At 33.9% G+C, this 72,089-nt stretch overlaps 4 protein-coding genes and 1 long non-coding RNA gene across 6 annotated transcripts; 1 reads left to right on the top strand and 4 right to left on the bottom strand.

Annotated features, from left to right (window-relative positions):
* Positions 1–27,041: 27,041 nt before the first annotated feature.
* LOC107765275 (protein LIGHT-DEPENDENT SHORT HYPOCOTYLS 4-like) lies at positions 27,042–28,054 on the top strand. The gene has a single exon (XM_075229361.1). It carries the CDS (start codon positions 27,128–27,130, stop codon positions 27,719–27,721), a length of 594 nt encoding a protein of 197 aa, XP_075085462.1. The 5' UTR covers positions 27,042–27,127; the 3' UTR covers positions 27,722–28,054.
* Positions 28,055–41,034: 12,980 nt separating this feature from the next.
* Positions 41,035–44,247, bottom strand: LOC107765273 (uncharacterized). The gene is made up of 5 exons (XM_016583898.2): positions 44,000–44,247; positions 42,233–42,297; positions 42,065–42,140; positions 41,780–41,980; positions 41,035–41,646 (listed from the first exon to the last, which is right to left on the bottom strand). Exons 1-5 carry the CDS (start codon positions 44,111–44,113, stop codon positions 41,278–41,280), a joined length of 825 nt encoding a protein of 274 aa, XP_016439384.1. The 5' UTR covers positions 44,114–44,247; the 3' UTR covers positions 41,035–41,277.
* An 844-nt stretch (positions 44,248–45,091) lies between these two features.
* On the bottom strand, positions 45,092–52,642 carry LOC107765272 (putative E3 ubiquitin-protein ligase XBAT35). Of its 2 annotated transcripts, XM_016583896.2 has the most exons (11): positions 52,364–52,641; positions 51,470–51,584; positions 49,957–50,037; positions 49,773–49,861; positions 49,567–49,658; positions 49,158–49,239; positions 48,572–48,674; positions 48,407–48,481; positions 47,177–47,262; positions 46,259–46,975; positions 45,092–45,342 (listed from the first exon to the last, which is right to left on the bottom strand). In XM_016583896.2, exons 1-10 carry the CDS (start codon positions 52,463–52,465, stop codon positions 46,292–46,294), a joined length of 1,509 nt encoding a protein of 502 aa, XP_016439382.2. In that variant the 5' UTR covers positions 52,466–52,641; the 3' UTR covers positions 45,092–45,342; positions 46,259–46,291. The 2 variants fall into 2 exon arrangements, with proteins under 2 accessions (XP_016439382.2, XP_016439383.2); XM_016583897.2 differs by lacking the exon at positions 48,407–48,481 and having other exon boundaries at positions 52,364–52,642.
* Positions 52,643–59,130: 6,488 nt separating this feature from the next.
* Positions 59,131–62,061, bottom strand: LOC142169128 (uncharacterized). Its single transcript, XR_012698872.1, has 3 exons — positions 61,876–62,061; positions 61,345–61,540; positions 59,131–61,200 (listed from the first exon to the last, which is right to left on the bottom strand). It is a non-coding gene; the product is annotated as an uncharacterized LOC142169128 (long non-coding RNA).
* A 2,010-nt stretch (positions 62,062–64,071) lies between these two features.
* Positions 64,072–68,001, bottom strand: LOC107765271 (11S globulin seed storage protein Ana o 2.0101-like). The gene is given in 5 exon segments (XM_075229360.1): positions 64,072–64,316; positions 64,318–64,653; positions 65,312–65,800; positions 66,624–66,880; positions 67,610–68,001. Coding segments are annotated over 5 exon segments (1,491 nt in total). The 5' UTR covers positions 67,959–68,001; the 3' UTR covers positions 64,072–64,256.
* Between the last annotated feature and the right edge of the window lie 4,088 nt (positions 68,002–72,089).

The raw sequence follows: 72,089 nt of genomic DNA, 5'->3' as shown, positions 1-72,089 counted from the left end.
AATAATAAATATTCTAATATTATCTTTATCCCTCTCTTTTTATACATTCTTTTCTACTGTAATATTTGATTTGTTTTCTCATTTTACATTCTACTAATAATTAAAATTATTTAATATCTTTTTTTTGGTTAAATTATAATTTTAAATTCGTCAAAAATATAAAAATATAAGCCTTTTAATTTTTTTTTAAAAAATATACTAGTATTTTTAATAATATTTATTTTGTGTTATTTATATAATATTCTTATCTTATGTATAAATATTATAATATTATTTTTCAAGTTATTTTTCACTATGGAATTATGAGTTATATTCTTCTATTTAATAACTAAAATTTCCTTTAGAAACAAATTAATTAATATATACATTTTACGTTATCGCTTGGAATTCTTTCCTTCTTTAATATTCTTCCTTTATGACTCTTTATTTATTATAATCTCTATTATGAGTATATGAACGAACTTTCTCATCATAATTCTACTTATAAGTCTTATATTTCTATATTTTTTCTAATATATATATTTTTTTGTTCTTTGCTTATTCTAATTGTATTATCCGTTACTTAGTATTATCAAATTATGACATGAAACTATTAGTAACTTACCATATTAATATAATAAAATGGATATAGTTTTGTATTGCTCATAAAATTTAACTTGACTTTATCTTGTATGACTATTTTTCAGAATTCTCTCATTGTTCAAATTTTTCAATAATATTTTTGAGTATTATTTATTTACTTATTTTTGTCAAATAAATTTAAAGTATGGATAAAATTTTATTATCTCTATTTTCTATTTATACATTAGTTTTTGTTATATAATATTTTAACTTTTTTTATTTAGCGTTTATCTATAATGTGAATATTGTCATATTTTATTTCTAAATGCGTGGTGTTGAATTAGTTCAAAGTTTAAATAGATAAGTTCGTTTGTTATATGTCATAAATCTACTAATAACTGTAATAATTATTATTTTAGTATCACTTTCCATAATGTCACTACCCAAAATCACTACAGGCGTCGTGATGGCACCTAGTCTCTAAGACTAGGTAAGCCGATTTCAATTATATTTTTGAAGCTATTTTTTTTAAACTAACAGCGGAAAAATTACAATATACAACCTCCCAAGACTGGTAGTACTGAGTCACGAACTCTAACTGAATACATGGGATGATCACGGGGATCGAATATACAATACTGTTTGATTACAAATTAATAGTACAATGAAATAAAAATACTCCAAGGGACTACGACGACTAAGCAGCTCTACCTTGAATCCTTACGATCCCGCTTTAAATCTGCTCAAGTCTGATGTCTCCAATACCTGGCTCTGCACAAAAATGTGCAGAAGTGTAGTTTGAGTACACCACGGTGGTACCCAGTAAGTATCAAGACTAACCTTAGTGGAGTAGAGACGAGGTACAGTCAAGACACTCACTAGTCTAATAACCTATGAAATATAATATACAAAATAATATGAAACAAATAACAATAAGGGCAAAATAAAATTACCAGTAATGTTCACAGTAAGACAATAAAATCACCATTAATATCGCTCAACAATTGATAAATACATTTACACCCAGTTAATTCAAGTTCTTCAATTGAATATCTTTCATACATAATTCTTACGAATAAACTCTTTTTCAAATATAATTTCCTCAAATAAACATCTTTCGAATATAAAATTCTTTCAATAAATATCTTCAAATATAATTTTCTTAAATAAATATCTTTCAAATACAATTCCTTTTGAAAAAAATCATTCCAAATAAATATTTTGAATATAATTTTTTCAATTAAAAGTCACCACGTGACACCTCATTTCAAAATCATAAAAATACGGGTCTCAGCCCATTTTCATATTTTTCGTAAATACGAGTCTCAGCCCATTTTTCATGTTTCCACGGCACCTCGTGCCCATAATCAAATCATCATACTTCCCCGGCACCTCGTGCCCTCATTTCATATCACAAATGCACGGACAATTCACGTGCCAATTATCATTATCATTTCATCACAGCACCTCGTGCCCACATTTCATATCACAACTGCACGGACAATTCACGTGCCAAATATCCTCATTATTTACTCACGGTATCTCGTGCCCACATTTTATTTTATAATCCGCCTGACAATAGCCACAGGCGCTCAATATCAACATAAATCAGATTGTTATCAATTTACCAACAACAAGACAATTGCACAAGGTATAAAAATAAACACAAGAAAATCACAACATCGCATGAAAATCATCAACACCACAACCCCACATCATCATATATAGTTGCCGACAATAGTCACCCTTATCGCTCTTATTGCCACCCTTATCGCTCCTATAGCCACCATTATCGCTCCTATTGCCACCCTTATCGCTCCGCCCAGACAATATTCCAACAACACAACAACAGTGAAATGCCACTCTTATACCCACATAATATCAACGGTGAAATGCCATCCTTCAACCATACCAATTTTATCGAATTCCAATAACAAATCGACCTCCAAATCTTTAATTTAAACCAAGAGGATTTTCTAAAATTTTCAACCCAATTCACTAATTTAGTGATAAAAATAATAATAGATTCATGTAATTTAACCAAAATCAAGTTAGGAATTCTTACCCCAATATTTTCCTTGAATAATTCTCAAAAACTCGCCTCACCCGAGCTTCCTTTGTCCAAAAATGGAAGAATGACACGAATTTGGACTTTATTCTGCTGCCTAGGGGTTTGTTCTTCGCGTTCGCGAGACTCCCCTCGCGTTCGCGATGAACAAATTCTTCAAAAGTCATTTTCAAACTCTTCTGAGATAGCCTCTAGTATAATGGTCATAACCTTTTGTACAAAACTCCAAATTATGAATGATTTGACTTTCTAAAACTAGACTCCAAGAGCTATAACATTCATTTATTGCTCATCTCCCAATTCCTTATAGATTACGAGATATAAGCTTCCAAAGTCAGCCCTGTGCAACAGAGATTTCCAAATTCTTCTCGGATAGCCTATAATTTATCCATCATAACTTTTTGTACACAATTCCAAATGACAAATGGTTTACCTTTCTGAAAAGTAGACACAAAGAGCTACAACTTTCAGTTTTGGATTATCTCTAAATTCCTTATAAATTGCGAGATATGAGCCTCTAAAGTCAGACAACGAACAACATAATTTCCTTCTTCGCGAACGCGAGAACCTCTTCGCGAACGCGAAGAACAAAGTCCCTACAGATAAATCCTTCTTTGAGAACGTGAGAGGCTCCTTGCGAACGCGAAGAACAACACCAGAACCAGCAACCAGTAGCATTAAACACCCAAACTTGGTCCGGAACCACCCCGAATCAAACCCGAGGCCCCCGGGACCCCGTCCAATCATACCAACCAGTCCCAATACATAACACGAACCTGCTCCAGGACTCAAATCATATCAAACAACGTCAAAGCCACGAATCATACCCCAATTCAAGCCTAATGAACTTTGAAATTTCAAATTCTATATCTTGTGCCGAAACACATCAAATCAATCTCGAATGACTTCAAATTTTGCACACAAATCATAATTGACATAACGAAGCTATTCCAATTTCTAGAATCAGATTCCAGCCCCGATATCAAAAAGTCCACCATCAGTCAAACTTCTCAAAAATTCATCTTTCGCCATTTCAAACCAAATTCCTCTACATACCTTTAAATAATTTTTCGGATATGCTCCGAAGTCCATAATTACCATACAGATCTATTGACATCATCAAAATTTCATTCCGGAGTCGTCTTCATACAGTTCCGACTACGGTAAAAATCCTAGGACTTAAACTTCCATTTTGGGGACCAAGTGTCCCAAATCACTCCAAATTATCCGGTAACTGAATTCAATCACGCACGCAAGTCAATACACATAATAAGAAGCTGCTCAGGGCCTTATGTCGGTAGACGTGACTTAAATTCTTAAAACGACAAGTCGAGTCATTACATTCTCCACCTCTTAAACAAACGTTCATCCTCGAACGTGCTAATAATTATTTTGAGGTTACCGAATTGATGATTTTTACTTTTACACGTATACTTACGGTTGGTCCCACGTTACTGCATTAGAGGTAAGTCCGGCAACATCATCTCATTTGAGATTCTTTCTTTTATCCATATTTGTGAACCTTAAGGCCAATTTCTTACACTCTAAACATTTTCAGAAAGTTTAATTTTTCATCAACGTACAGTATCAGTCTCAACTGGATGTAGCAACTCGTGTCTACGCACACATCAACTTTCTTGATAGTGTTGAAGTACTTCAAAATTTTTCTGGGATTGTTACATTCTTCCCTGCTTAGGATCATTCGTCCTCAAACAGATAACATAATTTATCTCTTCTTTTGCACGTCTCAATCCCCCAAATTTTACTAACTCCCAAATTTTTCAGAAATTTCGGCAGAGTCTCCCCTGTAATTGGGCGTATCCACCTGCCAGATTAACACCAACACAACTCCTAAAAACACATCCGCAATCCAACAAAATACCACACGGTATATATCAATAACACCAATCTCAGCATTACAAGCGTTGCATTATCATAATGATATCAGGACATGAAGCACATCATATGTATGCCCATCACCATATCTCTGGTTTTAAAAGCTGTTCATAATTAATTCCAGTATCATCAATTAATCTCATATTAACCAACACCTCATTTCAAATTTTCATAACACTGACAATAGAATGTGAGGCATGAAGATCTCATAACTATTTACCCGACTTAATGAGTCACATTTAACTCCACCTGGGCACTCACCTCATAGGCTAAAACTCAATGTTTACAGCACGAAAATGGCTAAATATGCACAGAAAAATATACAAGAATTATCAAATGAGCCTAATAGGCATGACTCCCTATTAATACTATAGTACAAATTAAATTTCACAAAATTTAAACTCATAATTTTTTATCACAAGGACCTCGTCCTCACATAACTTTCACTGTGGCTCGTAGCCCAGTTTAAATATTTCATCTTGTATAAAAATACGAGGATCTCATCCTCAACTCCGAATCACAAGTATTTTGCATATTGTGCCAACTGAAATTTCAATTTCCTTCCTTTCTTCTTTTCAATAAATTATATAAATAGTTTTCACAACACATAATGAACCCTCATACCGGTAGGGCATATAATTCATAAAAATTGGAATCAATTATTCCGAAATACATTAAACCCACAGTAATGAATAATAAAAATTACTTTTGGACTTATATCCCTCACTGGTGTACAAAAATAAAATGACAGACACGGGTTCACATCCTTAAATCTCCCAACATGGATAAACATATAAGTAGGTCACAAATTTACGAAGCTCACCCATAAGTAGAGCATAATAGGAGGACTCACCTCAATATTCAGAACCGAATCAAATTAAGGGAAATTATCCTTTATAATAAAAATCATGATCGTACCTGTAACGACACCATCTGATGTATTGGCCCCAGCCAAATCATAGTGATTATATCAACGGGTCAAGCCTCCACCTCTTAGGCTCCCACTATCTGCCTGTCCTCCACCTCTAGCTGACTGTGCACGTGGAGTATCAACTGGAATAAAGCTTGTAGCTGGAGTGTTCTGATGAAATCCACCCCTCCTAAGTCTGGGACAATCTATCATGATATGCCTACTATCACCACACTCATAACAACCCCTCTGAGGTCGCAGCTGCTCGTACTGAGTCTGTACCGGATAACTGGAATAACCACTGTAAGAATCTCGTGTCGATGGTGCACTGTAAATTGGAGCACTCCGAGTAATCTGATGTGCGGACTGGGCTGACCGAATGTTCGAGCCTCCGCTATAATGGGTTCTAGCTGAAGAGTAAAATCCACTGAACCCTCCAGATCTTCGAGACCTTTTGGCCTCCTTAGACTCCCTAGAGCCATATATATTTTAATTTCATAATCGAGCCCCTCAATGAATCTACAGACCCGCTATCTAATTGTAAGGACCAAGATAGATGCATGGTGGGCTAAGTCACTGAGCCTGATAGCATATTCTGATACTGTCATAGTGCCCTGACGCAACCATTCAAACTCTGTGAGCCACGCATCTCGGAGGGCCTGGGGAACGAACTCTTTCAAGAACATTTTCGAAAATTGAGCCTAAGTTGGTGGTGTTGCATTGGCTGGTCTACCTTATTCATAGATTTGCCACCACCGATACGCTGCGCCTGACAGTTGAAATGTAGTAAAGGCAACTCCGCTCACTTCCACAATACCCATGGTGCGGAGAATACAGTGACAAATTTCTAGAAATCCTTGGGCATCCTCTGTAGCTGTGCCACTGAAAGTAGGTGGACTATACGTCTTAAACCTTTCAAGTCTCTTTTGTTCTTCTTCTGATGCCTCTGGCCTGACCTCAGGCCAAATCGGAATAACAGGTTGTACCGGTACTATGCCTGGAACCTGACCAACGTGAACTTGCTGCTCTGGAGTTGTGGTAGGAGTCTGAGCTACTCCCCCAATCTGCGGAATGTTTGGTGTAACAGATATCAATTCCGCCTGAGTTAATATACCGAACATACTCAGGAACTATGCTAGAGTCTTCTGAAGTCCGGGGGTAACAACAGGTGCTTCTGGTACCTGTCCCCCAACTGGAGCTACTGGTGGCTCCTCAACTGTTGTTCTAACATATGCTCTAGTCGTAGCACGTGCCCTTCCTCGGCCCCGGCCTCTTGCAGCCCTAACAGTATGTGCGGATGCCTGCTCAGCTAACCCGGTAGCACGTGTCCTCACCATCTGTGAAAGAATAGAGATACAATGGCTCAAATTCTACAATCAACAAATCCGCATGACAAGAATGAAAGAAGTGGAAATTTTCTAACAGTTCTGTAGCCTCTCGAAGATAAGTGCAGACGTCTCCGTACCGATCCGCAAGACTCTACTAGACTCGTTTGTGACTCGTAGAACCTATGAACCTAGAGCTCTGATACCAACTTCTCATGACCCAAAATCCCACCACAGGCGTTGTTGCGACCAAACACACTCACGCAAGTATACGCGGTCGTCAAGTAATAAAGTGACTAAAAGTCGGGTGTCGAACCCACGGGGACTTATGATTAGCTATTAACTAAATTAGCCTATCTTAATTATCTAAACAAGAATTAAATCTAAAAATATTTTATTCTAACTAATTAAATAAGAAAATATAAATAATGAACTTTGGACAGAGAAAGAGCAGATTTTTATGATATCAATGTAAGAAAAACGATCTAGGGTTATGGTCTATCTAACAATCCTATTGTATTCTTCAATTGAATTGACCGACTAATTTATCTAGCTTATTGGTTGACAGGGTTAATATCGCTCATAAGAATCTGTCGAGTTCTTACTCGCCTATTCAAGCTAACCTAACGCCTATATGTCTATGGAGTTAGAATCAACAAGAACGCATTTATAATTCCTGTAAATCAACCAAGCAAGGCAATTAGGTATATGTCTATCCTAACCACGAATCCGTTCCCCGATGCCCGAGTTCAAGAACTTGCCCTACTCAATCCTATATGCAATATAGAATTCCCACTTTCGAGTTCAATTCTAGATTCGTAGATAATATTCAATTGGTGATCAATCAATTAAATAATTAAGTGCAAGATTGAATAAATAAACTAATATGATAAATCAAGAAGTCAAAATCAATATCCGAATAATAATAGTCATGAAAGAACCACAACCCTAGAACGTGAAGTTTAGCTCCACATAGACATGGTAGCCAAACAACAAATCATATAAAGAAACATAAAAATTACTAAGTTTGGTGGGAGAAAGATGAAACTTGATGAATTCCGGCCTTCACAGCTTTTTCCTGGCTTTTTCCCTCTTCCCAATATGTTAGATGACCTAAAAGAGGCGTTTTTGGCTTATATATTGCGTACCAAAGTCGTGGGCCAAAGTTCTCCTATTTCTAATCCAAATCAGCTTCAGGGATTGATGCTAAGGTGGATGCGACGCATCCACCTTGTCCTCCATTTCAATTTTTTGCCTGCGAAGGTGGATGCGACGCATCCACCTTATCCTCTATTTCTCAGCTTGCATGCGATGGCGGACGCGACGCATCCAGCTTCACTTCTACTTCCCAGTTTCGCACGCGATGGCAGACGCGATGGCCCAACTTCACTGCTAATGTTGCATGCATGATGATGTTTTCCTAGGTTGGATGCGACGCATCCAACCCTTCTTCCTCTAGCTAAACCACCTTTTCTTCATATTTTGCACTCCGAACACCTTAAATCGTCACACATAACTTAATTAGTCATCAAACCAATAATTACACCATGTTGGGTGTTTTAAAGATTAAATAACATCAAAAAGTGGTTAAAACATGGGCAAAGTAACATCAACACATATCGAAATATGCCAAACATCAGGCGTCGTGATGGCACCTAGTCTCTAAGACTAAGTAAGCCGATTTCAATTATATTTTTGACGCTTTTTTTTTTGAAACTAACAGCGGAAATAATTACAATATACAACCTCCCAAGACTGGTAGTACTGAGTCACGAACTCTAACTGAATATATGGAATGATCACGAGGACCGAATATACAATACTGTTTGATTATAAATTAACAGTATAATGAAATAAAAAGACTCCAAGGGACTGCGCGACTAAGCAGCTCTACCTTGAATCCTTACGATCCCGCTTTAACTCTGCTCAAGTCCGATGTCACCAATACCTGGCTTTGCACAAAAATATGCAGAAGTGTAGTATGAGTACACCACGATCAGTACCCAGTAAGTATCAAGACTAACCTCAGTGGAGTAGAGACGAGGTACAGTCAAAACACTCACTAGTCTAATAACCTGTGAAATATGATATACAAAATAATATAAAATAAATAACAATAAGGGCAACATAAAATAACCAGTGATGTGTACAGTAGGACAATAAAATTATCATTAATATTGCTCAACAATTGATAAATACATTTACGCCCAGTTAAATCAAGTTCTTCAATTAAATATCTTTCACACGTAATTCTTACGAATAAAACTCTTTTTCAAATATAATTTCCTCAAATAAATATCTTTCGAATATAAAATTCTTTCTATAAATATCTTCAAATATAATTTCCTTAAATAAATATCTTTCAAATACAATTCTTTCATATAATTCTTTTTGAATAAAAATCCTTCCAAATAAATATTTTGAATAAAAAAATTTCAATTAAAAGTCACCATGTGACACCTCATTTCAAAATCATAAAAATACGGGTCTCAGCCCATTTTCATATTTTTCGTAAACACGGGTCTCAGCCCATTTTTTATGTTTCCACGGTACCTCGTGCCCATAATTAAATCATCATATTTTTCCGGCACCTCGTGCCCTCATTTCATATCACAACTGCACGGACAACTCACGTGCCAAATATCATTATCATTTCATCATAGCACCTCGTGCCCACATTTTATTTTATAATCCGCCTGGCTATACCCACAAGCTCTCAATTTCAACATAAATCAGATTGTTATCAATTTACCAACAACAAGACAAATTGCACAAGGTATAAAAATAAACACAAGAAAATCACAATATCACATGAAAATCATCAACACCACCACCCCGTATCATCACATATTGTCCCTGACAATAGCCACCCTTATCGCTCCGCCCAGACAATATCAATAGCCATCCTTATCGCTCCTATTGCCACCCTTATCGCTCCTATTGCCACCATTATCGCTCCGCCCAGACAATATTCTAACAACACAATAACAGTGAAATACCACCCTTATACCCATATAATATCAACGGTGAAATGTCACCCTTATCTCCTCAAAATAATAATTCACATAACACAGCAATTTACACGGCAAGTTATCACGGTAACATAACAAAATCAATTCACCTTACAGTTTGCTCAATGGCCACAACAAATTCCAAGGATATAACAAAATAAATTAATTTCACAACAAATAGCCAAAAGCTCCACACAATGTGTACAACACCCAAAAATAACCAATAGAGATAGAAACTACTCCACATAAAGCAAAGTCTTTATTAAATTCAAATTTTTAATAATTATATAAACACCTCTTCTTAAGCTCATTTAATTAATTATTTACAGAGGAAAAATTCATAATAAAATTCAATTCCAATAATTATCAAACCAACAAATTCACGGAATTACATAAATAATCAAGTAACAATCACATCAAATTATCATATAACAACAGATTCAACAACAACTAGGATTTAGGCACGACAAATAAATGATTAAATATATACCAACAATTACCTAATTTACCACACAATATGCTCAAGACTTTAACTCAATAAAAATTTACACATATAAGCTGAGTACGTACTCGTCACCTCACGTACACGGCTTTTCACATTTCACAAATATCACATAAGACTCGATGCCTAAGGGGTAATTCCCCCACTCGAGGTTAAGCAAGACACTTACCTCTTTGAAGCTATGCCGATATTCCAAAATCGCCTTCTTGCTTGAATTGACCTCCGGACCGCTCAAATCTATCCAAATTAATTGTATAACTTCATTAAAATTCATCGGAAATAATTCCGGATAATAATACGTCGACTTAATATTTTATTCCAAAAGGTCAACAAAAGTCAACGCGGAACTCGCCTCTCGGAACCCGAAATAATTTTCATGAAATCCGAACATCCATTCCGATACGAGTTCAACCATACCAATTTTATCGAATTCCAATAACAAATCGACCTCCAAATCTTAAATTTAAACCAAGAGGATTTTCTAAAATTTTCAACCCAATTCACTAATTTAGTGATAAAAACAACAATAGATTCATGTAATTTAACCAAAATCAAGTTAGGAATTCTTACCCCAATATTTTCCTTGAAAAACTCTCGAAAAATCACCTCACCCGAGCTTTCTTGGTCCAAAAATGGAAGAATCACACGAATTAAGACTTTATTCTGCTGCCTAGGGGTTTGTTCTTCGCGTTCGCGATGAACAAATTCTTCAAAAGTCATTTTCAAATTCTTTTCAGACAACCTCTAGTATGATAGTCATAACCTTTTGTACAAAACTCAAAATTATGAATGGTTTAACTTTCTGAAAACTAGACTCCAAGGGCTATAACTTTTATTTGTTACTCACCTCCCAATTCCTTATAGATTACAAGATATAAGCTTCTAAAGTCAGCCCCATGCAATAGAGATTTCCAAATTCTTCCCTGATAATATATAGTTTTATCCACCATAACATTTTGTACACAACTCCAAATGATAAATGGTTTACCTTTCTGAAAAGTAGACACAAAGGGCTATAATTTTTATTTTTGGATCATCTCTAAATTCTTTATAGATTGCGAGATATGAGCCTCTAAAGTCAGACGACGAACAACAAAATTTCCTTCTTCGCAAATGCGAGAACCTCTTCGCGAACGCGAAGAACAAAGTCCCAACAGCAAAATCCTTCTTCGTGAACGTGTGAGGCTCCTCGCGAACGTGAAGAACAACACCAGAACCAGCAACCAACAGTATCAAAACACCCAAACTTGGTACAAAACCACCCCAAAACAAACCCGAGGCCCCCGGGACCCCGTCCAATCGTACCAACCAGTCCCAATACATAACACGAACCTGCTCTAGGCCTCAAATCACATCAAGCAACATCAAAGCCACGAATCATACCTCCAATTCAAGCCTAATGAATTTTGAAATTTTAAATTCTATATCTTGTGCCGAAACACATCAAATCAATCTAGAATGACTTCAAATTTTGCACACAAATCATAATTGACATAAGGAAGCTATTCCAATTTTCAGAATCGGATTTCGGCCCCGATATCAAAATGTCCACCCCCGGTCAAGCTTCCCAAAAATTCATCTTTCGCCATTTCAAACCAAATTCCTCTATAGACCTTCAAATAATTTTTCGGACACGCTCCTAAGTCCATAATCACCATACGGAGCTATTGACATCATCAAAATTCTATTCCGGAGTCGTCTTCACACAGTTCCGACTACGGTAAAAATTCTAAGACTTAATCTTCCGTTTTGGGGACCAAGTGTCCCAGATCACTCCAAATCATCTAGTAACTGAATTCAACCACGCACGCAAGTCAATACACATAATAAGAAGCTGCTCAGAGCCTTACGCCGCCAGACGAGGCTTTAATTCTTAAAACGACAAGTCGGGTCGTTTCACATAAGCAATTAAATTAAATTCTCTTTCTTTTTTGTATTTAGTATGAAAGTTGACTTTTAATTTTTTTATTAAAATTACTACATTAAAATTTTTATTTTTATTTGTTTCTTAGAATTATGTTAATTGTCTATATTCTTTGTTTTCTTTTTTATCTATTATAATATTTTCTGTTACGTGATCTTATCTATATAGCATGACCATATGAATTATTTTAAAAAACATTATCATCTCAAAGATCAAATAAGTTTTATCCTTTTATATATGTCAAGACGAAAATTTTGTATTTACATATTGTTTCTCCCTTTTTTTTTGGTTTCTTGTCCATGTTATTAAGTTACCCATAATTTAAAATTGTTGATATCTTCCGCTACTCTTATTATAACAATGACTTTGATTTTTATTTTTCTTGTAATAAATATTTCATCTACTTTTATTCTTGTGTTCTTTTATTATATAGCTCAGATTAATGTTTAAACTTATCAATAATATTTTTGAGTATTATTTATTTATTATTTTTATTTTATTTTTTACATTACTTTATAAATTTCTCACACTATCTCCACCTCCTCTTTCTATATTATTTCCCTTACTATAAAATTTGATATAATTATTTCATCTAGTATTTAATTTAATAAAAAATAGAAGTGCATATGCTCATACTTATATTTTACCAAAATCTCAAGGTATTTTTTCGTCTTTGGAGTTTTCTTTCAACTCAAAAGCTTGGATAAGTTATTGTTTGATTTTGTTTAACATAATAAATAGATAGAAGAATATAAACTATTATTATTAGTATTATTAATAATAATAATAATAATAATAATAATAATAACACAAAAATATATAAATCTTAAACATATAGCTTAACGCATATGGAGTTATTTCAAGCTTAAATTTATGTTTTCCTTTATTTTCAATATAGAATATTGAGTTTTAGTTTTATTTTAATTTTTGTTATTTACTGTACTCTCTCTTTTTTAACAGTTCATATAACTTTATTTATTTCGTCTTCCTTTTTGTTATAATTCCTATAGCTTTTATATCCATAAATATTTTGATGGATTTGTCTTCTCTCTTTTTTTGCCATAATTATAGTATTCTATATGACATCTACATCTATATAGGAAATTGATACAACTTTTAATTATCTTAATAAATTAATACTTCTTTTTTTTTTTTTTTTTTGCATATTTGTCGGGGCAAAAAAAATTACTTAGCTGGATATGAAATAATTAAAGATCCATAACAAAATTGAATTGAAGATTGCCATACAAGGTCAAAACTAAATTTAAAAAAAAAACTAAGATTTCCATTAATTTGGATTCCATATCAGTTATATTTTCTTATTTGAAAATCTCCCCCTAAACTCACTTTAAAATGCCAAGTGGCTTTTTAATAACTTACCACTTGGCGTAATCATACTGGTAATTATATATGATAACTTTATTCCTTTAATAAATATAAGATAAGATATGCTTCTCAAGCAATATTTTAAAAAGTGATTATGCATCACGATGATGCCATTACCTAAATTACTATATTCTCTATAAAATGAAAATGAATACCAATATATGGAAAACATTTCCTCCCATTAAAAGTAGAAATTTTACTCATAAAATAATCAAGGAAATAAGATTTTGAAATATTTCGAGTATGCTGGGTGTATGAACAAAGTTTCAAATTGATAGATAAAAAGTTAGGAATGCTACATAGAAGGTGTATGAATCTTTTAATGGTATGCTGCATTTTAAGGAAAATTGTATTGGCTTGACCCAAAACGAACAATATCACACCATATTAAAAATATATGTGAGTTGATTTAGCCCAACAACTAGTATTAGAACCCACGTTCTGCGATGCTTAAAAACGCACACACACAAAATAAGTTATGTGGGTGGCAAACAATAAATCTCGAAAATTGACCCGTGGTTCGTGATAATTGGCCACATGGAACTTAATTCGATAGAGAGACCCGTGGATCATGGTAATGAGCCACGTAGAACTTAGTTCGAGGTGGAGAATGTTGTAGGCTACATATATAATGTATATGAATCTCTTAATGTGAGACTTTTTAGGAAAAATCGTACGAGCTTAACCCAAAGCGAACGATATCATGCCATATTGGAAGTACATATAGGCTGATTTAACCCAACAGAGTAGTAAGCTACAAGGGACAATTTGGTATAATGGTGGAATAAACAAGGATATTCTGTGGGATGGGATATTCCATGTGATTAGCTATCCACCTTCTATATGAGATAGCTAACCCCACCATTTTTGTCACGACCCCAAATTCCTTTCGTAGGATGTCGTGATGACACCTAGTCTCTAAGACTAGGTAAGCCTATCAATGCGGAATAACTAAATATAAACTGAAATTTAATCCTTAACAATCGAATAAATAAGAACTGCAAATTTAACAATTACAACTCCCAAAATCCGTTAGAAATAAGTCATTGTAAGAATTTATTCTAGTGTCTCTATACATTACGGTCTAAAGAGAATAAGAAAAATAACATAATAAGGATAGAAGGGGACTCCGAGGTCTGCGGACGCTAGCAGATATACCTTGAAGTCTCCGCGTACGGCTAGTTCACAGATGACTGGTCTGATAGGAAGTATCTGGACCTGCACAAAAAGATGTGCAGAAGCGTAGTATGAGTATACCACATCAGTACCCAGTAAGTGCCAAGCCTAACCTCGGTAGAGTAGTGATGAGGTCAGGTCAGGCCCTACTGGAATAATAAAAGACACGGTGAAAAGTTTAACAATATAATAATAAAAATGACAATGACAATAAATCAAGTAAGTAGTATGTCACAATTTAACTACACAGAATAAGGACAAACAATACCTTGCGGGAGGAAAACAAAAATTTACAACTTTAAGAAAATCACCAAAACAACCAAAGGCAAATGCAGCCATAAAGAAATATCAACAAGGACACTCTCGAGGTACCACCTCGTAGTCCCAAATCATAAATAAATTCACAATATCTCATTTTCTTATATCATCGCGGGAGCCTTCACACTTAATTTTAAAGAAATTTTTTTTTCCGAAATAGCATCCCACATTTTAGCCACCCTTATCATACCATATGACTTCTAGTAGTTCCCATACTAGCCACGCGTGTCAAGCCACCCTTATCTCATCGTATGCGTTTCAACACCCAGACCTTATACCACCGCATGCGTATCAATATTACAATATATCACAATTTGCACCTCAAGTGCCCAAATATTGCAACTTGCCAAAATAAATCAACAACAACAATATGTTCCACAATAAGGAGCTCACGACTCAATCACAATGAGTACAAAAATCAAACAAAAATATTCGGGAATGAATAACTCAGCAAAATAATATTCACAATTTTTTTAACACGTTGCCTCCATACTAGATTTTTTTACAATGTCAAATACTTCATATTAATAATATTTAAATTTTAGAAATCCAACCTTCAAATAATGCTCAGAACAAAAGAGATAGAGTTTCAACTAAATTGGTAAAATAATTAGCAGGAAAAAGTCAGGCAATTTAAAATATAAAAATAGATCAATGATGATGAATATAACATGATAAAATAATTTAATTAATATGCAACAATGATCTACACAATCTAAAGACATAATCTTTCACATTTAGCCCGTGTACACATTCGTCACCTTGTGTACACGACTTTCAACACATCAAAATTTTCATATCAATACCAAACCTAAGAAAAATTTTCCCCACACAAGGTTAGACAAGTCACTTATCTTGACTTGTGTAATTCTTAACTCTGCTATGCCTTTGTCTCGTGAATTGGCCTCCGAAAGTCTCGTATCTAGTCACAATTAGTTCGATTCAATCAATACAAATTATAGGAATAAATTCCATATGAAAATACAAATTTTCTAACAAAATCCGAAATTTAACCTAAAAATCGCCCTTGGAGCCCATGTCTCGGAACCCGACAAAAGTTACAAAATATGAACGCTCATTCAACCACTAGTCCAACCATACCAAATTTACCAAATTCCGACATCAACTCGACCTCCAAATCGCAAAATCTTATTTTTGAAATCCCTAGGCCCAAATCCTCTAATTTCATCTCAAAACATGTAATCTAGTCGAAATACTCAATGATAATCCAATATTATTGATTAACAATGATCACATGTGACTTACCTTAAGTTTCCCCGCGAGTTCTCTCTGAAAAATCGTCCAAAACCTAGTTTAAAATGTCCAAAATGACAAAAATATTGGAACCCCTCTGTTTTGTAATCTGGTGAGTGCTTTCGCATCTGCGGAAACTTAGCCGCTTCTGCGGTCTCGTAGGTGAGAGAAAACAACCGCTTCTGCAGTCTGCCCAAGCCAGCAATGCCTCCGTTTCTTTGCCCTTCTCGTCCGCATCTGCGGTCACGGAGGTGCGGAATTTTCCTTCGCACCTACGACCATTGCCTCACCAGCCCCCTTTCTGCGAGTCCACACTCACTTGTGCGAGTCAGCACCTGCAGTCAGTCGCGATGACACCAGAAGCTGTAAATTTTTAGAATTTGCCTAAGTTCAAAAATTGATCCGATTTCGATCCGAATCACACTCGGGGTACTTGGGACCCCGTACGAATATACCAAAAAATCCTAAAACATCATACGAATTTAGTCGAAATCTCAAATCACATCAAACAACGCTAAAATCACGAATCATACCTCAATTCATGCTTAATGAAACTTGAGAATTTCCAACTCTAGATTCGATACCGAAAACCTATCAAATCAAGTCTGATTGACCTCAAATTTTGCACACAAGTCATAAATGACATAACGGAGCTATGAAATTTTTCAGAACTGGATTCCGACTCCGATATAAAAAAGTAAACTCCCTGGTCAAACTTTCAAATTTAAATTTCTATTTTAGCAATTTCAAGCCTAATTTAGCTACGGACTTCTAAATAATTTTTCGGACACGCTCCTAAGTCCAAAATTACCATACAGAGCTATTGGAATCATCAAAACTCTATTTCGGGGTTGTTTACACATAAGTCAACATCCGTTCGACCTTTTCAACTTAAGTTTTTATTTGGGAGACTAAGTGTCTCAATTCATTTCAAAACCTCACCAGACCTGAACCGACTATCCCGGCAAGTCACACAACAGTTATAAAACATAAATTGAGCAGTAAATAGGAGAACGGGGATATAACTCTCAAAACGACTGGCCGAATCCTTATAATTTTAGCATAAAACTTATCCATCAGCTAAGTGGGCGTTTGGACATAAGAATTGTAAAATTTCAAAAAAAAGTGATTTTGTTTTCATGTGAAAATGATATTTGAAAATTAGAGTTGTGTTTGTACATGAATAAATTTTTGGGTTGTTTTTGAGTTTTTTCGAGTGATCTGAATGAAAATTTTGAAAAACAGTTTTTTGGAATTTTTAAATTTTCAAAAAATTCCAAAATTTATTTTCAAGTAAAAATTGAAACTTTTATGGCCAAATACAAATTTCGGAAAAAAGCTCGAAAAAAAATAAAAAGATTCTTATCTCAGAACGAGCTCTAAACCTATAATCAAGTATAAGACAAATACAATCCCAAATTATATCCCGGAAAGTACCAAACGACCCCTCGTCGTTGAAAAACCATTTAGTAAATGTTGTTTAATTAACACCAGAATTTCCTCCCTGTATTGCATCTTTTTACTATGCTACATGTACTTATATATACACATATCAAGGACAATGGTAAATTAAAGAGTGATTAGACCACAAAACAAGGCTGCAAAATATGCTTTTTATTCTCGAGCCAATAACTTTGTACTACAGCTCTTTGAAAATTCCCCCTTTTAAAGTAAGCTTTACACTTCCTTCAAGGGTGATTAGTTACCACAATTGACAAAAGGTTAAAACTAGAAACAAGAAAATTTACTAACTGGAGTATTACTTAGCAAAAAGAAGGAACTATTTTCCTAACTTCACGCCAAATAGTTAAATCCATTGAATGAGGAAGTCGTATAGTACTACAAAAGATTGATACTAATAATTAGTGCTAAAACTGTACGAAGATGACATGCAATACAGTTGTTTTAGTAAAAATCAAATAGTTAGAAGTCTCTTTCATTCAGTGAAGACTATCTGCTTCATCCACTCAAGATCTTGAAAGCACCGTCACAACAAAGTAGCCCGGTATACAAAGTATATCTGGCGTTCACGATGGTCGCAACCTAGGGATATGACGTAGGCAGCCTAATCAAAACATCAGTAACTGATTTTACAATTCAAATCCATGACATAGGCAGTGACGGATGTAGCGTGCCAATAACGAATTCAATTGAACCCATAATTTTTGACGCGAATAAGTTGAATATTAAAATCTTAAAAGTTGAACCCATAAAAGTTAAATTCTAAATTCGGATATGTTATGAGTCACACGGAGATAACTTGAACTTTCAAAGCAAAGTGACAAGATTCTTCAAAAAGGATGTGAAATTTCAGTGGAAAAATGAAAATCATTCCACAAAACTTTTTATTTAGATTTAGAAAAAGAAAAAAGAAGCTTTAAGCCGACAAGACTGATCAATTAGGGTACTATTTCACCTTGAGATTGAATATTGGATAACACCAAAAATGTCACCATATGAAAAAGGATAATTGAATAAGACCTTGTCTTAGAAAGTCTCACTTGTTTAGGCCTAAATGGTTGTAACTTAATTCATAGCTCTTATCAATCGTTGCAACTGTTGGGAGAGATGAGCTTTGCTTTAATATCGTCTGTTTAAGATTAGGTGAATTTACTCACAATTTATTTCGAGTACATTACTTCATACCCCAGGGTACGTAGTTATATGGTCGGGTGAAAGTTAAATTGAATCCATTCGTTGAAAAATTTATGATTTGTATGTAGACTAAAAACACATTTTATATATATATATATAACCTAATTCAAATTCCAAGTTTTACATTCTTTTATCCTTTATTTTCCTTGTCAAAATGCAAGATTCTGCCAGAGTAATATTATATTTCAAAACGCAAATATAAAAATTGTAGCAATTCGATTATTTTTACTAGAGAAATGACTTGGAATTATTTATTTATTTTTTATTTAAATTGCAAATCGTGAGGGTAAAAATCGAATACCCTATTCGATTACTAGAGTCTAGAATAGGATCTTTGAACTCTGAAAATGAAAAAAAAATTCTAAAGAGCGCTTCTCCTTTAACGAGTCTACCTGATGGAAAACCAAAATAAGAAAAAGAATAGGCTGCTTTTTAGGATAATAATGTTGGATAATATGACTCCAATAATATGAAAAAAGAAATCCTAAGATTGTTCACAGAACTTGCAGACAAATTGTTATATGAACTCATGCTTGTAGCCTGTGGGTACTTGGGACATTGTCGGTTACACAACATTTTCCTGTTCCGGTGATGTGATGATTCAAAATGTCATCTTTAAATTTAATAATTAATTATGTATTTTAATACCTCGAAAAGTACTATTTATCATTTTTCGACTTGCGTGCGCAATCCGTAAAATTTCATAGAAAGTTTTTATGTGAAAAATGGATTAAAATGTGAATTAGAGCTTTAAAACTCAATTGAGTTGACTTTGGTCAACATTTTGAGCAAACAGACTCGGATCAGTGTTTTGACAGTTCCGGTAGGTCCGTATTGTGATTTGGGACTTGGGTGTATGCCCGAAATCAAATTCCGAGGTCCCTAACCCGAGATATGAAATTTCGAAGAAAAATTAAAATGTTTAAGTTCGAATAGTGACCGGATGTCTAATTATGTAAAAACGACTATGGAATATAATTTTGATGATTCCAACAGTTTTGTATGATGATTTTGGACTTATGAGCGTGTTCAGAATTTTATTTGGAAGTCCGTAGTTAAATTAGGCTTGAAATGGCTATAAAAAAAGAATTTAAGTTTGGAAGTTTGACCGAGGAGTTGACTTTTTGATACCGGAGTTGGAATCCAGTTCTGATAATTTTTATAGCTCCGTTATATCATTTATGACTTGTGTGTAAAAATTTGAGGTCAATCGGAGTTGATTTGGTAGGTTTTCGACATCAAGTGTAGAAGTTAGAAATTTTAAGTTTCATGAAGCTTGAATGGAAGCATAATTCGTGGTTTTAGCATCGCTTTATGTGATTTGAGGTTTCAAATAAGTTCGTATGATATTTTAGGACTTGTTGGTATATTTGGTTGAGGTCCCGAGGGCCTCGGGTGAGTTTCGGATGATTAACGGATCAAAAATTGGACTTAAAAGTTACTGCATTGTTTCCTCTTCTGTTGGATATTCTGTGTTGATATCGAGCTCAGGTATCGAGCCCAGGGTTGACGAGGCTCAGGCTCGAGCTTGAGATCGAAACCACGATCGAAGGTCCAGCTCGAGGACATGATCGAAGGTAAGGCTCGAGGGCTAGGATCGAGACCCATGCTCGATGCCCTGATCGAAGGCCCATGCTCGATGCCCTGATCGAAGGCACATGCTCGATGCCCTGATCGAAGGCACATGCTCGATGCCCAGATCGAAGGCCCAACCTTGATGTCCTGATCGAAGGCCCAATCTCGATGCCCTGATCGAGGCCATGACCGAGGTCCAGGTTCGAGCCTGTGATCGAAGCCGCGATCGAGGCCCAGTTCCGAAGGCTGCTGGGCAGTTTTATAAAAATAGGGCATTCGTCCCATTTGCCCTTTTTGACGAACTTGAGCTTGAGCAGAGGCGACTTTTGGCAGATTTTCAAGGAAAAAATATTGGGGTAAGTGATTCTAACTCGGATTTGGTCTACATATACAAGTATATCATTGTTTTCACCATAAATTAGTGTTTTGAGATTTAAATTTGGGAAATTTTTAGAAATATCATAGAAACGAATTTTTGAGATTTCGGTATCGATTCGGAGTCGGATCTGAGTGAAACTGGTATGGTTGGACTCATAATTGAATGCGTTGTCGGATTTCATAACTTTCGTCGGGTTCCGAGATATGGGCCCCGCGGGCGAATTTTTAATTAATTTTGGGATTTTTATTAAAAATATAGTATTTCCTTATAGAATTTATTTTCTATAATTTTTAGTGATTTTATCGAATTATTTTGGCTAGATTCGAGTTAGACAGAGTTGGATAATCGTGGAAAAGGCCTTATAGTGGATTGAATTGGAGCAAGATGAGGTAAGTCTCTTGTCTAATCTTGTGAGGGGAAAATTACCTCATAGGTGATTAAAATTAAATAATTGTTGCTAATTGTGGGGGGGCTACGTACGCACGAGGTGACGAGAGTCCATGCGTAGCTACTATTAATGCTAAAGTCCGGGTAGTTTAGGACTCAAAGCATGCCTTACTTGTGTAAATTGTATTCTTTGATTTATTTATATTAATTGATATCTACAGGAATATACTGTGAATTGTTAGATAAAGATATTAAAGTATGGAAATCTCATAGGCTTTATTTTCTGTTTAAATCAATTAATTGTTAAAAGAAATTGTTCTCCTCCCGAATTTACCTTATAATAAATATACTCTCCTTCCGGAGGCACATAAGAAAATGTCTTCCTTTCTTGTGTAGCGGGCCGAACGCCTCGGCAGGATAGATGCATCTATGGATCGCGCCGCACGTCCCTCGACAGTGTACACGACACTCTGGATCGGGCAATACGTCCTCGACAGAAATTGTGCTTAATAATAATAATTACACGATACTTTAATAATTTATTTCAGCTTGTGAAGCTAATTAATAAATTAAAAAATCTTTGGAATTTAATGAATTATTATTCTTGCTTGTTAAGGAATTAATTGTTACTCCTGTAAATGAGATTTAATTAATTAATTAGAAATTATTTGAATTGAAGAAATTTAATTAATATATTGAGAATTGTTACATTTGAAGGAATTTGATTATTTTCGCTGATTAAATAAATTATTGTAAATTCTGTAAATCATGCTGATTTAAATATCCTAATTTTTTTTCAATTATTATTGACCCATAGTGAGTGTCAAAGTCGGCCATCTCGTCTCTACCACTTCGAGATTAGGCTTGATACTTACTGGGTACACGTTGTTTACGTACTCATACTACACTTGCTGCACTTTTTGTGCAGGACCTGAGACAGGTACTAGTGGAGGACCTATCATCACATACCCACGTCATCCCGAGGCATAGTGGTGAGCTGCCTTTCTGAGCCGTTCTGCAGCTACCCGTGTCTCTTCTTATATTTACATTCTGTCTATTTCATTTCAGACAGTATTTGAAGTTTTGTATAATCTACTATATGCTTATTCACTTGTGACACCAGGTCTTGGCACACACATTAGTAGAGTTTGTGTTTATATTTTCTTGGTTTTAAATTTTATCAATGTATGCTTAATTTATTAGTTGGCTTGCCTAGCTGTAGTGTTGGACGCCATTACGACCTACAGTTGAAATTGGGTCGTGACAAAGTCAACATTTTGAGTTTTAAAGCTCTAATCCACATTTTAATCTATTTTTCACTTAAAAAATTTCCATAAAATTTTACGGATTACGCACGCAAGTCGAGGAATGATAAATAGTATTTTTCGAGGTCTTAGAATACATAATTAATTATTAAATTTAAAGATGATATTTTGGGTTATCACAATTCCCTCTTCTTTTTTCCTACAATAACATGTCGAAATAGATTCAACAGAGAAAATATATTTATAATTGTTAGAAAGAATAGCAGCATCCTGTGCGGTGAATATTTCCATGCTTTATTACCAATTTGATTTTCCTTTTTCTTGTTTAAGGGGTCATTTGGTACGATAGATAAACAAAAATAATCTTAGGATAAAAATTTAGTATCGCTTTATTCTTTGTTTGGTTACTAAGCTCGGAATAAGTTATCCCATGATTAAAAATAATATCATGATAACTTATACCTGCCATACGATGAAATAGTAATTCCAAGATAAAGCAGTACAATTGACAGTCCAAGGATTAATACAGTATCAAACAATCATTAAGAAATAATACCATAATAACTAGTCTCAACATAGCTAATTTCAGCATAACTTGTCTTCAAACAAAACGACCGGCCCTATATATTGTTGGGGTATAATTTTTTTTTATACCATCATGTTAAAGTGGCCTACAATGTACGACATATATCTGTCATTAGTAAACCTAATTTATTGGCCTAAAATACTAATAATCGGTTAAAATACAATGGCCATAGATTTATAATATAAATGTTCTTTACACAATTAGTTAGCGTAACTTAAATTAATTTATTGTTAACTTGTAAAAAAAAATTATTTTCCATTCAAGTTGGCCTCTTTTGTCTCACAGTCACAAACCTTGAGAAAATAAAAATAAGAAAGAGAGCAGAAAATGCATCTTAAAAAGTTGCATCAAACTACAAAAGTTACAAAATTACGAGCCCATTTGGACATAAGAAATTTTTTCTTTTTTCTAAAAAAAAGTTATTTTTTTTCGAAATCAACGTTTGTTCATAATTTTTTTAATTTTCACTTGAACATGTATTTTGAAAATTTTCAAAAATTTGAAAAACTCTAAAAAGTTATTTTTTAAAATTTTCACTCAAATCACCAACAAAATTTCAAAAACAACCCAAAATTATAATTCATGTCCAAACACAACTAAATTTCAAATATCATTTTCACTTGAAATCTTTTTTTCCCCTGTTTTGAAATTTTACAATTCTTATGTCCAAACGCCCACTACAAAAACTACAGTTTCAAATGTAAGTTCATGTTAAATTCTTTTTATATATATAGTTTTCGTTAAATACATATAATGATCAAAGCTTGTTAATTATTTGAGGGAGACTAAATGCTCTTATTTTGACAAATTTAAAGCACTGAAATTACTCATAAATATATTTAAAAGACCATTTTGAACCTACCCTAATCATAAGGGACCAATTTTATTATTTTCTCCACATACCTTCAAGTTTGCTATCCACAAGATGAATGTTGCAGAAATACGAATGCTGAGATGGATGTATGGTCACACAAGATTAGATAAGATTAAAAATGAATATATTCGCTAAAAGGTGCAAGTAGCGCACGTTGAGGATAAATGAGAGAAGGTCACTTGAAAAGGTTTGGTCATGTCCTGCGTCGACTAACAGATGCATCGGTCTGTGGGTGTGAAACTGTTTGCAGGAAAGTATTAAAAAGGGATAAGGTAGATCTAAAATCACATGAAAGGAAGTGGTCTCGAAAGACCTACAAATTTATGCAATCAATGCAGACTTAGCTAAAAATAAGGCACAATGGAAGAGAAAAATTCATATGAGTGATACCTACTAGTTGAAAATTTGTCTTAAATTTGGTAAAGAACTTCTATTATTATTATTATTATTATTATTATTATTATTATATATTTTTGTTTATGACTCAGTTATTTTTTATTTGGTTTGATAATGATATGAGTTAAGTTAAATAAAAGGAATGCGGATTTATTATTGTTGAAATCAATTTGTTTGGGAGTAAAACATAGTAATAATTGTTGTTACCTTCGAGTTCGTTATACCACCCCTACGCCCTCTATTATCCTCCTAATCATCAACTCCTTTTTGGCTAAGGTTGTTAGAGCTGCAAAAATAGGTAATTGCCTTAATTTGACCTTCTTCAGTCAAGCTTTATGATTCGCTCATAATTTTATTACTTCTTAGAATAAATACTTTTTATATCTAATCATGATAAGCAAAGCTTCATAATGTAGCTTTTTATTTTTCAAGTTTCATTCATTTTTTCATTAATTTGACGTTAAATTTAATTTTACAAATTGCTATTTTCCTATTCCTTAAGGCTGATTGCATCATACAAAATGAGATAGTGAGTCCAATATAATTTTTATAGTATAACTTGCATAAATGTAATACTACTTGATATCTCCATTTCTTGACATAACTACAACCAAGAGGGCAACGATCTATTATTGGACAATAGAAAAAAAGGCAACAAAGAGAAATCAATTTACTTGTCTTATGACTTAAAATGAAGATATAAGAAACCGTGACTCTAATATACAGATCTCTACTATCATAGCCAGTAGGATCTTAATTAAAGACCTCAAAGAACTTCATGTGAATTTTACTGTTAAACACTATTTTTACTTAATCTGAAAAAGCAATTGAAAAGCTATATTTGATCATTTTCTCTTTTACTTTGTGAAGCCAAGAAATCTCAATATTATAGCATTTTAGGCCAAATTGTAAAAATTAGTTTATTTTGAGAAGTGTTTTTTTTCTAAAGTGCTTTTCTGAAAAGTTCTTTTGGTGAGAAATAATTTGTGTTTGACTAATCAATTTGAAAAGCATTTCTGAGAAGCAATTAGTATTTGGTCAAACTTGTAAAAACTGCTTCTAAGTATATTTTTCTCAAAAGTATTTTTCAGAAAACTGCTTTCGGAGAGAAGCTATTTTTTCCGCTTTCTCCAAAAGTACTTCTGCTTCTATTCAAAAGCACTTTTTTTCTTCTTCTAAAAGCTTGGCTAAATACTATAACTTTGAGAAAAACAAAATACATTTTTTGAAAAAAAAATTAATTTTGGCTTTAAAGAAACTTGGCAATAAAGGCTTTTAGTGTGCCTGTGACATACATACGAGGAGTATAGTGTAACGAATGCATTTGTTCCACCTTTAACTAGATATCTCAAATTCAAAGTTTAAGAATAAATAAAAATAGTACGATGAACATGATCTTTCAATCTTTAATTTAACTACAATTTTTGAGTTGGAGCTCTGAAGTGAAGTGTTGAAGTGTATTTCGATTTTATCTAAAAGTTTAATTAGTACATATTAAAGAAAATAAGCATTTATATATTTAATTATATCTTTAATATAATCTTTTTGGTATGAAGTGATTTTCCTTTAGTATGTCTTATATAGTGCAAATTCAAATTAATTAAACAAATAAATTTAAGATAGAAATGATTAAACCGAAAATCGGTGTGACTTACACATTTGATAGAAGAAACCTACTTACCTTTTGCCAGATGGAAAGGCCGAGAGATCAAATAAATCTCGACGCTTGAATTGTGAAACTTTTAATGTAGAGTAGATATGAACCAATAATTTTAAAGACACAATAAATCTAAGATTAAATTTTTTTAAACATTTAACTCATAAAATTTAATTTTTAGCTTCCCTTTGGTATATGCTAGAATAAAAACAAGTGTAGGTCATTTTGGTCATTTAACAAAGGTATTGTCAATCACTGCCATAAAAGGTTAACTGGTGAAGAAACAAAATCATATTTATTCCCTTCAATTTTTTTTTAAAATCAAATAGTATACTAGCTTTTTCCTGTCTCCATCTATCATTTCCATCTTACTGTCAACCTCTTTTCATTTCCACAAAAGCCCTAACCAGGTCCCCTTTACACTTACCAATTACCATTACTACTCCACACCCCCCCCCCCAAAGGAGAGGACTACAGTTGCTGCCCCTTTTCTAGGAAAAATATCAGCCAATCTCTGCATACATTTTCAGAAATCAAAGCCCCATAAAAGCTAACTCCCCAAACATCAAAGGTTTTTTTTCTAGGATTGATCAAATTATTGCCTTAAAAACCAAGAAAAGCAAACAAAAGTTCAGCCCCCTCCCCCCTTTAAATTCTCTCTATTTTATTCCAACATGTAGCTAGCCCTCTCATAAGGCAGATGCAATGTATCGGTACCAGGTTAAACTGAACTTAATATTTTTGTCGTGAAATATAAATATATGTGTAAAAATTTATTAATATTATAATATATAATACTATGAACTCATAATTTTAAAAATATAATGAATTTAATACTAAAAACCTTAAAAATTAAACTCAGAAACTTAAATTCTTAGACCTCGTCACGTGGTCATAAGCAAACAACTTTAAAAACCCTAGATCAGTATAAATCTATTGGTTCTTACCCCCTTCTTACATCCTTCTTTTTCTTCACCCCTTTATAATTAAATCTGTCATAACAAATTAAAAGATCAAAGATAATGGAGTCAAACCAAGAAGTGGATTCTCCAAACCATGCCAATATCCACAACAACAACAACATGATATCCACTTCTTCTGCAGCTAATAATTACTTAGCTTCATCTTCTTCTTCTCCAACAACCCTAAGCCGATATGAGAACCAAAAGCGCAGAGATTGGAACACTTTCGGTCAGTACTTAAGAAACCATAGACCACCTCTTACTCTTACTCGTTGCAGTGGTGCACATGTTCTTGAATTTCTGCGATACCTCGATCAGTTCGGAAAAACTAAGGTTCATACTCAACTCTGTCCTTTTTACGGACACCCAAATCCACCAGCACCTTGTCCTTGTCCTTTACGTCAAGCTTGGGGTTCACTTGATGCACTAATTGGTAGACTTAGAGCTGCTTATGAAGAAAATGGTGGAAAACCCGAAACTAACCCTTTTGGTGCTCGTGCTGTTAGGCTTTATCTTCGTGAAGTTCGTGATTCTCAAGCTAAAGCTAGAGGTATAAGTTATGAGAAGAAGAAACGCAAGAAACCAACTTCCTCTCAACAACAACAACAACAATCTTCTGCTGCATTTCTACCTCCTACTGCGACGTCAAGCTAATAATATATCGTAAACAGTGTCTCTGTCTTTACCCTCACGAGGTAGGAATAAGGCTGCTGTTCAGATTCCACTTATCGGATTATATTGGGTGTGTTGTTATTGTTGTTGTACGGTACGGTATGTTATGTCTATTCTAGCTATTTTTAACAATTGGAACTTGGAACCCTTTTTCTTGTTACTATTTATGGATATTGAACACTGATTCTGATCAGTACTTTTTTTAGCTAATTATTATGCAAATGATCTAGAAGTGATAGGGGTAGTAATGGAAGTGGTAGTGGCACTGGCTCTTATATTAAAAGAGAAAAAAAGATGTAGGTGAATTTTGTGCTATAGATCTACCAACATTTGTTATGGATATTTCTCTTTCTTGGCTAAAACCCTATTTATGATTTGTTGTTTCATAGATTTGCTATATCATGTTTCATGTCTTTTTGCTCATATTTTACAAATATTTTAATGGATACAGTAGGGAAAGTGTTAGTGACTTTGGCTAGATCATATGTCAGCTTTGTCTAGGACTGGTCTGTCTTTCACACTGCAAATATAGACCGAGTTTCATCACCAATCTATCAGAAAAAAGAAAAGTTTCAACTTCAATCATTTTTCTTTCTTGGCTAGTATTTTTGTACATAATTGGCTTGCCTCAATATGTTCTTTTTTGGTATATACTTTTAATTTGAATTACTAGTATATATATTTTCCTCTCCGGACAGTATAAGCATTTTTTGCCGGTCAGCTTTAGTTATCTGACCAACTAGTAAAAATATATACTTGCAAATATACATTCTTTATAATCCAAGGTTTTTAAGGAAAGCTCTTCCAAATTCCTCTATAAGTTAATCATCAGTATAACAATTTATATTTGAAAATTTGTAATTTTTACTGCTAATTGGAACATGTTGATATTTGACTTCATTTTTTTAATTGAATCTACTGGAAGTAACATATATTCTGAAGAGTTTAAGTTAGTGTTAGGAAGATGTAAAAAGTATTACCAACACTATTAGGTCACTTAAAGCTAATTGCACTTAATTCTATTTGAATATTAGTTTTTATACTGACAATGTAAAATTTTTTTACATTATCAGTTCAATATTCTAACGGGTTACTACACTATTTTCTAGATTATCCCATATCAGACTTGATATAGAAGGTTATATGTTATTGTAGATCAATTTTATCTGATAGTGTAAATTTCTTTATATTGTTAGTGCACAAAGCTCATATGCTTAATAAGCATTCATGTTGATGGTTTTTAAAGTTGTAGACATTTTTTTAATTTGGTAACTTGCTTTAATTAATCACGAGTAAAGTTTACAAAGTTATAGACAGTTCAATGTACACACAACTTCAAATCCTATTCTGAATACTTCTCAGCTTCTTTTGTCCCCTTTTCACTTATTTCTTTCTGAATTCTGTGTATGGGATTGTATTCAGGGAGTTCCTCAGCAAGATCTTATGGCTTCTTTTATTAACCCAAATCCATCTCCCATTACTACATTGTGTCAATCTCAGTCTTAGATGTTTCCTAAAGTGGATAGAGCATTAAATTAGGGAGGTATTCACCATTTAAAAGTCACTCCAACAGTATAATCTAGCTAGATATTGTACATTTATGACCATTTAGTCTTGACCCAAAAAAGACAAACCTTACTTCAAAAATACTTACTGCATGTGAGTGCTAGTAGGCCGAGATAGAGGGGCAGGAGAGGTTCATCTGAATTTGTTTCGCCGAAAAATTCTGAAAATTCTGCTTCGGCACTAGTTTGCCTCAAATTATGGCCAAAGACTAGTCCATTTGTGGTGTAAATGACAATATTATGCTTATGATAATTATAAGAGATCCTCAATTTTTTGGCTCTGTGTGTGTATACATGTTAGTAAATGTATGTTTGTATGTGACTATTATATGCTGCATGTATTCATAAGTCATTGTGTGTTAACGTTTAGAGACATATAAATGGAGTAAAGGAGATGCTAAAATAAGAGTATTTGTCATTTTTGTGGGAACATACTAGATTATTCTCTTAGATCTTTATATGCTATAGTTGTTGAGATACAACAGCATATCTTTTACAATCGTTAGGCATGTATGTGTATGAAATTGATTTTTCTTGCACTTTAGGAGCAGTTTGTATTGTACCATTGCCTTAATCTTTCAACTTACTTTTATTTGCAGTCGTGATTATTAGCAATACAGTCCAATGTCTTATGGTTTTGAGAGACTTTATGTTACAACCAGTGATGCTTGTGTGACAATATTTTGATTCAAATGAATTATTGGCATAATTAGGCCCTCAGCTATTGTTTAGCTACTACTATTACAAGCTCCTAGTATTAATTTAGTTTGTTTGCAAGTGAAGATGGTAGCACCAGTTACATTTACTTGTGCAATTTCACAATCAACTAATCTTTCTTGATCAACTTATTTTCATATATTTAGCAGTCTCGTCATCCATAATAGCAATTATGAATTATATGTGAAATATTAGCATACGTTGCTTGTCCTTTCTCTTTCTTTTTCACTTAACCTAATTAGGTTCTAGAAAGGGGGAGACACATGTTGTTGGGAGGGAAAGGTAGAAATGTAATAGACAAGGAAAAGCCATTTAGTCATCTCGGACAAGCTAATTAATTAGTATGGATCATAATATAGTTGACATTATTTTTCATGTGCCCAAAGCAGAAAATTAACGTAATATATTGTCTTTGTCAAAATAGAAAACTAAATGTAAAGTTTTTCCTCAAAAAAGTTTTTTTTTCTTTCTCAAAGAAGCAATAGAATCATATTACAAAGCTAACCAAAAATTGGAAAGTAAAATCTCAATCCAACATGATTATGTGACATAAGTATTATGAGTTAGAAAACCACCTTTACCATATTAACAGTATTTAGCTCTAACATGTTTGAAATTTAATTTCATGGGAACTCTAGGATATAGTAATTATTATATTCCTAATATACATGTCTAACTTTTATAGTACTTATGTTATAACTTATAGAACCACTAAAGTTTATTTAATGAACTAAATATTAGCATCTGACGGGTCTACCTTGTTTCATCTACACCAAGCTAACATATAACTCCTTTTCACGTTTTATTAATATCAACCAATAATAAAACATTAGATAGAGCTATTAATAAACCAATATCACAGGTTCATTTGGTAAGAACACGTAAGCGTATATGTAGGTTGATTATTTTTCGAAAATCATCTTTAAAAAATAATAATAATAACAATTTTGGGGACCAATAGTATTTGATGTGCTTTAACATCTTGATTAAGATATTAGATTATACAGATACCCACTAATTGACTTTCTCTTCTAATAATATAGTTCATATGTTGCATCAAATTAAATATGTGATAAAGTGATGCAAATTCTTAAGTTTTATTTATCACTAGACGAGTGTATACTTATAACCATTAAAAGGGGTAATACTTAAAAGTTGTATGATGACGGAATACGGTGATAACATTGATTAAGGGTAAGATGATGGGTTTTAAGTCCCAGCGCACCATGAGAGTAAGATATCGGGTTCGAGTCCTAATGCTCCATGATGATAAGATTTGGGTTTGATTCCAAGTTCATTATAGTCTAACATGCCTTTATATTGGTAAGGTATTGAGTTTGTGTCTCGTGATCTTGATTTTGTGTTGATTCATTAGTTTCTTGAACTTTATCAAGTTCTATTTCTCACTATAATTTCGTTCCAAAAGAAATTCTCTTTCCAAAAAGGTTGCTTCTCTAGCCATAAATACTTTATGGTCATAAGGGTGATAGAAATAATATCCCATTGTGTCTTTGGGATACCCAATTTATCAGATCTTGAGTCAAGTTTATTAGACTGCAGTCTCTTAATATAAGCTGGACAATCCCAAACTTTAATATGTTTAAGGTTAGGCTTGCGTCCTTTCCATGTCTCAAAGGGTGTTGTAGAGACTCACTTAATGGGAACTTTATTAAGTAAGTATGTTTCTACTTCTAAAGCATATCCTCATAAATTTATTGAAAGATCAGTGAACCCCATCATAGATCTCACCATATCTAATAAGGTTCAATTTCTCCATTCAGACACACCATTATGTTGTGGTATTCCTGGAGTTGTCCACTGTGAAAGAATCACATTCTCTTTGAGATATGTAACGACCTAACTTGTTGTTTTGAACATTTACGCTCATTTCAACTATTTGAAGTTTCTAATACCTTCATATGATGTATTATGACGTGTGTGAATCGTCGGTTTTAATTTTTCAGGTGTTTCGGTATTAGTTCGGATAAATGAAATTCATGTTGGAAGCTTAAATGATAAGGTTTGACCGGAGTTTGACTTTTGTGCAAACGACTCCGAAATAGAGTTTTGATAGTTCCAATAGCTCCGCATGGTGATTTTAGACTTAGGAGTGTGTCCGGATAATTATTTGAAAGTCCGCAGTTGATCTTGACTTGAAATGGCGAAATTAAGAAATTGAGAGTTCGGAAATTCGACTTTACTGATATCAGGGTCGGAATCCGACGAAAATTAGAACAGCTCCATTATGTCATTTATGACTTGTGCGCGAAATTTTTGAAGTTATTTCAGATTGATTTGATATGTTTCGGTGCATATTATAAAAGTTGGAAGATTTGAAAATTTATAAGATCGATCTGAGGTGTAATTCATAATTTCAACGTTGTTTGACATGATTCGAAGCCTCGACTAAATTCGTATCGTATTTTAGGACGTGTTGGTATATTTAGTTGAGGTCCGGGGGGCCTCGGGTAGATTTCGGATGACTAACGGATCGAATTTTGGACTTAGGAAAATGCTGAAGAATACTGGTGCTGGTGCCATCGCTTCTGAGGAACCTTGGTCACAAAAGTGACTTTGCTGAAGCGAGCAACTCCTCGCAGAAGCGAAATGGGGAGGTAGGGTGCTCATCGCAGAAGCGGACACATTTTCGCACCTGCGACATCACATGTGCGGTCACTGAAAAATGCAGGAGCGAAGGACTTCACAGGTGCGGAGTACCTTGCGCAGAAGCGCAATAGCAGATGCGGTTCTGGGCATCCCAGGAGTGAACTGGGAAGCTCGGCAGGAGTCCGCAAATGTGGGCCTATTTTCGCAGAAGCTAGGGTCATAGATGCGACCACTTTTCTGCAAATGCGAACCCGTTGAGCAGAATGCCTTATATTCGAGGGGTTCAACATTTTTACCCATTTTCGAATTTTGGAGCTTGATTTGGGTGACCTTGGAGAGAAATTTTACAACACAACTTGGGGTAAGTGTTCTTGACTCCCTTGTGATTATATTTCATGAATTAATCTTCGTTTTCGGCGTTAGTTATTGATTTTTCAAGAGAAATCGGAGGTAATTCCATAAAATAAATTTTCGAACTTTGAACACCGATTCAGAGTCGGATTTGAATGAAATTAGTATGGCTGAACTCGTAATTGAATGGGTTATCGGATTTTGTGAGTTTTATTGGATTCCGAGACGTGGGCCCCACTGTCGACTTTTCGAGCAGAGTTGAGAATTTTTATTAATTGTTAATATGTAAGTATTGGAGTACATTGTGATTAATTTGCACGTTGTTTGAATAGATTCATATCGTTTGGCTTGAATTGGGGAGATAGGAAGGCATTTGGAGGTTGATAAGCGCGTAGTGGAATTTTTGGAGTATTGGTTAGCTTGCTTGGTATTGGATTCTGCTTGTTCGAGGTAAGTAACATTTCTAAACTTGGAGCTGAGGGTATAAACCTCGAATATACGTGTTATGTGATTTGTTTGGAGGTGATGCACATGCTAGGTGACGAGCGTGTGGGCGTGCACCGTATAAACTGTGACGTAATTTATTTCGTGGAATTTGTAGTTAAATAATTTTGGCATTATCCATGCATTTTCATGTGTTAAAGAAATTGAGCTGAGAATAATGTTAAAAATCATGCTGAGGCTATATGCCGATATTATTGAGACCCACATAGGTCGTATTGGTGTTAAATTATTTGTTTAAATCTTAATTTCATACTTAGTCATATTCATCTACTTGTAAGGATATTTATGGGATCGAGCTGCATGTCGCAGCATGCCATATTGGCTATATATATATATGGATCGGGGCTGCACGCCACAGTAGGCCTTATAGGCTTTATTATTATATGGATCGGGGCTGCACGCCGTACCATGTAAGATTGGCTTATTATAGCGCTTGGACTGAAGGAGACCCTCCGGAATCTGCACCCCCCAGAGTGACCACAGATGATTTTACATTTGGGATGGACTTCCCAGGGCATGGAGTTACCTTATTTATTTATATTTGGGATGGACTTCCTAGGGCATGGAGTTGTCTTATTTACTTATAATCTCCCTGGGCATGGATCTTGCCCGAATCATTTATTATATTTGGGATGGAGTTTCCTGGGCTGGATTGGCCCTGTACAATATTGAGTGACTGAATGTCAGTTATTATGTATATATATATGGGATGGATCTTCCCTAGGCTGGATTGACCATGTACAGTACTGAGTGATTGAGTACTCTCAGAGTGTGAGTACATGAGTTTATCACTGTGCTGCATTGCATTAGACACTCATACTTGATATGTAGGCATAGAGAAGTATGTTTTATCATGCCATGTGATAATGAAATTTCTTATCTATCGTTAAAGTTTTTGAGAAAAATCACAGATCTCAGACTTACTCATATTTCAATGACTTTCGGCAAAATATTTGAGATTTATTGTTATACTTGAAAAGAAAATATTTATTTTTTAGAACTGTATACGAGCTGAGCATGTTATTATTGAGTTATTACTTGTTTTGCTTTAAATTGTATTGTTATGAACTGTTGCTGGTTATTGGAGTTGGACTCTAACCCTTGCCCCGATTCGTCACTACTTTCAACCTAAGGTTAGGTTTGTTACTTATTGAGTATATGGGGTCGGTTGTACTCATGCTACACTTCTGCACCTTGCGTGCAGATGTTGGATGTTGATGTTGTTGCGTACGGCGGGAGCTGGATTTGAAGATGTACCTGCATTCCAGTTATGGCTATCACTTGTCCTTGGTAGCATTAGATTCGAATTATGTTCATTTATATTTCAAACAAATGTTGTAATTATTTTAATTCAGTTTTGTAAATATCTAAATCTTAGAAACTCATGATTTGTACTACTAGTACTTGGGAAATTCTTGTATAAAAACAGTTGTATTATTATTTCTTTCTCTTGATCAATCTCATTAATGTAGTGTTGCGAACTAGATATTAATTTAAACTAAATAAGCACCCTTAAATAGAGATAGTGATCTAATAAGCAAAAGAAAGCATCCACTAATCCACTAACAAGATGTTAGGATGAATTAAATTGCAACTGTGAAAATGCATCCAATAATCTACTTCCCCATTAATCTTAAGTCATTAAACTATTTTTCATTACTTCTTCAATATCGTATTTCATTTCCATTCTTTCTTTGAGCAGTGAATCTATCGGAATCAACTTCTTTACCTTCGTAAGGTAGGGATAAGGTGTGGGCACATTATCCTTTCCGGGCCTCACTTGTGTGACTACACTAAATTTGTTATTGTTGTACTCACTATTAACATTTTGGTCCAACGAACTCTGATTACTGTTCCAATTAATTGTCGTTGTTGATCTCGCATAGATTAAGGGAATAACGTGAAGGTTTTAGAACATATATATGATGCAGAAATACTGTTTGCTTATTAATTATATCTAAATTGGCGCTTTATTATCTGCTTAATGTTTTACTACTTTTGTGTCTTTAGACCTACCATGATGAAACATGATTTCTTGTCTGCCTAAAGCACACTAAGTTTCATAAAAACTTGCGTTAAAATATTTAAAGGGGTAAAAGCATTAGGAACAACTGTAAATTTGATTTGAAACATTCGCTAAATGTAAACTACTAATGAGAAAATTAGTAAAAGTTTAGCAGAAATAGCACTAATTAATCTCATCTCAATGATCATATAGTACAAAATTTGGAATGCAAAACTCAAATTATATCTTTTTGCACATCGATGATCAACGGAGAAGGTGTTTAATTAAAACACAAAAAATCAAATTAGAAGTTTGAGACCGAATATATTTGGAAATAAAATTTTTATTTTGATTGAAAAGAACGATTTTACTGAGCTTAAAGATTTGAAATTGTTTACCTTGCAATGTGGTCTTTGAGAGAAAGTTATAAAACGCATATGGTCCAAGAAGACAAATTTTTCAAACATGATATTATATTCCAATTAGAAATGAGCATAATAAATTTTAAAACGAAAAAGAAAATTATCAGCTCACGTTAAATCAGCACTGGTGATTCTTTTTTTATTTTCTATCACCTGTTTTCAGAAATTAGTATTATCGACTATCAAGCATCAATAATCATCTCTAATTGATTCGTTCAATGGTCAACTGGAGAACTTATAAAGATATTATCTTTGTCTCAATTTATGAGACAGTATTCAAATTTCGAAAGTCAAATCTTTTAATTTAATTTGATATATAAATTGAAAATAGAAGGCGTACCTTTTATTTATTTATAAAGAACGCAACGTCGTCATGATTGAATTAGGCCAAAGTCTTTGGAATTCAGGGATAATTCTTTAACTTTGTCCACTTAAAAAGTATTTAGTGCACCTATTTTACATGTAGAAAAACTTTAAATGAAATTAAGGAACAAAAGTCTACGGTTAATTAAGGGCTTTTAAGCACATTCATCTTTGCTGTTGTAGTTATTTGTTAGTGTATTAATTATGACTAAAATATAAACATCAATTAACCATGCCAACATTGTCTCTAGTGTGATATTTTATCACGTATTTTTTGGTTGTAAAATTAAGTTAGTAATAGGTTCATGGATGCACAATGGCACATCTACATAAATCGGATAAAAACTTACCCGCATCGAATATTTATATCAAGTCAGTAAATATAAGATATGTGTCTTGCATATATTTTATTTACACTTAATTATGATTAAATAATACGCATTTTTATTTTTATTTATTTATTTATAAAGTTAATTATTTAGTTAGGTATAAACACTGATACAGATAAATATTTACCGTCTCATAGTTGTAAAGAAAAGTAAGTGAAAACAAGTTAAAACTCAAGAAAGGCAACAGGACAACGGAAACAGCAAGAAATAGCAGAAGCCACAGGTGAATCTGTCATTTTCGTCGACTTTTCAGCACATACACAAAAAGAATCTCAAATCCATACATTTTCTTGTCTAAAAGGAAACAGGTACGAGAATCCTTCCTGGTATGAGCCTAGACCCAGTCAAAAAATATTTTCTTAAAAGATTTAAATTCAAACACAAAAGAAAAAGATTTTTTAAAAAAAAAAGAAGGGCAGTGCAACCTTTTTATTTAATTATTCAGTATTGGTAATTTACTCACTTAAATAATTTAATTCATAGTATCAAATACGCTTACTGAAAAGACAATACACTCGTTACTCAAAAAATTTCTTTCCAAAGTTAAACTTCAACACTCTAACAAAGAGTGGAACGACTTTAAATATCTTTTATTTGGTTTAAAATCAGGTTATCCATGAATTATACTGCTAACTAGGATTATAATACGGATATTATATAATTCTAGAATTATTGCAAGGATAATGATCGGGATTTTCTATGCTACCTTTTATATAGGATAGAAAATTTGATGATTGTAGTTTAAAATTTATCCTGACTTTTAAGTAGCACACTCAACTGAACATAAGACAGATTTAATTTAAAAATTTACACCGAGAATTCAATTTAGCCCCCCAAACCAAATGGCCCTTTATTATTTTCACCACACTCCTTCGTACAATAGCAATTACGCCTTAAATCCAAACAAGCTGAGGTTAGCGATATGAATTATCATGCCTTTTATCTCAAGTTGGCATTGGCTATATGAATATCTCAACTCATATCATCAACTAGGGGTGTTAATGAATCTTTAAAAACCAATTAAACCAATCGAATTGAACTGTACCGAATCGATTTTTAATTTTTTTTAAATAAAACCGTAGATTTTATATAAAATTATAACCGTACCGAATAATAAGGTAAGTTTTTAATTTTATAAAAATAAACCAAAAAAATATCAAATTGTACCGAATTAATTTATATATGAAAATATATTTTATATACTAAGTTTAAAACTAGCAAAGGGGTTATAAAAATGGCTACAGGTGACCAACTAATTAATATCCAAAGTCCCAACTTCCATACATTTTCTGTTATTCATGTCGAAACTAAATTAGTTCTAATATCTTAACTAGCAAGCCACTAAGTATTCCATCGATCTTCAACAGCAAACCACATAGTATTGGATATCTTTCCTCTCGTATGGTTTAGATTTCTATTGTTGGATACTAATCTTCTAATAAGCTCTATTCTTGAGTTCAAATTTGATTATTATCCACTCGTATAATTTATATTATCTTATTCCTGCTTAATTTGTTCTATGCTACCATATATAGAATAATGGGATGAATCTCTATTCTGGACATCTTTCATGTATTCCTTTGATCGGCCCTTTTAAAATAGTAAAAATGTCAAGAGAGTTTTTCTAAAGTCCTATGCAAGTCAAGGCCGGCTCTAACCTTACCACAAGTAAGGCTTGTGCCTCAGGCTCCCAAATTTAGGGGCTCACGATTTTTAAAAATTATAGATTTATAGATATTTTTAAAAATAATATTTAATAGTTTTAGTACAAAAGTATTTTTTTTTATAACAGTTGCCTCAAACAAAAGAAAATTTTCAAAATTATAATTGATAACATCTTACCTAAGATTAACAATGTCTCAAGAAAGATTAGATGTGTTGGTTATATTATCAAGTGAAAGAAAATATTAGAAGAAATCGATTATTAAAAAATCATTAACATTTGCATCTCAAAAGCCAGAAAAATAGACCTTAAATAAACTATATATCATAAATTTCTTTTAGAAATTTAGGCCTCATATTAAATTTTGGCTTTAGGCAACATATGTGCTTGAGCCGCCCCTAATGCAAGTACACGCTTATCGCATTCTAACTTTGACTAGTAATTCCTGCATGATGTTTTTAAAAAAATACCAAAAAATGGACCAAATCGTACCGATGCGAAGAGAAACCGAGATGATTGGGATAATTTTTAAAAGTCTAATTTTCGTTATATATATAAAATAGAATAACCGAAAAACTGGTATAGTATAAATTTTATAAAAAACCGACCGAACGGAATCATTAACACTCCTATCATCAACTACCAAAATAAAATAGGGCATAATAGAAGAGAAAAATTCATATAGGTGAACCTAGTAATTTTGTAGCATTATTTTTTTTGAGCAAGTTGAGTATTTGTTAGTCGGCCAAAAATAATTATACTCGTTAGTCAAATATACAAAAATATACACGTATTATATATAAAATATGTTTGTTAATCTTTAATATACAAAAATATACTTACTTTTTGCTAGGTATTACTTTTAGAGTGACTATATAAAGTAAATTTCCCTATTCTTTTTTCGTTGCCGGTAACTGGTAGTACTACCTGATGTCCTGATTGCACTATCACTTCCACTGGAGCTGACCCATTTGATTAGACATAAAGTCCAATGTTGGGCCCACAATACCTGTCCAGTGCACGTGGGCATCTGAGGCTCATGTCGGCCCAAATAGGTACAGTTTAAAATTTCTAATTGGTTGGTTTAATGTTGAATATGGACCCAAAACGGGTTTGGTCCGGTCGAAAGCGTGTAGTTCACGATCTTTGATGTTATGTGGATAAAATTCTGGGCCGTGATAAGGTTGTTGTATTGTCTGTGTCATTGTGGGCCCATTAGCCTAATGCCTTGTCTTGTCTGGGTCAGTCCCTTCTTTGGTTCTGTTTTCTTTTTTTTTCTCATCCCTTTTTTGACATTTTTAGCATGGAGAATTTGACATTGGAACATTTGAAATATTACTGAATTTATTAAATTCAAAATATAAGGTATTTGGACAATATTTAAGTAAAGTAAGAGTTGAAAAAGAATATATTGAAGTTCTAGCTCACTAGACATCTCAAATTTTAACAAACTTGAATCTGTATAACAATCGCGTTTGTTCTGATATTTTTTTAATAATATAGTAAAATATTATTATTGAGGACATATATTATAGTATAATATAAAAAATCAGTATTATGCAATCAAAATCAGTTAAAGAAACTTCATAAAATCGCCATTTAAACTCAAGTTTCAATATACAATCCGAGATTGGATGTGCAGTAAACTTCGCTTTTATATTTAGCAATCAAAGAACTTTACTGTTAAACTCTATTTTTACTTATTGTTTGGACGGTTATTATTTGTTTTATTGTATCTTATTGTTACTTTAAATATAATATTTATTTTGATTGTTTTATATTTTATTGTATTGTATCTTTAAATCCGTCGTTATATAACCACAAAAAGTGTCAGTTTATAGAACGATCGATTTTGTGTGGTAGCGTCAGTTACCTTTTTTTTTTCTCTCATTTTGCCCTTTCCTTATTATTAAATAATCATATTTTATCATTTACCCAATATTTTTATATAATAATTTTATCTTGTATCTTACTTTTTCTTTATAATATTGCAAGTTTATTCTTCATATTGTTAGTGTATGATATCATGAAACGACGATAAATAATACAATTTATTTAAACAATGTATATGTCAAAAAAATACAATAAAATACAATACATTACATTACATTATGAAACGCTACCTAATAACCATCCAAACAAGCTTAGTCAAAAAAAAGTTCCATCCACGCCTATCTAAGGATCGCTCCCAAAAAAGAATGGTTTCTGGCTTTTAGAGTAAAGATGGAGAAGTAGACGTGGTAACAACATATATTCTTATAGTAATATTTTCGATAGCATAAATCGTCTTTCAAATTTAAGTTCCGATACATTTAATCTTCTCTAAACAATTTTCTTTAACTAATCACAAAAAAATAAAAATTGTTACTAATCATAAGCTATTGATAATGTGTGGACGTATACAATTAACCAATCTCTTTCTCTTGTTTGAGACAAGATGTGAATCTAGAATATTATATTCTTTTACGGTGAAAGAAGTTGGGACGAAATTGTCAATAATAGATTACCTTAATTGGAGTATTAAACTTGATCGACATTGCCAACTTTTGCAACATGGTAAAAAAAACACACACAAGATATCTGAGAAAGGCATCCAGAACTTGGACACTGACTTTATCCACATTGCCAACTTCTGCAACATGGTAAAAAAAAAAATAAGGAAGCTGAGAACCAGAAATTGGACACTGACATTTGTATGGAAGGGGAGCCTTGGCATAACTGGTAAAGTTGTTGTCATGTGACCAGAAGATCACGGGTTTGAGCCGTGAAAACAGTCTCTTGCAGAAATGTAGGGTAAGGCTGCGTACAATAGACCCTTATGGTCCGGCCCTTCCCTGGACCCCGCGCATAGCGGGAGCTTAGTGCACCGGGCTACCTTTTTTACAATATACAGAACACAGTAAAGTAGATAAATGGTAAAAACATTTACATCAAGGTATCCTTCTTTAGTTGTTAAACAGCATATAAACGTAAAACCAGCTGGATCTTAGTGAGACAGACAGGGCAACCCCAGGTTTTAGCTTTAATCTCGTTTAAACAAGACATGCACCCAGCCATATGGCCACATGGTACACAAGCCCCTTCAATTGCAGCTTCAAAGCATATTATACATGATGAAGCAGTATTAGTACTCCCTCCGTCGTGTCTTTTCAATAACTTCTCTGTTGTTGAAGAAGATGAATCCACAAAACTAGATTCAGATAAACCAGACTGGACTGGGGTATTATCATCTATGACCAAATTTTCAATTGGTGGTGCTGAAGGTACAGTTTCAGGGACAACAGGGCGACGGATAGTTAGAGTCAGTCTTGAATGCCTTGCCTGGAAACAATTATGCAGAAAGAAGACACAATTTGTAATCAATGTACAATTATTGTGCAGAAATCATATGTTTGAGTGGATACATCAGCCAAAAATGAAAACATAAAACAAAATTTTCTAGGAGAATTGTTACCTGCTTATTGACTGGCCATAAGGAAGCCATTCTACTAACAGCCGGCTGTCTAGACGATGATGCCTGTGAAACATCTTGCACTTTTCTCAGATTGTTTAGTCGATTCTGTTCCTTCAATGCATGTTCTTTGTTCACTTTAGTAATTTCCCTTTCAACTTCTGGCCTTAAGGATTCCAGCTCATGAATGACATCCAGTAATTTCTGAAATCACATCACACTAATGATTTAACATCCATAACTGGTGCAACTTTCACAAATTAGATATTAGAGACACTGCTTAATTACCTTTTTGTAAGATCTCTTTTCTGTATCATTTGAAGTAATGTAGTCTCGGTGGAAAGGTATAGTTTCTGATAAAATACTGAAAGCACGAACACATATATTTAACAAATTACTCATATATAGGTGTTAATATGCCCTCAAGAAGTTATCAACATGGAAATATATGTTTACCCTGCGTATCTGAGAAGCAGAATGTACAGATCTATGATATTGTTCTCCTGCCGATGATTGTTTGCCTAGAGGAAAATGAAGCAGAAGTTTAACCTCAATAAAGCTCGTACGCCAACTCAAAGTCAAGGAATGGTGTGTAAACAGAGACTTATAGTACTTAAACGAGCACCATATAATAAGGCAGATAATCTTGTTAACACTCGCATAGAGTTTAGAAATAGAGGAGTATGCCTTTGTCTCTCCAGATGTTATACTAACAGCCATTTCATTTGCATCGACAAAATCAAACTACACATTAATCAAACTTTACAATTGAATTTGCTTGTTTCCTCTTCCATTTTCATCCAACAGAACATCAGATTTTCTTATGTCACCCTTGTCCGGTTAATACCTGGTGCTTAGCACGCACAGCAATACGGTTCTACTACAATTCTAGAGTTTCTATGTCGGCGATATAATTGATAAGATGAATATGGCAGAGATGTTGCAACCATCCATTTTGTTAACTCTCCCACACATTCACCAACCCCTTTCATTTTTCACTTCCCAAACAAAAACTTGGATAAATAAGAACATAGAAATGAAACCAAAAGGCAAGCGAAAGATGACATGATTTTCTTGCCTATATAGTTTGATTCTATGTCCAAGATTCACATGCATAGGGCAGGTGCAAGAGAGAAGATACAAACTAGAAATTGCCATGCAGTATAATAAGATCATCTTAATTTTCAACAACAACAATCTAAAGTACTCATCTATAGTTAGATTTAGCGTTTATTCGCTTATCAAGCTATAAAATTTTGAAGAATTAACCCGAATAGCTGCCCGTATAATATCTTAAACTAAAAATAGACGGCAGATAGATAATATATGTATAATATATGTATAACTATGTATAATCAATGTATAATCTATGTATACCGGCTAGAAAAAGTATACATTGAATCTGGACGGCTATTTGTAACAATCCCATGAAAATTGAATCTGGCCAGAGTTCTTACCTAGCTACCCATAAGGACTGCCTGAAAATCCTCACATTCTGTCAACCTTAGCTATTTCACTATAAAATTAACTTTATCATTTGGTTGACAAGAAAAATAGTGAAAGTGCTGAAAAATACTTGACTCTCCGAGATTTTGTATGCATGATAAGGCTGTGGAAAGAACGAATTAAGAACTTCTCCGTTGAATATTATTTTATTCCTTCAGATTCAGTAACTCAATAGAATGAGTAGTGAAGGGAGCCTTGGAGCAACGGTAAAGTTATCTCTGTATGACCTATAGATTACAGGTTCAAGTTGTGGATGTCGTCACTAATGCGAACTTTAGGGTAGGTTATCTACATCATATCCCTTAGGGTACGGCCCTTGCCAAACCCTGCGTGAATGCGGAATGCTTTGTGTACTAGGCTGTCCTTTTAATAGAATACGAGTATTGAGGCGAAAAATTGTTTTTTCTGTTTTTGAATTCCATTTTTCTTTCAAAGAATTACAAAATTGCTATCCAAGATGATCAACAATTTAATACAATTTTTTTTTCGCTGATAACTCTTTGTATCTTTGTTTACATACAAACTAAGGCTACAAACATGAAAGTTAGTGAATGGAAGTAGTATACAGATTTTATGGGCAAAAGATATACACAGCAAAGTGCAGACAATTTTAAATTAGCAATCCCTACTATTGGAACGGATAATTTATAAAACTATACCTCAATTGCAAACAAGTATTAGCAGATAGAAAGAGTTATCGAGAGAGAATGATGGGACCTCTTTGAGAAGGTTATCAGCGATATTGTAGTAATATTGGATAGGAATTTGATTGTCAACTTCGATCTTTCTAGTAAATTCACTTATGTTGATCAGATTCCTCGCCGAACTCATTTCACCGGCGCCGGCGACGACAACAGATAAAAATTCCGAGTTTGAAACTCCGGTAAGTCAATGACTTTGTTGAAATTCTCAAATCTCCTCCTGTTGTTAAATGTTGAAGGAAAATATTTTATTAAAAATCACCACAAATCACTACACTATTCTTCACACATAAAATAAGCAATCAATGCCCTTTCTTCGTAATAGTACCAAACCAATTTAACTAAAAAGAGAAAAACCTATTATTCTAATTACAAATTCTAATTAAACATAAATTAAATAAATTATATATACCAAATCCTATTTAGGTATCCCTCTGGTCAACGCCATCACCAAACAATTATTCCTTTGACTTTTGGCGGGACGATAAGTGATAAGTGCCAAATATCCTCTTTTGTTCTATTTTTGCTTCGAGAAAATCGTTTCCTGTTTAGTTGTATTGTTAATAGCGTCTCAAGGTTTTTCTTTGATTATAAAATCTGAATCAATACATTTTTTTTTTCTATCTTTACGTAGTTAATAAGTACTATAAGAGAGGCTCAGATGAATAGATTGAACTTTGAAGTTTACTATACTTCGTTTTAAATTGAGATTTTCAAATCATAAAATAATCCGTCAAAGATAATTCTTTACAAGAGTCGAGTAGTAAAATAATTTACAAAAAGAGAGTTGAAACTAGTGCCATCAACTAATTGACCTGACCCACTTGGATTGAGGCTACCCGAAGGGTGCACACAGAGTAACCCGCTCCTATGTAATAGCTCGCAAATCACATAGGAAGGTAAACCGCACTAGGTAAGTCCGTACGATGAGCTCGACTGAGAAGGTATGCAAGTGAATTTCGAACCCTAAATCTCCTATTAGCGAAGTCCCCTGCTCAACCAACTCTATCAATTGTCCATCATAGTGCCTTTTGAGATTTAATAAAATTTGCATAATGCACTGAAGTAGAATAAACATCACCATCATATGAGTAACAAAATGACCAAGTTGAAGCTGAACATATTAAGGGTCTCAATAGAACAAATATATGCACAGGATTGTATTATTACATCTGTAATTCCAGTAAGAGTTTCACTTCTCAGTTCTCTGCACACGTAAATTTACATTCTCCGGGAAGATTAAACTATGAAGGCAACCATAGCATTTTGCTTCAGATCGAAAATCTTAAACACAACTAGCATATATATATATATGTATACAAAACTCACAATTATCAAGAGAGAAACTTCTGTGTATGCCTGCAAATTGAGAAAGCATATAGCTCGTCAGCTGCCAGTAAGGAATCTTGTAACATATATCATCTGCAGTACATTCCTATTCATAACCATCAAGTCTTCAAATCAGCAATACATATTATTTTAATTTACTTCATATTCAATGGGTCTCACTCAAGATTAATCAAAAATTGAAAATGCATTCAGCAAATCAGAATATCTGGTACTCGTCTGCAATATATACGTACGTACTCTTCGACGTAAGCACACATGTTGAGGAAGGGACATGTTCTAAGACAAGAAAATAATTTTGAATAGAATGGCGGAAACACCTATCAGTTCCAAAAATGATCATATTTCCTAAATGTTTTTGAAGGACAGCAAGAACGTCTATAATGTACAATGGTAGATAAAAAAAAATTCCCAAAAGCAAAGCACATTTTCCTCCCTTTTTCTAGTTACCAGGAAAGCTAGTGCTTAATCAGGATTTCAATACAGATGGTTCAGAAGAACTCAAAAGTCGATAGGCAATAAGGACGTGGCTCCAGTTATCATCCCTCCCAATTCCTTCCAACTGGAAAAGGCTCTAAATAATAATAGTATATGCCTTCACTAACGAACCCAAAAGGTTATACACTACCAGCAGAAAAACAAGAGCTACTCAAACAAGAGCAACAACAACAACAACAGCCCAGTGAGATCCCACAAGTGGGGTCCGGGGAGGGTAGTATGTACGCAGACCTTACCCCTACTCCGGAGGAGTACCAAGAGCTACTCAAACAAGAGCCTATTAGCCAAAAGTTGGAATACCCCAAAACTTGGTTATGTTTCAGAAGACGAATTGATACTAGGAGAGAATGACATTATTCAACATATTTACTTTGTTATTATATCGAATGAAACAAAAGCAAAGAGGAGATGAGGTTGCCGAATTGCTTACATTTGAGGCTTTGGTCATTTGCTGCTTCAACTGTTAAACAGCATACAACCTTATCACCTGATCTATCTTGGCACGACAGACGGGGCAGCCCCACTTCTTTCCCTTGATCTCATTCAAACAAGACATGCATCCAGCCATGTGGCCACAAGGGATGCAAGCTCCTTCCACGGGAGCATCTAAGCATATTACACAAGATGAAGAAGCACCATCAGGATTACTGCTTTCTTGTGCCCCAGAGTTCTCAATAGTCGGAGAAGCCAAGTCAACTGGGCTGGCGTCGATCAATGGATAGTGAATTGGCCCATTGTCTATAACTTCATCCGTAAGAGGAGGAGCTGTTGGGACAGATTCAGTAACCGGATTCTCTTGTATTGCTTCAACAACAGTAGATGTATCACTAGAAGTGTGGACTTGCTCAACTTGAGTGCCACTTGAACTGGCTTCCTCAACCTGGCAGACACTACTACTAGCTTTTTGGGAAGAAGCCCCTGTCAAAGAGCTATCACTATGACTGGCAACCTCAACAGGGTTAATCCAATTCATTGATGTTTCTGTTCCTGATCCTAGGTGATTCTCATGATAGGTTGGTCTTTGCTGTGAAGCGGACTGAAGAGAGGCACTAATCGCCATTGCTAATTCAACATCCTCTGTGGTCGAAGGAGCAGTTGCAGGGACCACAGGAGTTTGAGATCTGAAAGGAAATGCTGGATGCATGACCTGAAAATGTGGTATAGCAACTAAGATAAGTTTTTTAACTCCATTAATTACAAAAAGAACAGTTCTCTGTCTTCACTGGTAGCATAGTCCTTGTTACAAAAATCAAGAATATAATAAATTCGTTCAGTTGGCAAGAAGCAAGCAGATCTAGACATGACTGCAAACATAACTTCTGAAGAGAAAGGATGTATTATATTAAACCTGAGGAATTCCCTTGCATGCATTGCAGAAAGACTGCAATTGCTGCTTTTCGCTTTCCTGGACAGATGTTAGTTTAATCCTTGTTTCTGCAATAAACATTTTGAAAATGGGGAAAATGATTCAGTAATAAAGTTGCATAATGCAAATAATGACTTAAACAACAGAATCATGCGATAGGCAGATAATTACTCTGTCCTGGCCCCCCAAAGCTAATATTTATTTCTACAAAATGGAACAATTATTTCAAATCTTTAAACTAGCAGATGCAGTTTCTGAGAGTTTCAACCCAATAGTTTCCCTTATGCATGGGCAGGTCTATTTTCATCATTTAAATAACATCTGAACACTTAACAATCTTTAAGTTTGCTAAAGCTGAGCATATTTGGCCTAACCAACATATTGATACTAACTGGCCCTTAAAACTAACAACTGATGATGAAACCTCGTGCCACTCACGTGCCACCATAAAGGGTGCAGAATTAAGGGAGATTAGGATTTGGAAAGAAAACTCAGGATGGCCTCTCTTTTTAACCATGCTCATTTGAGTGGCACATGGTTTCACCATTAGTTCTGTGGGCCAGTTAGTATTATTCCGCTAGTTGGATTAAATATGCATAACTTTAGTGAACTTTGGATGAAATGAGCTCAGGTGTATATTTAAAAAATGAAAATAGACCTGCCATAAACATAAGGGACAATTTTGGCTAAGAACTTAAGTTTATTAACAATGTTTTTAATTCTGAGGTGAAGACGATAGCACAAGCAACACGCAATACGGATCTCCGATGCTTAAATGTGTAAGTAATTCAGTATGAGAATAAGATGCAAAAGCTTTATCATTTCAGACACTTGGTGGAGTAAATTTGACCATAAGATTTAAAAGCCTAAATGTCAAGCACAGGCTTAGAGGAGAGAACGATCTTAGCAATTGATTAGAACAGCCAGAAAAACTTCTTAACTGACTTGAACCAGCTCTCGGCAAATCGTGGCATGGTCCAATAACTAGTTTTCAAGCCCCATATATATCCTTTCCATGGAAGAATACTATGAATAGACACTAACACATACTGTGCATACAGCAGTGTTTTACTGGTCCATTTAAGTATTAGAACTGCCTTATTGTGACTATAAAAGTTCATAAAAATTGCATAGCCCTTTTCCTCGTTAAAAATTCCATCACCCCCATTCTTCTGGGGGGACTTTTACTAGATCAGATTACAATGTACTTACGCCTAGCTCCTCGGGGTCTATTCCTTATCCCTTGGGAGGGCATTATCCCTCGCCTTCGCCTCCAGCGCCTCGGGACTATGCATGAAAATTAACAAATAATCATCTTCAAATGGAAATATTTCATGGCAGCTATAAGAACTCTGGTTAAAGAGCGTAGGAAATTACTGTTTGAAATATCGGATATGATAACTGCTGGATCAGGCAGGCTGAAATTTGGTTCTTCCATATTGGCCTTCCACAGTGCAACTATTGTGCGGGGCTGAGCATCCTGCTCAAGATATAACACTATGTAAGTTAGTAGCATGAAGCATATGACTTTTCAAAAAACGAATTAGTTTCCCTGGCCCCATTAGGAAAGCATATGATATGAGCAACAATCAGGAAAGAATACATGCAACACAGTCTGATCTTGTCTTTTCTAACCAAATAGAACCCAAAGGTAGGGAAGAATGAAATCGACCAGCAAAAGCAAGAATCTAAAGACTTGAGTTTTTGAGAGACGTTCCAAAGAAAGAAACCATCCAGGACTATCACCAAGGGGTAAAAATCTGAATTCAGCTCATTGCTTAACACGTGGAGCCAACTATATGAATGTCGTTTGTCAATCAAGTATTACAAAAGGTAGTACATTAGTAAATACTTCTCTATATAAGTCTAAAACAAAGCAGAAACACGTGGATTACCCAAGTCCTTCAAAAAATCTAACAGTTTTAAGTTCCCAACTTATACATTAATTAGATAGGAGACTTACCTGGACAGCTGAATATATAGCAAGCTCCAACTTGAAAGGCTTTCTGAGATTACGGGAACCGCATGGTAAGACAACCACCCAGCTACAAAAATATGGAATCATCGTAAGTCCATTTTGCTAACAATGTTAAAAATTAGAATAGAAGGCAAGAGCAAATTATTGAACTGCGAAAAGAACTGGTAGCAACAGAAATAAGACACATAAATCAATAACACGCAGCAATGTGCAATACATAGGATAACAAGCCAAAAGAAGGGGGGAAAACGACACGAGATGGTGTGAGACCAATGAAGTCACACACCACTGCCCGCCATTTCCATTAAATATAACCAGGTGAATATGCATTTCTGAAGTCTGAAAGAAATAAAACAATTTTCTAGTGAAATCCCAAAATGAACATTATACTCACACTTTCCGGCTAAGCAACTGTGGTGCGAACAGTTCAAGAAATCCAGGCCCGTAAAGTTCTCGTAGCCAACCAGAAAATAAGCAAATATGGTTCTAATGCATTACATGAAAAAAGCATGTGTGAGAGAAAAGAATATTGAAACATAATCCTTGCATAAGTTGAAGGGTTGAATTAAAAACATAAAACTGAAGTGTGAACATATATACCTCAATTGCACGGACAACATTGCTGAAACCTTTAATTCTGGCAACATCAAGTGGCGTTTGGCAGTCATCATTCATTATCAATGCATTTGCTTAAGACACACGAGACAAGTAGAAAATCAAACAAGTCAAAAAGGCGCTCATAGCCTAAATGAATTAGTCATTATATGTGTTTGAGTAGATATACCTCCATGTGAAAGGAGTAACTTCACCGTCTGCTCAAGACCTCTTTTTGCTGCATGATGTAGAGGAGTCCCCGCATGACGACCTAAAGATGTACATAAGGGTAAGGATCAGATAGAGATCCATAACGTACAGTACAAATGAATAATGCTGATTATGTAAATACGACACTGCTTCCTAGATAAGAGTTGAATGCACATTATTTGGCGTGATGGAATGAATTTGGAAAATTAAACAAATGTAATTTTCGTATCCGGATAAATTCAGGACACTTCATTTAAATCAAGATGTAAACAGAGGCTGGGAAATAATCAAAGTATTTTAGTTTACTAGTAATAACCGATGTCCAATTTAAACAAATGCACAATTGCTTGAATTAAAAGAAAAAAGAAATGATTAATCTCTGTCGATATTGACAGATTAATATGTGCACCGCGATTTTGCTATTCTAAATTGTTACTCTATGTGTTACTATTGATGGTACTGATATATTATCTTTTTCGTCTCCTTGAGCCGATGGTCTATCGGAAGCAGCCTCTCTACCCCTTGGGGTAGGGGTAAGGTCTGCGTACAGTCTACCCTCCCCAGACCCCATTTGTGGGATCTTGTTGTAAATTGTTACTCCATGCATTCAAATAAATGATATACTTTTATTAGAACAGATTAACATAAGAAAGTTTGATATTAGAATACTTCATAGGCGTTTGGCAATATTTGGTTGAGGTTGAAAATAAGAGTATTTGAAATTGAAGTTGAAATCTGTATGTGTTTGGACATGAATTTCACTTGGGAAAAAGTTAGAAGATTTGCGAGTGAACCATTATCTCACTTGAAGTACTTCTTAAATAAGTTTTTCAATATGTCACCAATGAGAAACTAGTATTTGCAAATACTCAACTTTAGTATTTGCGAATTAAATATTATTTTTTTTATGACAGCAAATACTGAAATATTATTATTGACAAACGGGGTAACTTTTTAAACAAGAAATGTCCTAATTTTTAAAATGATCTCAAATGGGTAAAACAGTTAGCTGAAAAGATAATATCACCACTACAATAAAATAAGAATAGTACCATTAATTTTTATGCTTGGAGGGGAACAAAAATCCTATTTAAGAGAAAAGGTGAATTATGTTATGATGAATGAAAAATGAAAGCATATAAAACATGTTAAGGTGGTGGGGCATCTCTTGTACAAATCAATTACCATTTCATAACATTAGCATTTATCATTTTCTAGTTAAATAGTTGCAAGAATAAAGTGACTTAATATGAGGTCTAACATGTCATGTTGAAACACTCAATCACTCATGTCTCGAGTTACATACTCTGTAACAATGGCCTTAGGAGACTGGTCTAAAATCTATATAAGATAACACAGAACTACCTCTCAATTAGCTCCATGAGTTTTCTCTCTTTTAAGAAAATTCACCCCATTATTACACAAAACTTTATCGGGTTAAGTCACTACCACAAGTTTCCATCTTAGTATTAAATACATAGAAGATTAGTTACCTGGACGGTAAGCATTGACATTGGCACCCAATTCTATCAAAGTTTTTGCGACATTGTAAAGCTCAGGATTCATGCATGCCACAATCAACGGCGTCTTCCCTTCCTTATCCATCCACTGAAATCAACCCATTTAAACAAATTATAACCACAGATTCCAGTAATATTCTTATCCATTATAAACACAAACTCCCTCTATGTGAACATCACAAAGCATAAATAGTCTTAAACCCTAATTAAGGAGGAGGGTTGGGGTACGCCAGCATAAAAATAATCTAAATCATGATGAATCCTCTGAACACGAAATTTGTGTATTGATAATCCGACGATTCATATAGATGACTCCAACTAGTTTAAATTCAGTCATAATTCATTGAGTGATATTTTTACACATAATAATAGTTTCAAATTTACAGTTTTTTTCTCACATAAAGCACAAATGATCAACACTCACCATAGGAATATATATTACTCCCTCTGTCCCAATTTATGTGATGCACTTTACTTTTTAGTCTATCTAATCTATATTTAGAAATAATTTAACTTTAAACTTATCATTTTACCGTCAACGAGAGACTTACTACAAGTTTCAAAAGTTTTACTCTATCTTTTTTTCTTAAACTTCGGGTCTAGTCACACAACATCACATAAATTGGTACTGCGGGAGTACCAATCAAATAAACCACAATTTAGCTGTTAAAATCCCAAATTCACTTCAGTCAACCATTAATATAAACTAAATTCGCGGTCTTTCATCACTATAGCAACTCAATTTCATCAAAGTTACAACTTTTTCCACTTTTTCTTTTGACAAAATTCAAAAACATATGTAAAAATTCCCAAATTCAGAAAATAAAAATGATATTAATGCTAAACAAAAAAGCAAATCAATGATACCTCAAGTGCAGCGCCTTCACGGTGAAGAGATTTGATGCCTTCGATATTTCCATAATTTACTTGCTGATACAGAAGCTCGTCTTTCGATTGCTGCTGCCCCATCTGATAATATTATTCCACAAGAATTAAAATCGAAGATAATTGGCAATATATATTTATCTTTTTGGGGAAAATTATTGAGGAAAGAGAAATGGGGAATGGGGAATTCGGGGGTTGAGTGAAGCAAAAGGTTTTATTTCTGACTTTTATTACGCGGTGGGTGTTGGAAAATGGAAACTTGTGGGGTAGAAATAAATAAATAATAAATAGCGGGAAATGTAGAGTGTTTGCTTAATTAAGAAGGGGGAGTGACAAGTAGATGAACTAATATAGTACGTGTAAGACGCGGAGTCTTTGGACATAAGAATTGTAAATTTTTAAAGAAAATTGGAAAAAAAAAATTAAGTTAAAATATTATTTGAAAATTAAAATTGTGTTTGGATATTAATATAATTTTGGGTTGTTTTTGAAGTTTTGTGAGTGATCTGAGCTAAAATTTTAAAAAATAATTTTTAAAAATTAAAAAATTTATTATATTTTATGGCTAAACATTAATTTTGAAAAAAAAAAAGAAAAAAAGAATCGGAAAAAAGTGAAATAAATCATAAGTCTAAACGGGCTCTTAGTTTTGCTCTTCTTATCCCTCTCTTTCTTGGAAAGTTCTTGGACATGCATTGATTAAGAATATTACTTCAAATTCATCGAAATTTCAAAAGAAAATCTTACAATACTTATATTTTAGGGGTAAGCCAAATTTATATTTCTCTAGCTTTGACTGTTATTAAAAAATTAACTATTTGTTATAGTTTTTGGATTTTTATTATTATCAAATTATATTGTATTTATTCTTGATTCTATTAAAGCGCTTTTATTCAAATTTTAGACGGAGAATCATCGTACTGAAATACCCAAATTTACCATACTACTTTTGATAATCTTTTAGAATTACCTTGACCAGATCTTTTAGATTGACATTTTATCCCTCCCCAGCCGAGTGCTTTAATTAAAACTTCTAAACGGAGAATCAACATGCCGAAATACCCAAATTTATCATTCTACTTTTGATTATCTTTTAGAATTATGTTGACCAAATTGTTTAGATTGAAATTTTGTCCTCTTTGTAGGCTAAAATTGTTCAAAAATACTTTTAATATTGTATAATATTGTTCGTTTTGAGTCAAACTCGCACGATTTTCTCCAAAATAACGTTTTGGCCGGATTTTTTAGATTGACATTTGGTTTCTAGATGAATTTTTGTCGTTGGTCAATTCCCTATTTTTCCTAGGTGAATTTTGATTACCTGTAATCTACTTTATCTATTGGTGATGTTTCATGAGACCCAAGTAGAGCATATTAACTCATGTTGAGTAAAATTGTATAATGAGTAGTACTAAAAGAAAAGAATAAATAAAATGGTGATATTAGATAATTTAAGTGTTACCATTGTTTTTGTCTATGTTTGATCTAAAAAAAGTTACCATAGGGTTCGGAGTTTTTGCCAAAAAATTAAGATGCATTGACTTTTTTTTGGAGAAAAGTTGTTATCGATGAAAAATTTGCAAAATAGGTTTGAATTTCAAATCCAAACTTTGTTAGGTAATTCAAATAATTGACTAGGAATTTAACTTACGAATTTAAAACGTTTAGGTCAATTTCCAATTCAAACAAATTGGAATAAATTCTTTTGAAACAGTATAACAAGATAAGGTGAAAGACAAACTCAAAGATAATAGGAGTAATTAAATGCTTCTGATTTTCATTTTTCGATTTAATGTCAAGTGTCTATAGGACTTAATGAGAAACACTAATTTTTTTATTTTTTATTTTTTATTTTTGCAATTATATAAGAGAAGGAACTGGTTCTACTTCTACCTTTGAAATATTATAGACTAGTGAGATGATGCCCGGGCTAAGCCCGGGCCCAACAGCTAGAGTGAAATTTCACGTTAAAAGATTTACTAACATTTTCATATCCATTGGAATTATCAAAACAAATAACATAAGTAGCAACTAAATCTAACATTATGCTAATGTTGTTACCAAAGATAAGATATATTATTTTCAACCTGAGAGCACAAAAAGTGGCAAGGTTGCATCCAATTTGTCATTTTCATGAACATTCATATCAAAGAAGAACACATTTACAAGAAAATATAATGGAACAATTAGTGAAAGCCTAAAAGAAGAAATAGCATCTTGAAATTGCAGAAGATGAAATCTAAAGGCGATGTATCTGTAATATGCAGGAAAACATATTCGAATAGCCACATTTGATATTGTCAATACTTTCTTCTCTTGAATCATCAAGTGATAAATCTTCTCTGCTACCTGAGCATTTGAAGAAAACAATGATGAGAATCAAAACCGTTGCACAAACCAACTATCTTGAAAGCTTAATTAATCTAGGTTGAGAAGTCCCCAAAAGTTGATCTAACAATAATTACCTAGTTTGGTACGCCTTGGTTGCATATAATCAGTTGAGTTTCGATCTAATGTTCTATCTCTAGTAATGTGCGGAGCTCCACTACTCAGAACATCCCCCTTATCAATTCCCTTCAAGATACCTTATACATAAATTTGAGCAGTTAAGACTTCATCCAAACAACCTGAACATCAGATTAAATAATAGTTAAATGGTATGCCTGAAAAGGAAGCCAATAACGACAGTTTGGAAAACTACCCTGTATCCTCGATTTGCTAATGATGTACTTATGAAATACGTGAAATTTAAAGTATTAAACATTTTAATTCATAATAGTACTAAGTGTATCAATCAAAAGTTCTAACGCGATCAGAATACCTTTAAGAACAATTTTTGTTTTTTGTATATTTGTCTTGAATGGACGAAAATATCAGTGTCTTCTCAATTAATGTCTTCTGTTTACGTGAGTTTTAATGTCATGCGCTGCATTTGCAAGCCTTTTGAACTATCACTTCTCCCGGTTGATAGTTTACTATAGTAGAAAAATAATTTTTATGTGAATGTCAGTTCAACATGCCACTGATATTCTGCTTCCTATATATGTGTGAGACATAGGCATCACCATCCACTAGTCACTGAGAATATAACTGATTTCACAAATATATGGTACACTTGTTAATAATTTTATCCAGACACAACCCAGGGCAACACACTAAAAAGTTACCAGCAATAACTGGAAAATTTACACATTTTCAACTCCTTACCACTCTGCTTTCTCAGGTTCCATACGTACTACTTCAGCAAAACCCTCAAGTGCTCCTTCAGGATCAATTTCGATCAAACCTGTGTATGATATGAATGCAAATTATTGCTTTGATGCTATATTTGAATGAAAAAGGAGAAGGATCTATAATGAAATACATCAATACAAATATAAAGTATATCTCTAGGCAGCAATACCAAAAATTATAAGAGGATGCATAAAGTAATAAAAAGGAAACACTTTTACTTGGTATTTGGCATCAACGAAAGGTACCTTACAACTGAATAATACTAAGAAGGAGCATATTTCCATTTTTTTGCAGTTACTCAATATGTATATTGGCTGACTCATTTAAGCAGTGCTATACTTCCACCTACAGTGCAGTTTAGTTTGTTAATAAAAGTACACCCTTAAGAATATCGTATATGTAGCTATTTCACTGCAAGACGCAGAAGAAAACAATAGCAGCAATTAGCGAAATTTGTAGTAAAGCTATTGCTACTAAATAGGAAAGGATTTTGATGGATAAGAGGCAACTTTATCATATAATGGAGAAGAACAAATTCAAGACGAATAAAATCATCAAGAAATAAAAATGAGCCAGTTAGAGAACTAACATCTAATAGACAGTAAATAATGTTTCTTTAACCAGACTTGGGATCGGTTGTGTTATAGTATAACTCCAACACAGCCAGAGTTAAAAAAAAAATTTAAAAGATTGGCGACAAAGAAGTTATCAGACACACTCTTTTTTTTATGCAAAGGTTGTTCTCCTGAAATAAAGATTGACTTAGGCAACAACCGAAGATAAAAGTATGAAATTGTCGAATAAGCCCAACATTGCATATTTCAGTAATATGTTACAGAATAGTCTTTTAATATAATGTGCTTCTCTCTGACAAAAATAACACTTAAGCGAAGTAAAAAAATTTATTCAAAACAAAATACAAAGGAGGAGATAATAAATACATGTATCGTACTTCAAAATGTCCTTGACCGTTTATATCAAATATGTAGTGTAGTAAAAGTAACATCTTTGTTTTATATGTCATAAGCATGTTACTTTTCTATTAGGTTACTAAATTCGTGAAAATACTTTTTGAATAACTTCATTGTAAACTACATTATATGTAGAATGGTCAACATCATTATCGGATGTAGGTGGTCGAATCAACAATCTGACACACTCTGAACTTTTAGCTCTCGATAATGCAACGTAGAGTTGACCATGCGAAAAAACAGGCTCGTGTAAATAAATACCAACAAAATCTAATGTTTGACCTTGTGCTTTATTTGTAGTCATTGTAAAATATAATCGTATAGTAAACTGTAATCTTTTGAATGGAATAAGGACTTTTTCATCATTTGACGATATCAGCGGTATTCTAGAAATAAATACATATGTACCCTTAAAATCACCCGTGGCAGTTTTAGCACTTACAACATGCATTTTGAAATCACAACATGTTAATCGTGTGCCGTTACATAACCCTTCACAAGGATTCAAATTTCGCAGTAATATAACTGGACAATTTTTTTAGAGTTAACTTGTACGGAGGCAAGCCAGAAGGGTTTAAAGTATGCAGAAAATCTTCGAACTGACTTTGATCAATGCGTTCAACAGTTTCATCAATAACAACATATGTCTTTGATGTAAACGGAAATTTAGCAATAAACATATTGTTTAACTCATAAACAAAGTCATTTTTTGTTGTTAAAATAACACGAGAAGTTACTGAAGATGAATCAAAAAAGAATGTACTTACATTTGGATATGTGATCTTAAATAATTCATCTAAAGATTCTTTTTCGAATGTAAAAGGAATAACTATAGTATCTGAAATTTTAATTTTGTTATCACAATTGACTTTTTATGTTCCATTTTCAATTCTCATCAAATATTTACAAAAGGCGGAATCAGTTTTGGCACGCATGTTTTCAGATAACTGTAATTTTCAAGTCGATTCCAAATATTACAATATAACAAGCATTCGCGGATAAAGTCTTCCTTTTTTACATTTCGAACTACAGGAAGGGTTTGTCTAAAATCACCTCCAAACACAACTACTTTCCCACCAAATAGTGCATGTGAATCCATAATATCTTTCAAAAGCAAATCAAAGACTTCAATCATCTTACTCTTTACCATTGATACTTCATCCCATATGATTAGCTTTGCATCTCGAATTAAATATGCTAGTGAACTTTGTTTACTAATGTTACAACTAAAGTTTTGATCAATATCAATAGAAATTTTAAAACGTGAATGAGCAGTTCGTCCTCCAGGAAGGATAGAAGTTGCAATACCTGAGCTTATTGTTGCTAGCGCAATGAATCCTTTAGATCGCACGATAGCTAACAAAGCACGATATAAAAAAGTTTTACATGTTCCTCCAAGACCGTCAATAAAGAATGCTCAGGGGAAGCTATCTGAAAATATTCTGCCAATAATTACATTGTATGCTCTTCGTTGTTCAACATTCAGCATTTTTTCTAATAATATATCATACTCAGAAACAGTAATTGTTCTTTCAAAGTGAACTTCTCTTCCTTATTTTGCTTCTTTAGAAGTCTGGATAATTTCATAAATAAGTTTACACTCATTAACATTGTGTCTCGTTAATATGATTCAAAACTTTATGTCGAATATCTTTCGCGGGAAGATATGGCAAAATCTTAAAGTCTTCTAACATTGAATCTTCAAACTTTTCCCATAAGTCTTTTGGATTAGTAGGACAACAATGTACCAACAGTGTGGCAAATAGACGCCTTAGACTGTAAGGGATCTGATACCTCACCGCCTCTGACATACAATCAATCAAATTACTATCACAATGTAGTAATCCTCTTTTCTTTGCGGTCTCTCTAAATGTATCACAGCATACTCCATTTATTGTTCGTATATCTTCATATGATTTTGGACGTCTTATATTCATTAATAATAATCTAAGATAATATCTTTCTCCTCCAGTAAGGTGATACGTTACCACACGTCCAATAGTACATTGTAGTTTGCGGTGACTCCATATTCTCAGTTACTGACCATACAAATATTCTGGGAATTCTTTATATAACAAGTTAAGCTCAATAGCATCATCATTTGTTTTATTCATATAGAAAAATTCAGTTAATATAGTTTTTCTAATCATTGGATTGTTTACCACTATGTCTATATTTGCAGTGCTTTTAAAATAAACAAATTGTTGTCCGTCAAGATGTAACTAAAAATGGTAAACACGTGGATTTATTTTACTTATAGAGAAACCAATTAAATGCCACATAGCTTCAGGAGAGGACACCCATCTAGCTGACCGATATTCTTTTATTTCATCTATTTCTATAGTTGTGTCATTGTGTACAGAAAATACAATTTTGTCATGCCCTTTACAAATATATTTGTAGAGATACTTGACGACTTTGATATCTGAACATATTTCAACATTCATGTGACAATTGAACTTACCAAGTAAATAAGGATTACAGGGAACAACCCAAAAATTATCTAAAAAGTATCCTCTGACTTTTACTTTATCTCCGGTATTTCTTCTCCTGTAAACTGGGTATGAGTTTTTTCCCTTCGACGTTTGATCAAAGTACTATTTTGGATATTCAAATTTACAACAATCCTTTTTTATTCATGCATGAATTAGTTCTCCACAAGGACCATGCATCATATGTTGAAGAACAAGTGAATAAAGATCAGGTTCTGTATCTTCATTAGGAATTTCAGCACTGATGATATTATCATAAGAGTCATGTATCAGTAATTTATACTTGCTAGTCAATATGATAAGAAAATGAGCGTGCAGAAGACCTTGCTTTTGAAATTTCACGGTATACATAAAAGCAGCAACTTTTCCAAATATGTTTCGTTTTAGTATATCTTTTTTCAATTCTTCTACTTTGGCTCTAAATACTCTACTAATTAAGTTAGGCCAGTTTTGAACTTCATCGGTTGACAACAAATGTTCCTTTATTTATGAACAGGATGGGTTGCATATTATAATTAAAAATATATCAGGTTTTCCAAATCGTTGCACTAACGCTATAGCATCCATATATCATCGATGCATATCTCTTGGTCCACCTATAAATGTAACAGGGAGGAAATTTTGTCTTCCAATGTTAGCAGCTTCTCTGTCACCAAGCCGTAAAGCATCGACAATTCTCTGTAACATATCGACTCGGAACAAGTCTGGGTTAAATGACATAAAGTCTAATTTTTGTGTTTCAAGCTTTATATACTCATCTACAGAGTATTGCTGAAATAGTCTTCATGTGTGTAAAATATCATATTCATCATCATTTCTCATTTGAAGTTTGTAACTATAATACTCACGAATAGAAACATTGTCTCTTTTTCGTTTTTTCCATTGAAGCACCTGCTCTTCCATTTCAAGATATCCATTAATTGAACACATATTTCTAATATTTGGTAGCTCTTCATTTTGACAAGAAATAGTTTGTCTATGAGCTCTAGTCGTAGGCATAATTTTTTTAATTCCACAATGCCATCCCCCTTGACCATATGGAAATAGTAATGGATACTGTAAAGGATCATAATATCCATAATAATAATTTACTAATTGTGATCTATTACTACTAGTATAAATTCGAATATGAGGTGCTTGAACAACATTACTACTATTTTCTTCAACCCATATTGCATCAACTTCTGATGCAGTAGGGAGATTATATATTTGTTGATCCAAGCCTGCATAACATTTAAGCGCAATATAAAAGTTCGGCATGTTTGGAACATCAGTCAACGATCTTAGAAAAATAGAATATGGATTATTTTCCAGCAAGTCCATCAGATTTCTAACTATACTTTCATCAATCCTATCAGAACAAGCCATTCTGTTTGCTAGTTCATTATCATTGTCATAGAAGTATAATTGTAAATTTTTTGCTTTTTGGTTCGCAGGAAATAGATCATCTATGAAATGATACATTTGTCCTTGAACTCTAAAAGTATAAATACCATGATTTTTTTCTTGCTAAATCTTTGTCGTAGCTCACACCAAGTGATGTAAATGCAAAGATATTATTGTATGTTCTAATATATGTGCGAAAGCGTTTAGATTCCTCAGTATTTCCTACATATAAATTCCGCAATTCTGTGGGCATTTTGTGTATAGTTAAGCTAACTGAATCATTGCGACAACAAAATGTAGGAGGTTCAAACTGAAATTTCTTAGCTCGACAGAACTTACAACGGAAAATTAGTTTTAGTGGGACATACTCTGATCGCATTTGGCTAATGGTTATGTTGCCTTTTTTATTTACGTTTTGACCTGCAACTACCAAAACGCCAGAATGAATGAAGGGAGAAGCAAAGCCATATTGGTAAGAAATAATACTGCAATATACACCAACCTTTATTCATGATAGTGTAAGAATTCTGATTTTGTTCATTAGTCGTACCAGACGTTGACCCTAGTAGCAGGTAATTTTAGGATAAATATAAGTAAATATTTTCTCAGTTAAAAAATGGTAAAAACTTTTTGCGTAGAGGAATGTACTTGCCTACTTCAAATGTTGAGGATGGGTGAGCAGAATTTGTTGCCCTGTCATAGTGGGCTGCCAACGTAGTGGCGCGATGCATAATAGCTAATAATTGCAATACAAAATGTGGCTAACGTCAAAGTATAACCAAATAAGCTTGACGAAGTAAGCGTATTTATCAGCAGATATATACGAACATGTAGAAAATTCTACACAAAGACAGAAAACACATATGCTTAGTATTCTAACCTGTTTCAGATGACACCGCAGGTGCGGTAGATTTTTTTGCTCGTAGTCGGCGTTTTAGCAGTAGATCCTGTTTTTCAGTGGATGCCATTTCTCACGCCGTCTGAAATTTATTTCTGCGTTTCGTTCTACCGAGTAGGAAGAATTGTTTTTGTTCTGAGAATACATCTGTTCCAATGTAGTTTCTACCTCTAATTATCTATAGTTGAGGCCAAGTTTGATAAGAATCAATATCCATCACATGCAGAAGAAAGAATAAATATTCTAAAGTACAAAAATAAGCAAATAACAACAGTAAAATAGAGACATCAATAACCCTATCTTCCTAAATCAATGTTGCTGGGGCAAAATTAGTAACTATTACAAATCGACCTAAATCCATAGCAAAATTTTGAAATTACATAGCATGCCTCACAGTTGAAAGTTTCAAAGAGGTATTGTTTGGCGAAGCGCAGAAGAAATTAATCAAGCAGGGCAGAGAAACAAAGAGGCAAAAAATAATAAGTGCAACAACCAGAGAACAATTGTGCTCACCAAAAGGCAAAAAAGTCACCGAGGCACAACAACTGAAACTGAAAGTGAAGCGAAGAACACATAGACGTAGAAAGAAGATTGAAAGAAGGTTTCTGGAAAAAAATGTAGATGAAAGTTTCATATTAAATTGCTGGAAGATAAGAATACAAAGCCACCATTTAGTTAATGAGAATACAAAGCGTCCAGTAAGTCCTCAGCATAAAGTGTTCCTTACCTTTTTTCAAGGACAAAACTGACACATAAAGTCACAAGTGTTGGGTCATAAAGTCACAGGTGTTAAAATCTCAATTCACCACATAAACTCTTCAGACAGAAGCAGTTTTGGAAAACTAATAATTAATCTTTAGCTCATGTTAAACGCAAGCACACACGACGGCGGGAAGCTGCTTGGCTTTCCTTTATGTATAGTAGTAACTAGTAAAATTATGTCCGGGCTAAGCTCGGGCCTAATGGCTACGTGAATAATTTGTGTCTAAATATATTTTGATTTAATTATTTCTGTATCGATTGTTAGTGATTAACATCATTTTGGGTATCATACAGAAAATTCTTAGATGTTTTAAAAGGACTTTAGAGTTAGTTATATGCACCTAATTGTATGAGACAACTTAAGTGATGGAACATATTTAGCTCCACTCTTCTGCAACCGTCTATATTGTGTGATTTTTTAAAAAACTTTTAGCCAAAATACTGATTGTTGTCAACTCTTGAACTGATGCATATGCAACATCGGAGTAGAAAGTCGAAGTTTATGGAGTAAATTGCTGATTCAATAACTCTTTTTACACCAGTGCTCTGATCCCCCATAAAGTAGTGTATCAGTGACAGTGTAACTGTGCAAGTTTTGGGATATAACCAAGAAATTAAAAAATTACACTCACAACCTTTTCTCTTAAATGTTAGTGTAATTTCAGTTTTATTATTAAAAATTACTTTAAATCATTAATAAGATAAGAATATCATAATTTTGTCGGATGAAATATAAAATGTCATTGTTAGATAAAAGGTAATTCTTGTATATTACGATATTTGAACCCTTTCTTTTCTTATTCTCGGTAAAATTGTGAAATTTTTAGAAGATTTTCCATCTAAATTTACCTTTAGTTATTTTACTCTAACTTATATAATAGACAACCTATACTTTTGTAGAATATGGTGACTTCATTTTAATTTGTATTAGTTATTATCGCTATCCTAAATGTAACGTTTATATCAATATAAGATAAAATTGTAATTCTTTTATATGTACCTCGTGTTAATTGTTTTACTAATATTTTCTAATTTATGATTTGCAGCAGTAAAAAGCAAATATATTTTCTCTCCCAAAGTTTTTATGTTCCCAATTTTTTTTCTTTTAATGATAATTGCTTATAGTTCCTCAAGCACAATTACAGAAGTTATCCATCCATTATTTTTATCAATCTTTTCTAAAATAATGGACAATTTACTTTCTTCTAACTTTTATCAATTACCTATATAACGAATTGTATGTTCTAATTAGATCATTGTAATAGTTAGTTTATGCACTTACAAATTTATTTTATTAGTTTCTCAATAAATATAACAATATCTTGCTTGTTTTGTGAACACATGATATTAACTTGCGATAATGATAATTTGCTTTGGAAATAAAAAAAATAGATAATCGATGCAATTTAATTTAGACATATAGCTATCAGCAAAATCACCACTTTTGTATCTGCAAGTATATTACACCACTCAAGAGAAATACAAATTATTACTCCGATCGTTTCATTTTATGTATCATTATTTTATTTTAATATATTTTGAAAAAATGTTACATTTCATACATGTAAAGAAATTTTATCTTAAGCATCATTTTTTAAATAAACTTTTATAGTTATAAAGTTATTAAGGTTGCAAGTTTTTAAAAAGTACCACATAATCAAAGCAAGAGATTGGATTAATTTTAATTTACAATCAAGGAAAGGAAAGGTCAAATTTAAGTTGCTAAAATGAGCTCCCTTTTTCGTATACTACGTATGATATTTACATTAAAAAAAATAAATCTATATCACATACACTTGTCAGAGCGTGTCACTTTTCATGTGACATCAGCAGCTACGAAACTTTTATGGGAATTGAAAGAAGGCTCATCCATCTGTTGGATTTACGAAAGTGTACAAGTAGATTATGCTTAAGAATTGCTAAATAGATTATGGTTGGCTCATAAAATTAGGAAATCAAAGCTCTTTTATTGGTGCTTTTTATTAACTCATAATTTAAACACAAGAACTCCCGCAGTACAAGTTCTTAAAGCCAGACTCTCAGCCATTTTATTCTCTTATGATACAAATGGCCTAACTTGAAACATAGCATAACACAACATAAGATTCAAACATTACATTACACTTAATTTTCTAAGCATATTCTTCTCTCCTACTAGATTTAGACCCTGGTCCAAAAACAGTCAACTCTTCCCCTATTATACTTCAAACTCCTAGCTTCTTGCCTAGAAATTTGGTAAGAGTTCATTAAAACTTCCTCTGGCATTGCTCTAAGTGCTGATAATCTTCCAGCCAGTGGGTTAACCATTGCATTGTCATTAGTCTTAAAAGCAATGTACTCAAGTCCTTCATTGCCTGCTCTCTTCACTATAGCAAAGTTCTGTGGCACAATTAGTAGCTGATTCTCTCTGACTTCGTCGTCGAATACTGATCGTCCGGCGTTTCCGACTACCTGAATTCGGCCGCTTCCTCTTATGATGTAGATTATTGAGTGGGCGTTCATGTTCCAGTGTGGTGCAACTATTGCATTCTGCAAAGCCAAGCAACAGAGAGAGCTAGTTAATTTATTTACATGCTTACAGTACTTCACATGTAGCTCTAATGATATAAAAAGATTAATTATGCGAAGAAAGGGTCAGTCATCTTTTGAAAATTCCTCTAAATTCTGCTCTACCATCCATGAATTTGTCAATCTTCTTTTTTTCCACATGTCTCTAGAAACTTTGTTTCTATTTGGAAAACTAGAAGGGCAGGCGTTCACGCACAATCGCCACACCCCATTCACCCCAAGGGATACATGCCCAACAAGTGTAATGTAGACCAAGGAGTATGATGTAGATGACTGCTTTCACGGCTCGAGCGTGTGACTTATATCGGCTTAAACCCGACCCAAGGGGTGTGATGTAAACAGCCTACCCTAATGCAAGGGTTAGTGGCCGCAAGGCTTGCACGGCTCGAGCGTGTGACCTATATCGGCTCGAACCCGAACACTTAATTAAGACTTCACTAACTTGAGTAGTAAGGCCATATTTAAAACAACTTCAGGAATTTCTTATTGTTCTAGAAGAACAAATATTTTGTTAAATTAAGATTGTTAAATTCTAAAAAGTTATTTTTATATAAGTAAGAAAAATAAGAAAATTAGGAAAATAGTGTTACTACTACTCTGTAAATTTGCCTATACGTACCCGGTAGAGGGTTCCTCGCTCAGCACTGAGTTGGAGAAAGTTGAGAATAGGAAGACTCAAACTGTTAACAGTGCTGACGCGTCCGCCACGTGGATTGTACACGTCAGATCTAGAAGGATGACCAATATTCTCTCTCAACTTCAGTGTACATATTGTTTCTTCTAACCCATTCAATGGCCATCTTCCTCCTTCTCTTTGTTGCTGTTCCCTTCGTTCTTCTTGTTCAGATTCTTCAGGTAGAGTTAAACGAAGCTCTTCTGCTCTAACAATTACACCTCTCTCTTCGTTCTGTCCTTGAAGTTTTCTTATGGTTTCGACGTCGACGTTGAATGCTTCGGACAAAATCTCAGTGTCGAAACCGTTGAAAATGTTGCCTCCTTTAGATGTTTTCTCTTGTTCTGATCTCCTTTCTTGCATTGTTGTTTCTTGTTGTCTTCCTACGAATTGTTGTTGTAATCCACGTTGTGGGTTTCCAGCTAGGAAGAAACTCTACATTTATACACAATTTAAATGTTAAAGTTTCACCTTCTATATAGGGTGATGTAAATTTTTCAATAAATATTGATGTTTTTATTATAGCATAAAATAATTTTACAATGTTAAACAAATCATCCTATAACATAGGCTGTCATCAATTTTTTTGTCACAAGTAGTATATAAATATCACAAATGCTGGAGCTTTATGCATTTTATGTCTCCATCTGTTTCTTTTCTTCTTCTTTTTTAAATTTTAACAAAACACTATTGAATTTTTGAAGATCGAGATTTTTTTTTTTTTTTGGGTTATGGTTAAAACTTTACTTTTTTGATTTTGTTGTAGTTCTAAGCAATGATTTTAAGCAGGGGTAAGAAACCATGGCAAAGTGAAACAGGGCAGTCACATTTGAGAAAGACAAGAGTATATATTTCCATCGTAAAATAAGTAGAAGAGATGCTTAATATTTTTCAAAAGATTTTAATTAATACCCAAATGGTGCCATTTTGGCCTTCTACAACACTAAGCTAATTAATTTAGGACCCCTTTGTCCATAAAAAAAAAAAATCTTTTTTCCATGGAAAATTTTCAAAAACCAAAAAGTTATTTTGACCACTTTTTCAAATTTTTCAATAAACAAAACTTTATTATCCGCTCACAAACCTTTTTTCAAGATAATTTCAAATTACAAATACCATTTTTCAAAATAACTTCAAATACTACTTTTTCAAAAATTATAATTTTTACATAGAAACACCTACTTAATGTTTTTTAAGAAAAAATCTGATTTATATATCATTATTATTGACAAATAATGTTATAAAAATTAAAATTTACCCTGAAGGTGAGATCAAGTTGATTAGCGTGGTTAGAAGTGTCAAGAAGTGAGACAGTGACAATTGGTTCCTCAGCATCATTGTACATCCAGAAAGTGACACCCGCCGGCAAAGCAAGAACATCACCAGCTCTGAAACGTCTGAGTTTCTGGTGCCTGTCGTTGAAACTCCGGCGTCTTTCTCCGGTTCTGTATTCCCCAGATTCTGTTTCATATGTCTCAGCACACCCCGGTATCACAGTCGAGTGAATACCACGACCTGCAAAATTTATTCAAATTGTCACAGCAGATATAAATAAATAAATTTGTCACACTCTACTGAATTGAATACCTTATTTTATAATGATATGCTCACACACTTTAATATAATATTCTGAGTTCAATTCCTAGGATCATCCATTATCAAAGATTTTTTTAAAAACAGCTGTGTGCTTCACAAAAAAAAAGAGTCAAATAGAAGGCGTGTTGCAAATAATAAGATAACTTTTGGACAAATTAAATCTACTAAAATCCAACCATCCATTAAAGAAAGTTGGATCAATACCCTGAAAAAATAATTTGACTTTTTTCAAATTTAGCCCGCGCCAGAAACTATTACTCTGTAGCCGAAAAAATTTATAAAATTTATATAATTTTTTATATAACATAAAAAAATATATATATATAAAAAGAAATATTCATTTTTTTTGCTATTATTACGAAGGAGCTGAATGAGCGACTATACAGTGTCATTTCCCTAAAATAATTTGACTACTAACTACAACAAGGATAACCCGAAAAATTATAAATAATTTGACTACTAACTACAACAAGGATAACCCGAAAAATTATGTTAATAATGTATAAATTTCTTTACACTTCTAAAGATATATATAATTTAAATCCAAGAAATAAATGTGATCTCTCTTTAATTGCTCAAGCTTATTGATGTGATCGACATAATTCAACACAAATAATACCAATCAAACAATTAAGGAAATAGTTATACCTTGGATAATGTACATGAGCATGGGAGTGTTGGTATAGTAAGGAAGCAAAAGTCCATTTCGCCTAATTTGATGGCGAACGGCTTGAACTCCGGCGCACTCAAATTGCTCATGGGTAGCATCCCAGAACTCAATAACACCGGCCTCAGACTCGAACCTCCGGGTTGGTTCTTGAGCGTTCAAACGCTCAATTTGGCACTCGGTTTTCGACCTGAGAGCGCGGTGTTGTTGCTGTTGTTGAAGTCTCTGCCATACGTTCTGTTGCTGTTGCTCTAAGAGCTGAGCAAAACAGCCGTGGGAGAGAACGAGGAAGCAAAGGGTGAGAAATAGGACTGAGGAGAAAGTAGCCATTCTTGTTGTGTTAATTTATTGCTGATGGAATTAAAATGGAGATGAGAAGATGGGATTTATAGGAAGGAAAAGAAGAGTTAAGGTTTGACACGTACTTGTTTTGCATGGATGAAAGTCTTGCATGTTTTACACATAACACAGAGCATTTTAGGGTATGTGGCTAATGGCTTCTGCAAAAATGGATTCACTTCTTTTTTGTGTTTTTATTTGCATGTCTCTTGTAGTCTTCTACTAGCTAGTATATTCGACCGGAGTAATTGTAATACTCGTACATGTTATGTGCTCTGTATCTAATGCACACTAGTCTAATAGCAGGGGGGTGAAAAAATACTCTGTGTACTACACAATATAGAAAACAAGGTTACAAATCTAAATCCTTCCTTTAGTACGTTAAAAAGGGAGGAATATCCTCCATATTTAACTACTAAAAATTCACTTAAAACCATCCGAAAAAACATACTAATTTCGGACGGAAATAGTCAATAACCATCCAAAACGCGACAAATTACGTGTGGTCGATAATTTAAAGGTCGGAAGAGCATACCGACCAAAGTGGGTCGGAAATTACCGACCAATTTTGATCGGACACTATAAACGACCATCTGACAAATTTAATTGACTAACCGACCAATTTGATCGGAATATTATTTTAATAATTAAATTTTACCGACCAACGTTGGTCGGTGTGGTAGATTTAATAATTTTTGCTACCGACCAACTTTGGTCGGTAAAGAAAAATAATTAATCAAATAATATTTTAATTACCGACCAACGTTGGTCGGTATTAGAAAATATATCATTTTTAAATAATTAAAATTAACAATACTGACCAACGTTGGTCGGTAATCTGGACATGGCACCCAACGTACCAACCAAAGTTAGTCGGTAATTTTGAATTTCTGAGAATTAATGTGCACTAATCGACCAACATTGGTCGGTATTTTGTAATTAATTTTTTTTAATTACCGACCGAGGTCGGTCAGTTTTCTGGGAATAATTTTTGTAGAAAATGCCTGTTTTGGTAGCTACACCACCTGCCAAATAAAAACATATATTTTTAACATACCAATAACCCCCAATTCACATCAAACAACCACCAATTCACCACAAACAACCCCTAATTCACCGCAAATCCAACCACATCTATATCCAATCAAACATCCAAATAATACTTTAAAACTAACAAATTCAATTAAACATCACAATTTAAAACCAATCAAAAACTAAGTAATTACAACCAGTTAAAAAATATTCATTCTAATTCAAAACAAGTTCTATTAGTCTAGTTCAAAGTATAGCAAAGTATTGATCAAGGGGTATTTTCTACAGCATCACCACTATCTGATGAACTTTCATCTGCAAGATGGTAAGAACGGTCTTGTGGATGACGGAAAAATGATTACGTGGAGGACGGACAGAACGATCACGGGGAGGACGGGAGGAACGATCACGTGGAGGTCGAGCCTCTGGCGATGACTCACGAGACCGGGGCAACGGAAAAGCTCCAATAGAAAGGAGAGTTCTGATCTGAGCTTGTATACCAAGGAATTGAGCATCTCTAAGCCTTTCTCTTTCCTTGGCCGCTTCTAGCTCGGATATAAGACTTATCACTGTCTCCTGCATAGCCGAGATGCTCTCCCTATTAAGTGCCTCGCCCTGTGAGGAAGTCCTTATTCCTTGCATTCCACACCTGAAGTGATGAAATATTTTCTCAGGAAGTCTGTATACCTTCTCCCTTTTTGAACTGCCAACAACCTCCAACCATATTCTTTCAGCATCCTTATACGAAGGATGGGTTGGCTCGCCCGATTCACCAGCTGGCTGAGTACGAATGAAGTCATCCACGGTACTTTGGTAACGACCCTACATTATTTTAAATTAAATTAGTATATACAAAATCTTATAAAAGTAAATTATAAAACTTAAGAAAAATTAAAAGCTTACATATGTAGTCTCTGTCCGGTCCTCGACCCACCTATCTGCATCCCCCTCTTTCTTCTTCTTTAAAATATGCGTCTTCCTGAATAGCTCATCTTGGTGCATTGGACGCTCATACTTCTTTTCTTGAATATAAATTAATTTGGTTAATAAATAGAATTGATATACTTAGAAAAGTAAAGACGTAAAAATTTAAGGAATTACCAATCTTCTTCTTTTTGTCTCGATGCTGATAGTACCCCTAGTGTGCAAGGAGCCTCTCTTCTCGGATGAGCAAGTTTTTTTTCCTAGTTCTCTCATCTTTAAGAAGTCCTCGGTCTGCCATTGACTTAACAAATCATCTCATAAATGCTCCAGACATCAGTCATGCCTCTTGTTCTTTTTTCTACCATCCGAGAAATGATCCGCCAATCTCTTATGGGCTTTATGATAAAAATTTGCAGCCACTTCCTCGCTATAGAGGCCTTCCCATACACACTTACTCTGCATATTAAAAGTTAAATATTAGATGAAAACATCATAAATATAAATTATTAAATTGCTTAAAAGAATATTTATACCCTAAAATTAATGAAAATTTGCTCTTTCAACGAGTATGGAAAATCACTTCAAGTCGCATAGGGGCCATCATAAAGCTTTTTGATCGCATTGGTGATTATCTTCGTAGTCTGCTTACCCGGCTTGAACCTGCAATTTAACAATAAAAATACATAAAAATATTAGTTAAAATATTATAAAATAATAAACGTAAATATAACAAATAACTCTTACCCGTTCCCCTCAGGGACTATGATGATCCTGCCATAACGATCATAATGCACTACCTTTGGATCATCATCCTTAGCATGTGTATCAGAGGCATGCGTAGATGTCGCAGTCACATGCGTAGATGGTGTAGATGGGGCTCAGAGCTACGGTCTCGCAAGCGAAGTCCTGAAATGGATGGAGTAGATGATGAAGATACCTGCGATCCTTCTGACTGCAACATAGCTGGATGCGATCCATGTGGTTGTGATACAGATGGCTAGTGACCCATGTGGCTGTGATATGGATGGTTGCGATCCATGTGGCTGTGATATGTAGGGATGTGATTCACGTGGTTGTGATACAGATGGTTGCGATCCAGGTGGATGTGAGGCAACTGGACTGTATGATGGACGTATATTCCTATGGCCCTGTAATGGAAGACCCGGTGGCTGGACGAAAGTATAGGCCTGGTGATGCCGTGGCAGCTCAATATAGCCGTTTAGTGGAGGATAAGACATGGGGATATGTGAAGAGGGTGGAAATGAGGGAGTAGTATTATCCCTAGATTCTACCCTGTTATTTTCCTTCCTAGCCTTTTCTCGACCCCGAGAACTAGTAGGGTCATTGTTACGTTGACCCTTGCCTGCCATCTGCATAACATAATACATATTTAGAATGACAAAAAAAGAAATTAGTTATAACACGAGAGTGCTTTAAAAACCCACCTTCTTAATCCTCGTCGACGTATTATTCCTCGTCCGAGAATTCTTCGTCCTCACTTGTTTCAATTTCATCGGTTGATTCTTCGTCCTTATTTTCTAAAATTGTTACTTCATTTATATCAACTTCTTCCAATATACATTAGTAGGCGCCATCACGACTCCCGAGGTGGGAAATCTGGGTCGTGACATAAACACTATAGATATCGTTTTGATATGCAACATCTAACACATTCTCGACTTCCGCCCTACCTACAGGCTTAGTTTTGATTACAACCCACCAATCGAACTTATTCCTCCGCAATGGATAATTAGCATAATGCACTTGCCTAACGTTATGTGCAATTATGAAAGGATCATAGCGATCATACTCCCTCGTATAATTAACCTCAATTATATTGTATTGGTGGTGTACTTTTGTACCTCTTGTTGGATTTGGGTCAAATCACTTGCATCTAAAGAGTATCAATTTCTTATATGGCCAACCTGTATATTCTAGTTATAATAATTCTTTGACCATACCATAATAATCAATATCTTCAACTTGGTTGCCACCACCTTGAACCCACACCCCGCTGTTGTTGCTATTTTTATTCTTCGAGCAATCCTCCATATGAAACTTATAACCATTTACTACGTACTTAGACATTGTTGTGACCTGAAGCCCAGGCCCCCAAGATATACCTTTTAGAAATCGATTAAAATCATTATTTGAATTATTTAACCT

The sequence above is a fragment of the Nicotiana tabacum genome, chromosome 14 (genome assembly GCF_000715075.1).
Source record: "Nicotiana tabacum cultivar K326 chromosome 14, ASM71507v2, whole genome shotgun sequence".
Classification (NCBI taxonomy): domain Eukaryota; kingdom Viridiplantae; phylum Streptophyta; class Magnoliopsida; order Solanales; family Solanaceae; genus Nicotiana; species Nicotiana tabacum.
Note: the sequence above shows the minus strand (reverse complement) of the source record. Positions and strands in the feature narration are given on the sequence as shown.

Excerpts from the sequence above, each read along its gene's own strand:
- LOC107765273 (XM_016583898.2), bottom strand. The coding sequence starts at position 44,113 with ATGAGTTCGGCGAGGAATCTGATCAACATAAGTGAATTTACTAGAAAG. Across the intron at positions 42,141-42,232 it reads CTGCTTCTCAGATACGCAGG|TATTTTATCAGAAACTATAC; the intron begins GTAAACATATAT and ends TCGTGCTTTCAG. Across the intron at positions 41,647-41,779 it reads TATGGCCAGTCAATAAGCAG|GCAAGGCATTCAAGACTGAC; the intron begins GTAACAATTCTC and ends AATTGTTTCCAG.
- LOC107765275 (XM_075229361.1), top strand. The coding sequence starts at position 27,128 with ATGGAGTCAAACCAAGAAGTGGATTCTCCAAACCATGCCAATATCCAC.
- LOC107765272 (XM_016583896.2), bottom strand. The coding sequence starts at position 52,465 with ATGGGGCAGCAGCAATCGAAAGACGAGCTTCTGTATCAGCAAGTAAAT. Across the intron at positions 49,659-49,772 it reads ATGTTGTCCGTGCAATTGAG|AACCATATTTGCTTATTTTC; the intron begins GTATATATGTTC and ends GTAATGCATTAG. Across the intron at positions 46,976-47,176 it reads CATGCAAGGGAATTCCTCAG|GTCATGCATCCAGCATTTCC; the intron begins GTTTAATATAAT and ends CCACATTTTCAG.